We start from the raw sequence: 72,089 nt of genomic DNA on the forward strand, positions 1-72,089 counted from the left end.
AAGGGTTAAAAACAACATGCCCCCTTATACAATTAACATTTTCACATTTTCTTTTGTAGTATTTTTGTGGTATCGTGGGAGAGAATTCTTGTTTAAGAGAAATATTCTAGATAAATTTTGATTTTCAATATAATTTTTTATATATTTTAAAATATATTTAATGTGCATATTTTTATTTTTATTTGAATTTTTTAAAAAGATTAAATATATTAAAAATTAAAAATGGTTATAGTAGATGTTTATAATTTTCATTTGGGTTTATAATAAATTGATATTTTAAGAATTATTTTAAAGATTTATTTTGAAATGAAAGTTATAATTTTATAAGTCTTTAGGGGTTTGGTCTCGTGGCCAGCAAAGAGTCTGCTAAGTCGTTCGTGTTGTTGTGCAGGTCACGGGTTCAAGTCTCGTCTTATCTCGAGGGGTCGTTCTTATGGGCTAAGCGGTTCCTCCTAGCGATTATAGTGGCAGTCATCGGGATTCGACACTGTGTGTAACGCCCTGTGGCTCCGCGGTGGCACGTGCGCGCCCACCAACTCGACGAGTTGAACGAAACAAAAGAAAGGCGACCACACAGGCGAGACATGTTATGTGGGCGAAGTTCGATTGCATGTTTATACGCGGGTAGGCTAAACGAGTCACCCGCGGAGGACCATGCGAAGTTGTGAAACAGGCGAGTGATGGTGGGGTGGTCCCGTGTGATGGGCTGGTTGACCAACATATGGAACAAGTTTTACAAACCGAAGGCGAGTCGGCCGAGCTAGGTGAACGAATCGGCCGGGTGGCACGACTCGCCCACCCGCCATACAAATACATGGTGCGATTGGGGAGGTTTGGTATTCGATCACATTCGATCAATCATCCAACGCTCATCGAGTAGCTCGTGGAGGTGCGAAGTAAGTCGCAGTGAAGGCGTTGATAACCGCAGGTTATGCGCCCGCTCATCAAGCAAGCGGACACGGGATATCGCACGAGTTTTGGTGAACGGGTATACAGGTGGAGGGCTGCACGAAGGTGCCCGCCCGTCGATTGGAGGTGCAAGTGGAGGGCTGCACGAAGGCGTCTGCCCGCCGATTGGTGAACTCAGGTGGAGGGTGCACGAAAGCGCCTGCCCGACGGTGAACTCGGGTGGAGGGCTGCACGAAGGCGCCCGCCCGACAGTGTGACAAACTTGGGTGAAGGAGTTCAGGTGGAGGGCCGCACGAAGGCGCGCCCGCTCGACTCGTGCAAGGAGTTTGGATGAAGTGTGGATTGTGTGGGGAGCGACCACCGTGCAAGGCGGTACGAGGTGGGCGCCCATTGGCAAATGACACGGGTAAAACGCCGGTGGAGCATTTGCTCCCGATCACTTGTAATTTTCACAAAATCATAATAAAACATTATTATTGCATATGATGGGGTCCTCTCTACTGTGTTGATGTTTATGGTTATATGTTTATAATGTTAATGAATTCCGCACATTAATATTGTTAATGAAATATGATGAATGTTAGGCGTAGTTCGCAAAGTAACTTAACAATGAAACATGTTAGCTACTTAGGCGGTGCCGCACCCTTGCCAATTAACGAAAAAAGAATAGAGGGCGTGACACCGTGTAACGCAAGTACGATACCACCACCATTACCGATTCCGCTAAAAAAAAGAAAGTTATAATTTTATAAAAATTGAAAATTTTTTTTTTATATTTTAGATATTTGTAAAAATCTAAATTAAAAAATAAATAAATAATTATGTATAGTATAAATGATCCGGATTTAAACAGGAACGCAATAGATTACAGAGATAACCATAAATACAGAGATGCAATAACCATAAACACATAGGTGCAGCGGAAATAATGCTTCATTTCATTAATGGAGAATACTGAAATATGCTTACAACCAGAAATGGAAATAAACCAGCTAGGGCGATGGTAGCTTATCTCTGAGAAGAGATGTGCGGCTACATGCCTCTGAACTGTTCCGAACTGTGTTACAATGAGGCTCGAAGGCCTATTTATTGTTGAGAAACAATGGAAAACCCTTCACATCCCGAAACCTAACCCTAGAAGATGAAACGCCAAATTGTGGGCCCCGTTTGGGTAAATTGGTACATCAATTTCCCGGGGTCGTAACTTTGGCATACGATCTCCGTTTGACGCGTACGATAGCTCGTTAGAAAGATCTATCCGAGAACTACCACTTTGGGAAGGGCAACATTGATCTATAAACCCATGTTGCCCCCAGATTCCCAAAAAAACGTCGTTTAGGGCCTCAAAACGGCTCCGGAAGTTCAGGACCCGAAAAACTGCTAAAAATAGTAAGTTGTTCTACAATTAAGGAAACTGAAAAGACTGAAAGAGACAGTTGTGGGGGTCCAAATGGGTTGGTGGGTGGCCACCAACATCCACCTGGATCATTCCTCCCCCCTTAGGAAGCAATGGTCCCCATTGCGTTGAGTTCCTCCATCTGCTGAACTTGTCCTGCAATCTCTGATGTGTCCAGTGATGGTGGGAAGCATGGTCGACGATGGTCCACATTGAACATTTGGTGCAGGCGAAGGAATGGAGGAATGATGTGCTCCAAAGCATTGTTCCCCATAGCCTTGGTACTGTTGTAAGGACCATGTCGGAGTGGTCTGAGCTTCTGATGGGTTCTGGTAAGGCGTTCTCTCTGCAGATGCAACCAGAATTTGTTGCCCACTTGAAGCTTATGTGGTACCCCTGTGAATGAGGAGAAGTTGTTCCTGTGTTCTGTCATGACCGTATTCCTTTGCTGCTGCTGCTGTGTAGAGGAACCCTTTGCAGGGGTCATGGATGTAGCAACGATCTTCCCCTTATTTTGGGAGTGAACTAGACAGATGAATTTCCTGGTCTGTGATATGAGCTTGCTGCCTTTCTTAGTAGTGATCAAAGATGTGGCGGTAGGTGGGGCTACCTCCGGTATCCTGTATAATGAATTATTCAAAGAAATAATGACAGCACGAGGCCTGGACTCATACACAGCATGTCGCCTCCACAAGTATGGCTGGCCTAATAATACATCACAAACATCCAGGGGTGTAACATCACACAATACCTCGTCTGTGAATGGTTTGATGCTGTAGGGAAGGCGGCACTGCTGGCGAACTTTGAGATCTCGTCCTTCATGAAGCCACCCGATACTGTACGGCTGTGGGTGTGGTGTAGTCGGTAGGCCCAACCGCTTCACGACCTCTGCTGAAATGAGGTTCTTTTGGCTACCACTGTCGACAATGAATCGCAACGGTGAACCCTTCACCCACATCTGTGAGTGGAAAAGACGCTCCCCCTCCTCTGGATCTTCGGGCTCATTTTTCTTGATCTTGGCGGTGGCAACAGTGGCACTAGGATCTGCATCAATGATCTGCTTCCCTTTACCATTCCCCTTGTCGGGTTCTGGCTCAGGGTCGGAACATGCATCTGATTCGGAAGCCTTCAACTCGGCCACCAGCGACTGCTTGGTCCGACACTCACTTGTGTTATGAGTGGGACTCTTGTGGAACTCACACCACTTTCTTGTGTCCTTCTTCGGCTTCGTGGTGTTGTTCTTTTCTTGCGGCTTCGACGGGTTGTCTTGGGTTACCCCGCCTTGGCTTTGTCCTTTGGGCTTCGGATTTGCAGATCCAAAGTCTCGCTTCTTCTGTTTGAACTTTTGCTCGATTTTGACAGCATATCGGTACGCCGTGCCGAGCGAGGAGATGTTCAAGAACACCATCTCTTCCTGGATGTATCTGTGCAGGCAGCCGCGGTATTTGAGTACCAGATGCAGCTCAGAATCTTTGATACCCAACTGTGTGCGAAGGGTATGAAAAATGTTTGTGAACTCAGACACATCTTGGTCTCGTCCCTGCCGCAGTGTGGTCCATTTGATGTATTTGTCCTCATAGCTTCCGACAGGGTAGTACTGCTCTTTGATGGCATCCCGGAAGTCATTCCAAGTGGGTGCGGCTGAAAATAGTGAGCCTGTACTTTCATCCTTCTGCTCGCAGTAGGTTTCCCACCAGTCCTTGACGTGGGGGGCTGCTTTGAGAAGAGCAAAAACAATCTTTTCCCGACTTGAAAATTCGTGAACAGAAAAATACCCATCTAGTAGATTTAACCATTTATCTACGGCATCTGCGTCTATTTTACCCTCGAATATGGGGATTTCAAAATTAACTTGTACCTTCAAGGGTGTGGCGTTTCCAGAGTTGCTGCTGGAAGCCGATGCGTCGCTTCTGGGTAGCCGCTGAAGGATCTGTGCAAAGCTATCCATCATCGCGTTCCTTTGCCGCTCGAGCGCTTCTTCGAGCAAGATTTTGATAGGATCTCCTGCCCCCTCGTCTTTCTTCTCATCTGCCATGGGAGGCCGTCGGGATTTGCGAGGCTGGTCTTGTAAAGGTTCGACCAGTTCAAGCCCTAACTCCTTATATCCCGACCTCGTTGGGGACATGCAAAGAAAAACAGAGAAAAAGCAGACTGCTCTGATACCACTGATCCGGATTTAAACAGGAACGCAATAGATTACAGAGATAACCATAAATACAGAGATGCAATAACCATAAACACATAGGTGCAGCGGAAATAATGCTTCATTTCATTAATGGAGAATACTGAAATATGCTTACAACCAGAAATGGAAATAAACCAGCTAGGGCGATGGTAGCTTATCTCTGAGAAGAGATGTGCGGCTACATGCCTCTGAACTGTTCCGAACTGTGTTACAATGAGGCTCGAAGGCCTATTTATTGTTGAGAAACAATGGAAAACCCTTCACATCCCGAAACCTAACCCTAGAAGATGAAACGCCAAATTGTGGGCCCCGTTTGGGTAAATTGGTACATCAATTTCCCGGGGTCGTAACTTTGGCATACGATCTCCGTTTGACGCGTACGATAGCTCGTTAGAAAGATCTATCCGAGAACTACCACTTTGGGAAGGGCAAAAAAACGTCGTTTAGGGCCTCAAAACGGCTCCGGAAGTTCAGGACCCAAAAAACTGCTAAAAATAGTAAGTTGTGCTACAATTAAGGAAACTGAAAAGACTGAAAGAGACAGTTGTGGGGGTCCAAATGGGTTGGTGGGTGGCCACCAACATCCACCTGGATCAATAAATTTTGAAACATATAAATGATGTATATGAAAAATCAAAATCTGTTTGAGGTAGCTTCTTTAAAATAATTACTAGATAGTTGCCTTTATTAAAGATATTATTGTACAAAGAAATTATGAAAAATGCATGAGAAAGACTATATAGTTGCCTTTATTAAAGATATTATTGTACAAAGAAATTATGAAAAATGCATGAGAAAATCCTTTATAGGAAATACGTAGAAGTTGGAAAATCCAAATTTATACTTCTAACCAATTAATTTTAGTAAAACTTGTCAAAGTCGTTAGAATAACAAAATCTTTGATGGTATAGATTGATAGAGTGCAATTGGAGAGTAGTTTGGAGATTCTAAGACATGAATTTTGTAGAGTATGTTATGAAATTCAACTATATATGCTTTCACTCCATTTCATTGCACATTTCACTATGGAGCTTATTTCATTGCACATACATTTCACTATGGAGTTGGTTTGTAATGTTAAGAATTCACTTTTATTTTTTATATATATTTGGATTATAAATATTTTGATTCAAACTTTTTTAATGAAAAAAAAGTCTTTGTTTCATACATATAATTAAATATTCCATTGAAAATAAAAATAACGGGTTCCTATATAACAAACCAAATAAAAGTAAGGGATTCCCATATAACAAACCAAATAAAAGTAATGGATTCCCATATAACAAACCAACTTCCATTCCATCTGATTTAAATATCTTCAAACTAAGAGAAATGGGTATTTGGTCCAGCCAAATTCCATTCCATCCGATTTAAATATCTTGAAACTAAGAGAAATGGGTATTTGATCCTTTCATTAAAAATAGCGGGTTCGTATGTATTATTATTAGAATTATTTTTATTAATTTTAAATTTTAAATTAATTTTATGCGAAATATAAAAATCTAAAATAATTTTCTTGTAAAATGTATTTTAAATGTTTTTAAAATTGATTTTTTTGGTAATAAGAAAGGAAACCCATATCTTTGGCTTAAAATTAAGTAAGAATTATTTTTAATGAATAAAATTGTACATTTTGATAATTAACATTATATTTCAATAATCTACCATTCCAAATAATATTAAAAACAACCATTTTTAACATGATTAAATAGCTAAAAAGTAACTAATTAATTAAAAGATTTAATTACTTCAATTTAATAAATATATATATTAAATTGAATCAATTTAAATAATTGTTTAATTATTTATATTATTAAAAATTTACTTTTAAATAATTTATAAATACAGACTTTTTACCTTAATGCTTTCTTATCTTTAAACAAAAAAAATTATAAAATTCTTAAACATTCAGAGAGATCCAATTTATTTATATTTATATAAATAAATAACTTACTATTCTGATAAATATGAGAATGGTGATGGACTTTAACTAGTGATTTACCAACTTTTTAATCCATCAGCCAAAAGAAACACAAACTTTAGTTCAAACTAACTATTTAAATGCAAAACTTGGCCGAGAAAACAACCAAAAGATCACTATATCTATATCATTATGTCAAGAAAAGACTGTAGTGCTTAAATTATCCTTTTCATAGAACCAGGCCTTCTTTCAATTGTTGGTGAAGTTGCTCCAATGCTCCCTCACCCCAATGCAATTTGGGGCACTCACTGATGTTAAGCTCCTGTAATGCTCTACAATATTCCACACCTTCAAGCTCTTCTAACACATCGCAATCAGAAACGTCTACTGTGCGAAGCTTTGTCAACTGTGCATTAAACCCCAATATCCTCTTTAACTTCCGACATGAACAAACAACCAATTTCTCCAAAGACAACAGTGTTTCAAAACCTAACAACTCTTCCAGCCCGCGGCATATAGTAATCTTTAGTTCTTGAAGTTTTGCAAGACCACACAACCCTTCTACTTGCCTCAAATTAGCACAGCCTTCCAATTCCAGTTTTATCAGTGCATTAGGTAATGCTCCAACCTCCACCAGAGCATCACACCAGCTGACTCTGAGATGCCCCAAGTTGGGGCAAACACTTTTATCAAAAGATAATTCCGATATCTTTGGTAATTCCCACAATTCCAAGTAGTGGAGCAGAGGCATGCACTCATCAATGGAAGAGTCAACCCTGCTTTCTTTTTCTCCATCTCTCTTAAATGGCAGTTCGCTTACTGCACATTCATTTAATATCAACACAATCAACTCACTCAACAGTCCAACAGAGGACGGCAAACATTTTAATTCCCAGCAATCTAAGAGCACTAATTCCTTCAAGTTACTTAAATAACCCAGCGAAGGCGGCAGCGCACACAACGAAAGGCTTCCTAAATGTAGAACCTCCAAATCTCTTAGATTTCCAATTGCACTTTGGCAATTCTTTTAAACCTGTACCCGTCATATATAATTGTTCAAGGGACCTCTGATGTGCCACTTGCAGGGGTAACACTTCAATTTTCTCACAATTGTGGAGATCTATGTACTCCAACGTGATTATATTTCCAAGCGATTCGCTTGAGATGGTTAAATTGCTGCATCCGTCCAAATTCAGAAACTTGAGCTTAATTAAATTCCCGAAGGAATTTGGAAGTCGCTCCAAATCTATACAGCTTGACATGTCGATGTGTTGAAGATTGGTTAAATTCCCTAAGGAATTTGGAATAATCTTCAAATTCAAGCAGTATGAGATATTGATGTGTTGGAGATTGATCAAGTTACCAAAGGACTCTGGCAGCTTCTCTAGATCGTGGAACCGATAGAGTTCGATGTGTTGGAGGTTGCTTAAATTACCAAAGCACTCAGGCAGTGACTTTCTTCCATGGAACTCCCTTAGAACCAAGACCTTCAACGATCGCAGCTGACAAAATTCTTCTGGCAATTCTTTAAGATTCTCATTTCCACCATAATCGAGAAAAATCTGTTCAAGGTGCTTAAGCCTTCCTATGGACTTCGGAAAGTTGCAGAGGGGAGCATCAATCTCCAACTCCCGCAACTGGAAAGGTGTCTGCAAAATGTTCATGTGCGTCAATTATAAGATATAAATATCTGTATAGGGTTAGAAATATGAGAAAGAGTAATTACAAAAAATACAACAAAAAAAATACATTGTTTATTGATCACAATAATTATATATATATATATATATATATATATATACATAAATTTCTGACTTCCAAGATTTAAAAATCATAACTACAATTTATATATAAAAGACAACAACTTCAACTTAGAATTCGTTCATTTGCAATATTGATAGTGAATAAACTCAGAAACTTTAATTCAGATAATAGTTCTAATTTACCTGCGATTCCCCTTCCCACAATGTTTCCAAAACCCTCCCTTGCATTTGTAAAACCCTTAGGTTTTGCAATGGAATCCAGGAAGGCAGGGAAGTGCAGGGGCAGTCGTCCCAGCGAAGCCATATGATCTTTGGTGAGCGCGCCCTCATCATAATGTTTTCCAAGAGACCATAATCAGTGTTACGTAATTGCAACATACGACGCTGCAAACCCAAGTATTCATCATCAACTCTATCAGGTAGAACCATCTTAACCATATTGATTCCCCGAAGTCTCCGCAGTTCGGTTATTTCCTGTTCGGATTTGAACAGAGATGAAGAATTACAAAAATGTACACAGATTTCTATTTAATATATTAAAAAGTTTTGAATGATTGGGCACTTACAGAGGATTGCTGCAACTGCGTCAGCCAGATATGCATTCCCAAATCTCGAAGATGATCATGCATATATATATAAATACCCTATAGCATTTCACATGGACGGAGGCATTTCTAATAGCACCCACTATTTGATCTGTTAAACTGTTTCCCTGTTGCAGCTCCTGCTGATCCAGAAAGACCCTCAGTCCATGTGAAATAAGCCGACGGTAGAGATAACTGGCGAAGGTTTTCTTGACATCAGGACCGCGGTGATTTAGCAAGACATGGTAATAGTTGTTGTTGTTGGGATTAGCAGAGGTGGAGGATGATGCAGCCATTGCCAAAAGAAGATTGAAATATATATAGATGGAGCTGAACGAAGGATTACAGATGCTATGCACGCAAATTGCTAATAAGAAGTCTATTTAAGAGATCGGAGAAAATTTGTGAGTGAACTACTCTGAAAACTTGAGCGGATTTGCAGAGATAAATATATAGACATTCAACAAAACCCTCGTTTATGTTCGCTGATACGCCCTCGTTCTGCCTCCTCTGTCTATAATTCCCGCCGCCCTTCTTCTTTTCTTTACTAAAAGTATAGGGGCCGTAAACCGCGTGTGAGGTATCTCTGTGCATCGGGCCCATGGGGTCAATACACAATCATGATGCCCTGCTTTACCGTTCACAACTCGGGAAAATCGACTTTTTTCCGACCAAATCCTGCTGAAAAGCAAAATGGATCGATGTGCGCCTCTAATGGTATTTAATGTCGGAGGATATGTATGTTGGTTAATGCGATAACACTAACACGGGAACAGGGAGTTTCCGCATTAAATAATTTTTAAGCTTTTGTCTATTATTGGGTTAAGCTGCGTGCATATTTCCCGATATTAAATACCTTATACATAGTTAGTAATGCGTTACCATCAAATACAATGAAGAAAATTTCAAAACAGTGGAATTTTTTTTGGTCTGATATTGTGAATATTGATGAGGTGCGAAAACTCTCAAATTTAATCATTATCTCTATTTTGAAATTCTAACTTACGACTTTTTTAGCTCTCTTATTTTAATTTTTAATTAAATTTTTTTCTCTTCGTTTTTTCTTTTAGTTAAAAATGTAGAAAAACATAAATCGGAATTACAACCATTCTTCTTCTGCAGTAAATGGAATTTTTAATTTGCAATTAATGTGTTACGGAAGGGATGGCAATTACGATGTCACCGAGGTTTTGTTGCAACCGCTGAACTTATGTGAATTGCAGGATTGAGCATCCAATTGGTATAAAGTGAATGAGTAACTTTACTCCATGGTTATTGAATGTCTGGAATTTGTAATCCATTAACTTTACTTCATGCCCATTAAATGTTTGGAATCAAGATGAAATACACGTTTTAACCCATCAATGAAAAAACCCATTGATTTGATATCATCGAATCATTACATCACGTCACAGTTCAACTTTGATATCAAATGTAATTTTTTGTTTTCCAGATTAATTTTTCACTTTTATCTGGTAGCTAGGGCAGGCGATTTAGGTAAATTACACGATCTAGTTATTAATAAGGGTATTTTTTTGTTTCTATGGTAAATTACTTGGTCAGTTTTTTTTGGTAAGAATTCATGATTTTTCATGTGGAATATAATTTATTTAAAGGAAGAAACATTTTAATTAAATTTGTCTAGTAATAAGTGAGATCTTTGCTAATTAGAAATTAAGACATCCACTTATAGAGATAAAGATAGACACTCTTTAGATGAAAGAGATTTATGTAACCATCAAAATGCAAATGAGAATAAGAAATGTGGTTGTTTACAATAAAACAATAGCTAGGGTCTGCAACATGAATTGACCCGTAACAATGTTGTCACAAATAGAGCATACTGAACTACAAAGTACCAAAGTTGAGGCTCCAGAACAAGTAGTAGAAAAAGTTTTTATAGAGAGCATGGAAATATGTATGTGGTTGGGGTGATAGAATAATGTGACAAACAAGTTTTGGAGGTAATGTAGGAGAGGCAAAGAAGAAGATGTGTATGCTAATAAATGAGAATGATGTCCATTGAATGGACATGAGTTATACTAATGAGAGATTGCACACCGGGTTAAGATATGGATTAATAAAGCTAGAGATGTAGGAGAGAGTGGTAGTATGGATGAGAAAATGAAGATGGAGTTAATGGTTTGAGGATAGTGAAGGAACTAGTGTGAGATGGGGGATGCAATGGTGCGATAACGCTAATAGTGTCCGAACACCCTAGGGGTTTTGGTCCAAGGAAAGTATATTCACCCAAGAATTTGTAAGACCTATCGTTCAGGCATACATGTTGCACAAGAGGATGGATAGACACATGTTGTTCAAGAGGACACATTGTTGTAAGACCTTAAGACTTTGATCATAATGCAGTGGCACATGGAGTCTTCAAGTTGTGAAATGGACCCCTTAGAGATGTACCAGGGTGGCAGGGTGGCAAGTGTATTGGTATCTGGATTAAGGGGAGGGATGCGAGATCTTAGGTGTGATATGGTTGATGAATGATTAGGCTGAGTTCAATCTCTTCGAGTCAAATTTAAGGGGGGGGATTGTTAAGGTGGTTTAGGTAAAGTTTACTGTGTCAAGTTACTAGTTGTTTTCAAGCTGTAGGTATATGACAACAACTCCATGCTAAGTCATCCTAGTGGCCACTGGGAACACAAAAACAATGTGTTTAGACACCACTACTTTGGCTGCTCTATAATTCTAATAGTATTAAAGAGAAACATTTTAAGGTCACCATTGTTTGGCTAAGCTGATAGTGTTAAGAAAAGCATTTTAAGGTCACCATTGTTGTTTGGCTATGCTAAAAGGTTACGAACATTAATTATGCCACAATTTTTTTGAAAATAAAATCTAATCTCAATATATGTAGAACATTTTAAGAAAATGTTTTTCATTTTCTACCTCTCTTAATATAAAAAAAAAAAAATTTGAAAATTGACCAAGGTCCAAGGTTAGTATAAAATTTCAATATTTCTCATATTAATATAACGATATTATTATAAATATAAAATTATAAAAAAAATATAAATATAAAATTATTGATATTTTAAAATTAAAATAATAAATAGGCTAAAATGTGAGAAAGAAAAAAAACCCAAATTATTTTGGAATAAAAATGTATCGAGTTAAAAAGCCAAACATTTTACACTCACGTCGGTGATGTTATTTTCGAAAAACACAGCAGTTTGGAAATTTCTTATGTAAATTATAATTATGATTAATTTGTTTTGTGTTCCACGTATATTGTCTGTGAATGGTCACACTTCTTGAACACCCCACCTGGCTTTGCTTTTTCTCGGAAAATTCTTCTATAAATTATAATTAATATTAATTTGTTTTGTGTTCCATGTATATTTTCTGTGAATGGTCACACTTCTGAAACACCCCCACATGCTTTGCCTTTTTCCTTTCAATTTCTCGATCTGCGAAGACGATGAAACACCTGCTGTTGATTGGACAACACTGGAGGGACGTGTTGCTTTAGTTATTATGCACCAGTTGTAAAGTGCACTATATGCTTGGGTAAATTTGATACGAACAGACCTAGATACTTTTCTGAAGTGTCGACAATTTTTTTCCAATTTAATTTTAATATTTATTGATCCTTTTTAGAAATTTATAACACACATATTAAGGGTTTTGAGATTGGTAGAGAGGTTGCACATCTAAATTGCATTTTCTACAATTTTAGATTTATTTTCTCCGATATATATTAATTAATTAGTAAAATTATATATATATATATATATATATATATATATATATATATATATATATAATTAGTGTTAATTTTTTATTTTTCTATATGTTAATTGGGTTTATTGGTATATATCAATTATTTGTATTAAAATTTTTGTGATATTTTTGTTTTGTGTAGATGAGAGGATTAGTTTACTAAAGTTGATTACGATAAATATGTTTAGTGTAGGAATTTACAGGGTAAGTTCCTCAGAAAGAACACCAAAGGACACCACTCACAAACAGATCACAGATCAATACACGTGGTTAAAACCTCAAAGAGGGAAACAACACCAAAGGACACCACTCACAAACAGATCACAGATCAATACACCAGTACTTTTGACGTGGTTAAAACCTCAAAGAGGGAAACAGTCCACGGCCTGAGCCAACGCTGCCACTTTAGGCAATTTATGAATAAAAGAATGAAAATTTACATAAGCTTCTCTCATTAACGGTTAACCTACAAATGACCCTCCATGCTCTTTAAATAGAGATCATGGGCCAATCGGGTGTTAAGCCACGGATCAAGTGTCGGTAATACCGAGGAGAGAATGAACAGTCGGATCACTACATATCGTGACCGTCGGATTGTAAGTTACAAATGTACATAGTAAAGAAACACACTTTACCTAACTCTATACTAGAACAAGTTATACTTAACTATTTCCTATGTGTCGGAATATCTTAACATCCCCCCTTAAGAATAAGTATAACTTGGTCTAGTATAGAGTTAAGTATAACTTGGTCTAGTATAGTGTAACTAGCTTGCGATGGTCAACATATAATTGACAATGGATGATATATATATATATATATATATATATATATATATAATTAATTTGTTATTTTCTATTTTTTATATGTTAATTGGGTTTTTTATTTAGATCAATTATTTGTGTTAATATTTTTTTGATATTTTCATTTTGTGTAGATGGGTAGGATTAGTCTACGAAAGTTGATTATGGCTAAATATGCTTCGTAGCTTACCATGGTCAACATATAGTTGATAATGGATGACCTTGATTTCTCACCATTATTTATATTTGACTATGATATATTAAGATTAACTATGGGTAAAATTGATTTGACCAATATAATCATAGTTGACCATAAATTTTCATAATTGGTTATTAATGATGGTAAACCATTATTAATTATTATTAGTTATAATTAACCATAATAATTATAATTAAATATAATTCATTATAATTAACTAAAATTAACCATAATTAACTATAATTAATTTGATGATGATGATGATGATGTTAATGTCCATTAAGACCCAACTTTGGTCTATCAGACATAAAGAAACTAATTATTTAGTTTGATTTAAGATTTGGTTCCTATGCTCAAAAAACTTGGAGAGAAGCCTCCTCGGCTCACTATAATTTTGACATTGTAAAAGGTCAGGAAGGTCAGTATTGCAACAAATATTATGAAACTGAGATCTAATGTGGTTGTACGCGGGGCACTCTAAGAGGAAGTGATTTTCATCCTCGATGCTCATATTCTCACAAAGATGGCAGATCCTTTCCATCCATGGTGTTTTAGGAACTGTCCAATGACCTGTTTCACTATGGAGCTCATGAGAGTTCGTTCTAATCTTTGCTATATTAATTTTCTTCTTTGAGCTAGTTAAAACAGAGAGATACTTTTGATCTTCTAGGGTGGGGTTGATGACCTCCTTATAATATCTTAATTTTCTTTTAACTGCTAAATCTTTCTCACATTGCATTTTTTCTTTGAACTTAGAAGCAACAGTGTTTTTAATGTTATTAATGTTTTGCAATGCAAAATTCTCATCGATCTCAGTGGTTTAACCAGGCCTTGGTGTCTTTATACCAACCTCATTTGAGCCATAGGTGGTTTTTATAATCAACTATAAAAGCAAAAATCAACTATCACTAATTTTAATACATAATACTATATTTTAAATATAAATTTACATATAGAAAAGCTACAGATCTAAGGATGTATTTTCCAAAAATATACAAGTGTCACACCCAAAATATACTTTGGCGTTGTAATTCTTCATATACAAGATGGATTCTCCTTTAATTTGTTTTAAAGATTACTTGATCTCACCACCTTTATCAGATTCTCCTTTCATTGCATTTTATGATTACCTTTATCAGATTCTCCTTAACTAGATGGGAAATGTACGGTAATTTCACTTGCAATACTTACAATGGAGCAAGTGTAGTAAATTATTAATTTGCTTGCATGGTTTGTGTGAGAAAATGGAAGAAGTTTTGATTAGAGATTAAAATTAGATCACAAGACAATTTATTTAAGTTTCTCCTGAACTAGAAAAAAACAATTAGAGTAAAACATTCAGCATGTCCAACAATATCTCCAACAGGGAAAAATTATTTTGACTTCAGAAAATTGTAATACCTTCAAAATGATGCTAGAGAGGCTCTTCGAGAAGGAGAAAATCACAATTCAAGGCCTTCATAGTCATGAATTAACTCATTTAATTCAATGCACACTTACAGAGTACAAAAGAGAAAAATTAAGAAGTCTAAAACAAATTTCTTTTCGACTAATGCTTGGTTTGACAAGGAATGAAAAAAGGTAAGGAGAATGTGGAAAGACTCAAATAAGGATAACATAAATCTCAAAGCTTACAAGCAGTTATTAAGCAAGAAAAAGGTTGATTTCACGGTTTCAAGGAGGGAAGAACTAATCTTCCTTGGGAAAAATAATCCCAAATTATTCTGGAAGGAGGTCCAACCAAGAAAGATATGAACTGGAAATAGTATTACAACTTCTAAATGGTTTGACTAGGCAAGACAACTCTATGAGCAGGATCCCAAGGTTGACCCTTCCCCCTTGGTCAACACTAATACTGAACTCTTCACGATGCAAGAGGTAGAGATGGGTATCAAGAAGTTGGGTGTTGGAAAAGAAAAAGACTTAGTTGAACTTCAAGAAGAATATCTAAAGTTGAGCTCAAAGATCCTTGCACCTCACATTACAAAAACTTTCAACGACATCATACGACAGGGGCTCCCCACAGATTGGACAACTAGTCTGGCAATACCTCTTTTCAAGAGCGGTGACGTCAATAATCCCTCCAATTATAGGTACATCATGATAAACCCTTTGTTTGCAAATCTATTTGGAAGCATGATAGAAAATAAAATTAACAAGTATGCAGAAGAAAGAGATAAGCCTGCCAAAGGGAAAGCAGGTTTTTGACCTAAAAGTTCCACAATTGATCATTGTATAACTTTAAGCCACATCATTGAAAAAGTTTGGGAGAAAAATGAAGAAGTCTTTTGTTGCTTTGTTGATTTCAGAAAAGCATTTGACAAGGTTCCTAGGGGTAATCTTTGGCACATAATGGAGGAACTTAGGGTTCCTAAACATTTGATAGTAGTTGTGCATAAGTTGTATGAAGAGGTGAAAGTCAAAATTAGAACTTCAGTAGGAATTTCTGAAAGTTTTAGAAGTGATATCAAGGTCAAGCAAGGTTGCCCACTGTTTACTACCCTTTTTGGTTTATATATCGATAAGCTTGAGGAGTGGTTAAATTCGCAAGGGGGTATGGTATCTATTTGTGTAAGTTTGTTATAAGGCTTCTTTTGTATGTAGATGCTCTTATTCTGATTTCTAAATTGGCTCTTGGTTTGCAAGAGAACTTACTATCCCTTGAGCATTTTTGTAGAAGTGTGGGGATGAAGTTAATATCAACAAAACGAAAGTAGTGGTTTTCTCTAAAAAAAGAAAACATAACCAACATAAGTTCTACAAACAAAAATCTAAGTTGGGATGGTTGTAGAAAGAAAAGAACTTTGGGGGGTTGGAAATCATCTTATGCTTTCCAAAATAGGTGTACAGAGACAGCGTTATGGGACTGAAAATTTACCATTCAAACTCTTTTTCGAATTCTTGCGATTTTGGTGATTCTCTATGGTTGTGAACTATGGGCCAACAGTACATCCGACATGTAGTGGAGACAAATTGAGAAAATTCAGAAGCATTTGATTACAAACAAATTCAAGATTAAAAGTGTTGTTCCTTATGCTGCCTTGTCAAGTGGAACAAGGGTTGTTCCTATTGAAGCAAATTCTACGGTGCAAGTCATAAAGTATTTAAAAAAAAATGAGCAAATGGAAGAGAATAGATGGCCTAAGGCTATCTTTAATGACAGATTGTGCAAAAAAAAAAAAAATGGATGCAACAAAATAACAAATGGTTTAGTAAATGGGGTATTTGTTTGAGCATGTGTCCTATAAAAAACAAAGAGATAAAATCTTTTTTTATGGATAAGTTTCACACACGTACTTGGAATAAGGAGCTAGGAAGAAAGAAAAAGTATTATATTGAAGTGTTTAATCCCACTCATAGTCATCAACCAAATGCATACATAGAGGCAAATATCTCTTGGAGAGCCAAAATTCTTATTGCTCATTTAAGGACTAATTCTCATAAACTCCGTTGTGAAATAGGGTGTTGGAAAAGACCAAAAGAAGTGTGGGAGGAAAGAGTATGAATTTTTTGTTCTTCTGGAAAAGTGGAAACAGAAAAGCATTTCATTTTAGAATGTGAGTGTAACATACCCTGGTAACCTCACATGTAAAAGCAGGGAGTTAGAATTTTTTTATACAAACTACCGCAAGTAATTATCGAAATCACAACTCCACATTCCTTATTAACCATTAGATATAATGTTCATTAGTACATAAAGTGAATTGCAATAGAGGGCAGTAAGTTGCATACCATTAACAACCACTACTGTAGTGTAATAACATAAACTGTCTCATGAACCTTGCATCTATTCATGATTTCCTTAACCATATTAATTAATCACTTTCTTGGACATTATGATTATCACATCAAATAAAGAATCATCATCATCAAGGATTCAACATCATCCAACTGACACAATAAGTAATCACATCATTGAACGTTGAAATACCCTGGAAAGCCCGTAGGGTGAAAACCAGCAAATGTTTAATCTTCTTATTAAACGCTCGTGAGGGTTTTCACCCCTCACTCAATGGCTTATAAGGAATTCCATCCCTTAACCATTGTTATAAAATTATTACAATGAATTATCATTAAGTTGTCACAAAACTAGCTAAAAGCTAATACATTTTCCATGAAACCCTTTACTTGCATACCGCCACATGCAACATTCCTTGTGGCATGATTGTTCCAGCAATGTACGATCCTGCAACTCGTACTCATCTACATGGACCATTAATCCTTTTCCTGCCACAAAGTTAAATATAATCTATGCCTTGCGCAAGTAATCCAACTTTACTTGCCCATGTTATCATTATCAACATTGACATCATGATTACATTTATAAATAATCATACTAACTAGCATTTCCCTTTGCATAAGCACATATTCTTACAGGTAAAAACACTAAGGCATTCCTTTGAAGGGACTAACTAAAATATAAATTATAATCTTCTTACACGAAAATTTACATAAACTTTATCAAAAGATCTAGTCCTTTAGCTTTTACTCTTGATGCATGCAAATATATAAAGCAATCTCACACAACCTGTAGTCTTTTCCTGCATGCGAATATACATCCTTTCTATTGAAAGCTAACACAAATCTCGTGTGCATACACATCTCATTCAACAAGAAACTAAAATAATAGTTATGTTAGCATGAAAGTAATCACATATCATTTTCCTAAATAAAATGACTCAATAGTTTTTCAATCCATACAAAGAATATTTCTCTATAACACATTGACTATACTTTGTGCATCCAATAGCTTATCATAATAGCCCTTCTATTCCCTTCTTTGGAATTCTACCATCATTTCATGCAACAATTACATACTTCTTTAGTAAAGGAGGTTATTATAACCCCATTTCTCTATCTTCCTATAAGTAAGTTTCTCATGCTTTCCCTTTCAAGAAAATATTATAGATACCCATCTTTATGCTTAAAAATCAAGAAACAATAACAAGGTTAACTTACCCTTTTATGCACCAGAATCAAGAAAACGACCCAACTCATCTAGCAAGACAATCTTTTCAAGAGATTGTCGGGGCGTTTTTTGTGTTTCAGCATCCGTAATTCGTAAGGAGATCCGTCGGGGCGTTTCCTTTCCTCTTCACATGGGACACAATAATGTATGCCAGTCGTTGAAGTTGCTTTTCGACTTTTGAAATTACCCACGCCGTCCACCAGCTTTTGCTTAGTTTTTCTGCATTTGCTCCATGTTGTAGTTGATTTATAGTGTCAATGACCAGCTTAGAATCCCCTTCTATCTGCAATCTTTGGTATCCTTCTCGTATCGCTATTTCCAGTCCTATGTTTAATGCATGGTATTCTGCTTCATTGTTGGTAGCAATGCCACAGTCCATTGCATATACCCTTATGATTCTTCCTTCTTCGTCTCTGAATATCCCTCCTATCCCTACCTCCCCTGGTTTGCCTTTGGCTGCCCCGTCAAAGTTTAGTTTTGTGAATCCTTGGGGGGGGGGGTTCTTATAACTTTCTTCCGCTCTTACCTGTTTTGCATCTTGTATCTTCCTTATGCTACTTATATTTCTTACTTTAATTTCTAGTCGGTTCATGATGCTAGTTTCCATGCCTTCTGTCTTCCAGTCTTCCTCTGTCTAATTTCCCAGAATTATTGTTTCCCTTATATTCCCCATAATTTGGTTCCTGATTTCCTTTGTGTCATTTTTATCTGTTCTGAATATTACCCTGTTTCGGGCTTTCCAGAGATTCCTCAGGAAGAATCCAATTGACAAGTTCCAAGCATGGTTAAGGATTACATTTCGGTACGGTTTGCTACTTCATGTTTCAATTGTTGTTTTAATGATTTCTAGCTTTCTTTCTATAATCCCAAATATTTATTGGTGCTTTTGCCACAAGATGTTACTTACATTACAGGAGTTAGCAATATGTTCCCTAGTTTCCTCTTGTTGTTGGCACAACGCGCAGCATGAGGGTCCATGCATTCCTTTCCATCTTATCTGATTCCAAGTTAGGGCTCTCCCATGTAGCACTGTCTAGGTAAAAAATGTCACTTTTGGCCAAGTTTTTAATTGCTAGATTCTTTTCCATTTTTCCATGTTTGCATTGCCCACTTCTTTTGTTTTCAGGTGGTATCCTTCTGATATTGTAAACATGCATTTAACTAATTTGCCCCATCTTATTATGTCTGGTCCTTCTTTGATAGCTATTTTCCTGGTTTCCAGTTCTTTGTGATATGTATTCCATTGATCTGTTTCTCGGGCTTCAGGCCAATCACTTTTCCTCTTCCATTGTCTCGAGTAGTTGTTTTGGTCCCCTACCCAGTAGTTCCTTACTGCGTCTTCCACTATTTGGGTTATATATTGTTGTACTTTGTGTAGCTAAGGAACTTGACTCAGAATACCTCTCTATTGCCACCCTTCCTGCCAGAAGTTTGCTTTATTTCCTTCCCTAATTTCCCAGAAATTGTTGTCTCTTATCAGAACTCTGTTCATATTAGCTAGGTTCCAAATAGCTGAGCCTTTTTTTCTGTCAGTGTTCGGAGTTTACCTTCCGGGGTCCATGCTATTTCATATTTTTGATCCCACAGTTGTTTCCAGAGATCATTCCCTCCTTGAATCCATCTCCACCATAATTTCACCCCCATGACTTGGTTCAAAAAGTTTGGGTCTCTAAGTCCCAGACATCCTTCTTGAACCGATTTGCTTAACCATGTCCATGAAAGCAACGCTAATTTTTTTGTTTTGTTTGCCCAATGCCATAGAAATTTTTTAAAATTTTGCACCATTTTCTGACATATGGTCTTCGAGATTGCTTGACTTTCCATTTGGTAGATTGGCATAGCTTGGAGGACTGATTTTAGGAGTATGAGGCAGCTCGGTGTGTTGAGCGTTCTAAATGTCCAATTTTCCATCCTTTTTTGAATTTTCCTTATCACTCCTTGCCAATTCGCTACTCTGTTCTGCTGATCACTCAGCTGAATTCCTAAGTATTTTGTAGGGAATTTCCCAATTTGGAACCCCAAAGTTCTTGCCAGAAAGGCTTGACTCACTCTTGGTGTGTTGAAGAAGAAGATTTCAGTTTTCTCTTTATTCACCTCCATTCCTGAAGCTTTCTTGAATTATGTTAGGATCTCCCCCGAGTTGTTTAGCTTCCTTAATGGTTTCTTGGTTGTACATCATCACATCATCCACAAATTGTTGGTGTGTGATAGTTAAGTCCTCTCCCCATAGGATGAGCCCTTTGAATAATCCTCTTCTTACTTTGTCGTTGATTAAGTGACCTAGGCCATCCGCTGCTAGGATGAACAGGAACTGAGATAGAGGGTCTCCCTATCTTAGGCCATGAGTGGGCTTGAAAGTTTCCGTTGGGGTTCCATTTAGAAGGATTGACACACTAGGAGTGGATATCATGGACAAAATCCATGCAATCCATCTTTCATCAAATCCATAGGCTTGCATAACTTCTTGTAGATATTTCCAACTAAGTTTATCATATGCCTCTGCTAAGTCAAGTTTTAACATCATTCCTTTATTTCCAGTTTTCTTGAGGGAGTGGATCACCTCTTGCGCGACTACAATCCCATCCACTATCTGACGACCTTTCACAAAGCATGTTTGTTCTTTTGCTATCAATTCTGGGAGCAGAGGTTGTAATCTTTTTACCATTATGGTAGCCATGATTTTATAGATTACGTTACATAGAGCTATAGGTCTGAATTTATGGGGTTATTCTGCTTGGTCTACTTTTGGAATTAAGGCCAAGAAGGTAGCATTCCATGTTGGGTGAATTCGTTTGTGCCTTCTTGATTCTTCTACTGCATTAACAAGATCTTTTTTCATGAACCTACATGTTGCTTGAAAAAACTCCACTGTGAAACCATCTGGCCCAGGGGCTTGTTTTTCGCCGTTGTCTTGATTACTTCCTCAACTTCCTTTTCCATAATCACTCGAAGCAGCACAAGGTTCTGGTCCCTACTTAGTTTTTTTGGAATGACTTGTTTTATCTTAGCTATCTCTTCATTTCGGTTGCTTTGCGACTCTGTCAATATGCCCTTGAAATGTTGGATTAGAAGGTTTTCCATTTCCTCTTTTTCGATAACTCTATTACCTTGTTTGTTTTTGAGGGACAAGATTCTACTTTGCTGCCTGTGTTGCAGCATTGCTCAATGGAAAAATTTTGTGTTCCTTTCCCCCTTTATTAACCACTGAACTCCTGACTTTTCACGCCACAGGATTTCATCATGTTTTCTCCTTTCCTCCAGTTTGAGTAGCACTTCCCCTTCTTATTTTGCTCTTTCCTCGGTTCTTCCTTCTTCTATGATTTTTTGTTGTATCCTTTGCATTTCTATTTGGAGTTGTTCCTTGTCTTGATGGATGTTACCAAATTCCTCTTTATTCCATGTCTTAATCTCACTTTTCAGCTCCTTGAGTCGCAATTAGAGTGTGTGCATCTTGTTCTTGCCTTGTATTACTCCTTCGCTTTTCTTCCACCGGGTTTCCATCTTTTCAACAAGCGTTGGATCTCTTAGCCAGAAGGCTTCAAACCTGAAAGGTTTGTGTTGATTTTGTTTGTTCATGGAAATTTCCAGTTTTATTGGCTAGTGATCCAATCCTTGGCACGGTAGGATCGTTGCTTCATAAAATATTTCTTTTCCTAGGAAGTGTTATGTGGCTAAGAATCTGTCCAGTTTGGATGCTATCTACCTATAACCTCCTCGTTTGTTGTTCTAGGTATATTTGCCATTAATAGTATTAATGTCAATCAATTGGAGGGTTGTCTGGGTTTCCTTGAATCTCTCCATATCTGCATCTTCCCGTTGCAATCCTCCTTTCTTTTCTTCTATGGTTGTTATCATATTGAAATCTCCTGCTATCACCTAGAGTTTTTCTGTGTGTAGGTCGCCCATTCGACACAGCTATGTTAGAAAAGTCTCTCTCTCAAGCGGTATGTGGGGTCCATAAACCATTGATACCAAGAACCACTCTTTGTGTCCTACCATTCTGAACCTCCCTGATAGAATCCTTCGCATTCCTATCCAAAGGTCTGCCATTACTTCTACTGGGTTCCATAATATTGCTATTCCCCCTGCACTCCCTTTTGCATCTATTGTCATACTTTCATAATAAGGCTTAATTTTCTGTAGGATTTCCTCCATCTTTGCTCCCGTTATTTTTGTTTCTTGCAGCAACATTATCTGAGGTTTTTCTTTTTTAATCCTCTCAGCCAGGTATCTTTGCTTACCCTTGCTGTTAAGCCCTCTTATATTCCAGGATGTAATAATCATTGAGACTGTTGGGTTGTTTGGTGGAAGACCGTTGAAAGCGGTACAACTCTTCCTGTGTTGACTAGCATTTCACCCATTATTTGAATGGATTCCTGTAGGTTGTTCCTTCCTCTTTTTTCCCCCCTTTCCCTTTTTGTGGATACTCCTGATTATTATCCTGTATTCCTAGCCGTTCATTTATCCCTGTTTTCCCACTTTCTTGCTTTTCTTTGTATTTTTGGAATATATCTTTGTATAGTTTTTTATCTTCCTCTGGTATAAACCTTTCATCCAAATTCCTCCACTTATCTAGTAGATTTTTTAGGATTTCCTCTTCTGATGTTGCGTCCTCCCCTTTATTTATATCTACTTCCATCACTTCATACTCCTGGTGTGATTCCTTTTCTTGGGTCCCCTGTTCTTCTAGTTCCTTTTGGTTTTTCTGCTTATTTTCCTTTGTTTCCGTTTTTTCCCCTCCTCCTTCCTGATCTGTCCCTTCCTGGTAATCCATCTTTCTAGTCTCCTCCTCCCCTTCTTCTATTTGTAATGCTTCATACCTATTCGTCTTTTGACTTCTATTTGACTGATCTTTCCTACCTTTCTGTTGGGTTTCTTTGGTAGGTCGCTTCTTGTGTTTTACTTCTTGAAACCCCTCCTTCTCTTCATCTGTTTTCCTCTGTTGTTTAGTCTTTCTTTCTTCTTCCTCTGCATTTAGAGGGCATTCCTTGAAGAGGTGCCCATATTCATGGCATTTTCTGCATCTAAATGGTATGTGTTCATAGTCCAGAGCCTGCTGCCAGATCTCCTCATGATACTCGAGTTCGACAGTACCTGGTATAGGGTTTGTTATGTTCATGTATACACATATTCTTACATACGAGGTGTATCTCCCTCTTTTTGTTGATTATGCTATCTTTACAAAACTTCCTATGGTGTTTCCTATTCCTTCAAGAATCTCTGGGTCCCAAAAATCCATAGGCAGTCCAAACAGTCTGACCCATACCGGTGCTGCTAGGAATCTTTACTGGTCTGGGTTATAGCATTCCTCCCAATGCCTCATAAATAACCATGCATTATTATGGAAATATGGACCGCTTTCAAACACTTTCTCTTTATCTTGCCAGTTTGAGAAGATTACCGTGAAAAAGCCACGTGCTCCCAGCTTCAGTTCGATGTGGCCTCGTGGCTGCCATTTCTACTGAATCCATCTTGTCAGTTCTTTTTCTGAGGGCCAGACTCCGATGAACTTGCAAATCAGTGCATGATCTTTCATGTAGCTTCTATACCTCTCCAATTTGTTCATTGGAATGACAAACCTCGGTTTCTCCGTTGCACAGGGCAAACATCTTCCTTTGCTTCTTGCTTGCCATCCTGCACCCAGAACAAGTCCTAGTGGCCTTTGAGCAGCTTTCTCTTTGTTGTTACTAGTTCCTTCTCCCGTTGTCGCATCCCTATAGGAGGGGATCTCACCCCTCCCAATCTCCTCTGCCATTTCTATAACATCTATCCACTTCTGATTGTCTGTTCGCTGGTTTTTTTGAGGTGTTCAGCGCTGCCTACCTCATGGCCGCATGGTCATTAGGGTTGCAGAGCTCCAAGAATCCCTCATCGTTGTAAACCATTTTAAAAAAATGCTCCAGTTCTGTTACTTTAAAAGAATTTTTAAAGTTGATATAAAATCATGATATGACATATGGATATAGAAATATTTTATTTATAAAGAAGAGTGAGAGTGAAATATTTTTACCATATACCCTTTGTATTGGGTTGTAACATTGACAACCAATAAAACAAGTGCAATGAAAGTAAAACCATATTTTATAATACTTTTAAGTAAAACAAATTAAATATATATATTTATTTTTTATACTTTTAAGTAAAAAGAATTAAATATATATATTTATTTTTTATTTTAATTATAATCCATATTATTTTTTTTTTTTTAATTTAAAATATACCTGTGTCAACTCACACTAATACAATAACACATCCCTTCTATTAATCTAGAGAATGAAACTTTCAACTCAATTAACAAAAAAAATACATCCTTCTATTAAGCTAGAGAATGAAATTTTCAACTCAATGAACAAAAAAAATACATAAATATTTTGACCTGCCGAGTTCACTTTTGAAAAAAAAAATTCCAAAAACCAGAACCTTTGACCTTTGACTCAATGGGTATTGCTAAACATAGTAACGTCATATCGAATATCAAGTCTTGTATAGACTTCATCAAAATCATTTGTTTTGTAAACTCAATTTTCAATTTAAACTTGAGTCATATTAACGTATCTCCACCTTAACTTCATCCTTTAAAGGGTTAAAAACAACATGCCCCCTTATACAATTAACATTTTCACATTTTCTTTTGTAGTATTTTTGTGGTATCGTGGGAGAGCATTCTTGTTTAAGAGAAATATTCTAGATAAATTTTGATTTTTAATATAAATATATATATATATATATATATATATATATATATATATATATATATATTGTAGGCTAAGGTGTTGCTCTCTTCTTTTCTATTACTTCAAATCAAAATACACATCAAAATAAGGTTGCCTTTCACTCACCCTCTTGGGGAAACCGAGTATTTAAGCCACCTGAAGTTCTTAATAGCCGCCCAAAAATAAAAGATCCATAGTCTGGTTGTCCAAGCTAAATACACTAAGCAGTCTTTCAGGTTTCTAATCCTACTTACTTGCATATAACAGTTTTCTACATCTAATACTTGGAACACACTGGAATTATCTATACTATGCATTTTCATCAAAATTAAAAAACATATCTAAAATTACTCAGCTTCTGCCTCTGGACGTTGGGTAGTCTCCTTGTTTGCATTCTGATTTCCTTCCTTTATCAGTTGCTGGATCTCATCCAGCTTCTTTTCCTGCATCTCCAAGGTAATCTGGATAATTCGGAGCTCCCTCCTCAGGTTGGGAACTCCCTGCGCAAGTTCAGCCATCTCTGTTGCAGCTTGCTCCAGAGCTTTGGCCAGCAATCTTTTCATCACCCAGTATATATGAAGGGACTGTTTAAATAATGACATTCTGCCCCTAGTGTTACCAGGGTCGTGGAGAAGGAACTCCCAGTCCTCCATCTCGGAGTCCGACTGAGCTTGAATGGCGTCTTCCTCCATATTCTGGATAATTCTTCTAATTCTGGGGCTCGTGTTCTGGTTATATGCCTTCTCTGCTTGCTGGATTTTCCTGTCCAGCGACCGGCTTGTCTTTTTGCCCGGTCTCCCCCTCTGCCCTCGTCGTCCTCCCCTTGCTCCTCGGTATCTGCTCGCTCCTCTGCCTCTCGTGCTGCTCGGTTCCATCCCGCTTCCAGCATGTCTGCTTCCCCTCCGTCTGCCACTCTGCCTTACCCTTCCTCCCCGTTGTCCCAGCTGCTCGTCGCTGGTTTGCTGGTTCTCCCATCCTTCTACAGTTCGGCTTCGCTCCTTATCCCGCCTGCATTTATCTTGCCAGTCCTCTTCCTCCTCAGAATCATCGTAAACTTCATATATCTCCTCAACTGTCTCTTCCTTCGCAACCGCCTTGCCTTTTCTATCCCTTTCTCTGCATACCTCGGCTTCCATTTCTTCTGCAATCCTTGCTCTCTTTCTAGTTTCCATGGCAGCCTCAGTAGGTTTTCGGTGCAACCTCTCTCTGTAACAGCTCACCACCTCCTTTCCTCTCCTCGCTCTCTGGGTTCCTAGGCAATTTTCTTGCTGTTGAATCCTTTGTTGCCGCTCATTTATAATCCTTCTTTCCCTACTCCTCTTACCTATCAACTTGGCCTTTCGCTGCCACCTGTTGCTTCGCCCTCTGCCTTTCCTATCAATTGTCCGACTTACTTCATTTCCATTTATGGATTCTGACATACCTCTTTTTCCTCCTCTCCGATCACTTGCGTTAATTGTCTTGCTGCAAGGTGGTTTCTTCATTCCTGTCACCGCACACTCCTGCTGTACTACAGCATGCCTGTCCATGATATCCTTTCTTCGCCTTATCTGACATTCATTAAATGTCTGGGCTTGCCGATCCATCTCACCTGCCCGTCGCACGAATGCTATGATTCTCGTTTGTTGCTTGTTCATTGTTTTCATTCGTTGCTTGTTCATGGTCATAATTAATGATACTGGCCAATTCCTCCCACTCTCTGTTGGGCCGCAACGTTCTCCACTGATTGTCAATCTTGCCGCTTCGATCCTTGCAACCCCAATTCGCAAGGAAATCTGCCGCTCGGTTTCCACTCCTTTTCACATGATTGAAGATTTTATATTCAATTTTTTTCAGAAGGTCCGCTATTTCTTGAACGATCCCTGCCGTGCGCCAACTATTGGTGACCTGCTCCCAATTCTTCCCGTTATTCAGTTTCTTTAGGATTTCAATTGCCATCTGGGAATCTCCTTCTATTTCCAGTTTTCTATAGCCGTTTCGAATCGCAATTCTCAAACCCTGGTGAATCGCCCATAATTCGGCTTCATTATTTGTCATCTCGCCACCCCACTCTGCATAGATCCATCTGGTGTTTCTCTGGCTATCTCGGAAGATTCCTCCGAATCCAGCATTACCTGGGTTCCCCTTTGAAGCCCCATCAAAGTTCAATTTCATAAAGTTGTCTTTGGGGTATGCAAACTTGTCATAGCTTTGAGGTCTCGTACTAAATCTATCAATTTTTTTGTTATGCACCATTTCATAATTCAAATTTAGGTTCTTTAGAATTTGCTCCTCTCCCTGATCTGCTTTCCAGTCTTCCGCATCCCACTTCTCTACCAGAATTGATTCTCTAGTTAAGTTCACTACTCTGTTCCATATTGTTACCGTGTTTTTAGATTTGTCTTGGAAAACTCTGCGGTTCCTTTCTTTCCATACCATCCAAATCACAAAACCGGCAATGAGATCCCAGGCCTTTCGAATTACTTTACATTGAAAATTTTCTTTCTGCCATTGGAAAATCACTTCATTTGTTTCTCTCGGAGACCTCTCAGGTTTCTGGAATAATTTCCCGATTTCCATCCACAGGTTCCTGGCATAAACACACTTGATTAGTAGGTGCTCTTGAGTTTCCGCTTCTTTATTACACAAGTAGCATTTTGAAGGCCCACTGAAACCTTTCTTTTGAAGTTTATCCCATGTCAGGATCTTATCCTTAGCTACTAACCATGCAAAAAGGGTAATTTTCGGCCACCAATTTTTGCCCCAGATGACCTTCCAGTCTTGGTTTTCTTCAGTGGTTCCCTGATGGTCTGCCAGATAGTATGCCTCCTTGACCGTAAAGGATCCTTTCATAGACTTCCCCCATCTGAGGATATCCCTACCCGTTCGCGCTTTTACTTTCCTGGACTCTACCTCTTCCATGAACGCTTCCTGTTGTTCTTGATTTATCTCAATGCCCCATTCCTCTGGTGTTGTCCATTTCCGCCATATTCCATCCAGTTCGTTTTCTTTCCAATAATCTTTGACATATATACGATTGTCTCCTATCCTATCCTGTATATTCTGGATTTTTTGTATTCTGCACATTTTCTCCCTTTGTTGCCAATTCTCATCCCAGAATTTGGCCTCCCCTCCTTCTCTAATTTCCCAGAAAACGTTCTTATCTACTATATCTCGATTTTGACGGGCTAGATCCCAGATTGCCGATCCCTTTGGGGTTTCCTGCATTCGGTAAATACTCTCCGTAGTACCTGCCATTTGTACTTGTGTCTCCATAGTTGTTTCCATAGGTCGTTGCCCCCTCTCAGCCATCGCCACCAAAGTTTTGCACCGAGCACCTTGTTGAGTTTGTCAGGATCGCGTAGACCCAGTCCTCCCTCCTCCTTTCGTTTTTTCAGATGTTTCCATGATACTAAGGCCCACTTCTTCTGTAGGGACGAACCTCCCCATATGAACTTCCTCAGGATTTCTCTGATCTTAGTGCAAACCCCTTGAGGCACTGCCATAATCGATAATGGATATATGGGGATTGCCTGTAGCACCGATTTTATAAGAACAATCCTTCCAGCGATGTTTAAGGTTCTGAAAGCCCAATTAGCCACTCTGTTTTTTAATTTCTCTAGGACTCCTTGCCAGTTTTTCTGAGAGTTGAAGTCCAAAACGTTTCCCAAGTATTTGATTGGGAGGTTCCCTTGCTTAAAATCCAGCATCCTGGTCAAGTGGCTTTTAACTGGCTCTATGGTATTTAATATGAAGGTGCAGGATTTTTCCTTGTTGATTTCCATCCCAGATGCTTCCGCAAATAAGTCCAAGACCTTCTTCAGATTTCTCACTTCTTTTACGGTTGGTTCCCCAAATAACATGATATCATCAACGAATTGTTGATGGGTTATTGGCAGTTCATTACCCCATAGTCTTAACCCTTTGATTTTATTTGCTGCTCTTTCTTTTTTAAGGTATCTGCCCAGGCCTTCTGCTGCAAGAATAAAGAGGAAAGGAGATAGGGGATCGCCTTGTCTTATTCCTCTAGAAGCCTTGAAGATTTTCGAGGGGGTTCCATTGATTAAAATTGAGAAGTTTGGAGTTGATATAAGACTGTGAACCCACTTTATCCACCTATTCCCAAAACCAAAACTTCCCAAAATTTCTTCCAAGTATTGCCAATTGATCCTATCATAAGCTTTCGACAAGTCTAATTTAACCATCATTCCTTTTTGCTTCTTTGCCTTCAGAGAATGGATTACTTCTTGAGTGACCACTAGACCATCTAGAATTTGTCGACCTTCTACGAACCCGGTTTGTTCAGGGGATATCAGACTATCTAGCAGGGGTTTCAGTCTTTTGGCCATCAGAGATGCAATTATTTTATAGATAACATTACATAGGGCAATGGGTCTAAATCCCTTGGCATCCTCTGAATTATCGCTTTTAGGAATCAAAGTGAAAAAAGTGGAGTTAAGAGCTGGCCATACCTTTTGGTTTATACGAGATTCTTCTATCAGATCCAGAATTTCCTTTCCCATGAAGTGCCAGCCCGCTTGATAGAAATCGACCGTAAAGCCATCCGGTCCTGGCGTTGTTCCCTTCTTCATGCTCATCACTACTTCCTCCACCTCTTCCATACTAGCTGCTCTCATTAGGGCTCTATTCTGGTCTTCTGTAACAATTCTTGGAATTGCCGTGCAAACTTCCTTTATAGCTTCAGACCTGTCTATTTGAGGTTCTGTCAATATTCCTTTGTGATATTCCATCAGCACTTTTTCAATCCCTTCCTGATCAACAATCCTCTCTCCACTCTCGTTTTTGATAGAAAATATTCTGTTCCTTTGCCTGTGTTGTACCATTGCTTGATGAAAAAATCTAGTGTTCCTTTCCCCCTCCCTGAGCCATTTTATTCTAGATTTCTGTCTCCATAAGACTTCTTCCTGCTTTCTCCTCTCCTCAAGTTTTCCTAAAATTATCCCTTCTTTTCTGCTGCTTTCCTCTGTTCTCCCTTCATTTATTATCCTTTGTTGCAAAGCTTCCATTTCTTCTTCTAACTTCTGCTTTTCCTCCATGATATTTCCAAATTCTTCCTTGTTCCATTTCTTTATCCTTCCTTTTAGTTCCTTAAGTTTAAGTTGGAAGGTATGCATTTTTCCTTTACCCTGTACTGTGCTTTGCGACCACCATTCTTCCATTTTTTCTAAGAATTCCGGGTGTCTAAGCCAAAAGGCTTCAAATCTGAAGGGCTTCTTGCCAAGATTAGCCTTAATGTCCACTTCCAATCTTATCGGCCAATGATCAGAGCCGAGAGATGGCATGATCTTTGCTTCTACGAATACATCTCTGTTCATAATTGTTTCTGATACTAAGAACCGATCTAATCTGGATGCTATCTGATTTTTCCCCCCTCTCCTATTGTTCCATGTGTAGACTCCATTGATAGTTGGTAAATCAACCAGCCTCAGACCATCTATCATATCATTGAACATTTCCATATATTGGTCTATTTTCCTTATACCTCCCTTTTTCTCTTTTAGGGACCGGATTACATTGAAGTCCCCTCCTGCAATCCATGTTGTCTCCGGGTGAAGTCTTCGAGTTGCTTGCAAATTTTTAATGAAGTTTTCTCTGTCTCCCGGAGTATGAGGTCCATACACCCCTGAGATGATAACCCTTTCCTTCGTCCCCGCTATTCTTCCCATGCCTGTAAGGATTCCAGTCATACTGGTCCAACTCTCGAAAATTATCTCATTTGGGTTCCACAATATTGCAATGCCTCCCGCTGAACCGATTGCATCCTGTCCCATGACTTCGTATTGGAGTTTACTATTTTTGATTATTCCTTCCATCTGCTGCATGGTGATCTTTGTCTCTTGTAGAATCATGATGCTTGGTCTGTCTTTTTTTAGTTTCTCTTTCATATATCTTTGTTTACCCTTACTATTCAAACCCCTAATATTCCAGCTGATAATAATCATTTTAAACTTTTAGAGGAGTGGAAAAATACCTCGGAAAGAGGTATCACTTTACCTGAGTTTATCAATATTTCGCCAACTGTTTGTATCGTTTCATTCATTGTTTTCCTCCCTCTTTTCCTGCTGCTCTTGCCAGTCCCACCTATTCCAATCTGATCTTTTTCCTGTTCTCCTGATATGGTATCCTGTTTTTCCATATTCTCCCCATTCCTTTCTTTATATTTTTGAAAAGTCTCCTTATATAGTTGTTTTTGGTTGTCTGGTATGAATCTTTCGTCTAAGTTTTTCCATTCCTGAATTAGTTGTCTCATAATTCTTTCTTCCTCTGCCTCGTTTTCTTTCTGACTTTCCGTTTCCATTCGGGATTGGTCTGTTATTATTTTTATCTTTTCAGTTGTTTGCCTTTCATACATTTCTCTTGTTCCTGTATCTTTTTCTCTGGTTTCCTTGATTATTTCCATGGGTTCATTTTCTGGATCTTCTTCCTCTACCACTTTGTCCTCGCCCTCTTCACTGTTTTCCTGGAGGATTTTGAACTTGTTTTTACTTTCAATGCTCAGTGATTCCGTTTGTGTCTGCACCCTTATTCCTTCTTTACCTGCTTTCTTCTTTCTGGTAACCTGTTGGAAGCCCTTGTCATTCTCCTCGGTTCTCTCTGCTTCCCTTTGTTGTTCTTCTCTTTTCCTTGTGTATTCTTCTTCCTTATTTAAAGGGCATTGTCTGTATAGATGACCATACTCATGGCATCTTCTGCATCTGAAGGGGATATGCTCATAATCTAATGGCTGTTGCCAGACTTCATCGTGGTATTCCAGTTCTATGAATTCCGGCAGAGGTTCAGCTATATTCATGTATACACACAATCTTGCGTAAGATGTATACTTACCTTTCTTCGTTGCTTCCGCTACCTTGACAAAGGCACCGATCGTATTACCTATCCCTTCCATAATCTCAGGGTCCCAAAATTCCACTGGTAATCCAAACAATCTGACCCAGATCGGGGCTTCCAGCATCTTTTCATTGTCAGGATTGTATCTTTCTTCCCAGTATTTCATGAACAGTCCTGCGTTGTTCATGAAATATGGCCCTTCCTCAAAAACCCTTTCTTTATCCCCCAGATTCGCAAATATTGCTGTAAAAAACCCTTTTGCTCCTAGTTTTAACTCTACATGCCCTTTTGGTCTCCATCTTTGGTAAATCCACCTGTATAGTTCTTTTTCAGTGGGCCAATATCCTACGAACTTGCAGATCAGTGCATCATCTTTCATATAACTGTTGTACTCCTCCAGCTTGTTGTTGGGTATGACGTACCTGGGTTTCTTCTGCGCCCTAGGTAAACACTTTCCTCCTGTCTTCATTTGCCACAGCTTGCCCATCACGGGTGCTTCTTTATTATTCTCCCTGGCCTCATTCTGGATACCGCTGCCGCTTGCCTCTCCTGCAACTATGTTCTTATAGGAGGGGATCTCTCCCCTCCCTTGCCGGTTTTCCATTTTTGCGCTCAGCACCAGCTGCTTGAGAAATTTCCGTTCCTGCGCGTGGTTTTCTTGTTCTTCCCTCCGCTCCGCCCCAACTTCCCCTGCTCTTTTCCCCTTCGCTCGCTCCTTCCACTGTTCCCTGCTATTCCGCCTGCAAACCCTAGCCCGCCGCTCGCCTAGTTTCCATTCGCCTCCGCTTCGATCAAAGTGATAATCTGAACCTAAATTTTTATATATTTTAAAATATATTTAAAGTGCATATTTTTATTTTTATTTGAATTTTTTAAAAATATTAAATATATTAAAAATTAAAAATAGTTATAGTAGATGTTTATAATCTTCATTTGGTTTTACAACAAATTGATATTTTAAGAGTTATTTTAAAGATTTATTTTGAAATGAAAGTTATAATTTTATAAGTCCTTAGGGGTTTGGTCTCGTGGCCAGCAAACAGTCTGCTAAGTCGTTCGTGCCGCTGTGCAGGTCACGGGTTCAAGTCTCGTCTTATCTTGAGGGGGTCGTTCTTACGGGCTAAGCGGTTCCTCCTAGCGATTATAGTGGCAGCCATCGGGATTCCACCCCGTGTGTAATGCCCTGCAGCTCCGCGGTGGCACGGGCGCGCCCACCAACTCGACGAGTTGAACGAAACAAAGGAAAGGCAACCACACAGGCGAGACATGTTATGTGGGCGAAGTTTGATTGCATGTTTATATGCGGGCAGGCTGAACGAGTCACCCGCGGCCGACCATGCGAAGTTGTGAAACGGGCGAGTGATGGTGGGGTGGTCCCGTGTGATGGGCGGGCCGACCAACATATGGAACAAGTTTTGCAAACCGAAGGCGAGTCGGCCGAGCTAGGTGAACGAGTCGGCCGGGTGGCACGACTCGCCCACCCGCCATACAAATACATGGTGCAGTTGGGGAGGTTTGGTATTCGATCACATTTGATCAATCATCCAACGCTCATCGAGTAGCTCGTGGAGGTGCGAAGTAAGATGCAGTGAAGGCGCAGATAACCACAGGTTATGCGCCCACTCATCAAGCAAGCGGACATGGGATATCACACGAGTTTTGGTGAACGGGTATACAGGTGGAGGGCTGCACGAAGGTGCCCGTGCATCGATTGGAGGTGCTGGAGGGCTGCACGAAGGCGTCTTCCCGCCGATTGGTGAACTCGGGTGGAGGGTGCATGAAAGTGCCTGCCCGATGGTGAACTCGGGTGGAGGGCTGCACGAAGGCGCCCGCCCGACGGTGTGACAAACTCGGGTGAAGGAGTTCAGGTGGAGGGCCGCACGAAGGCACGCCCACCCGACTCATGCAAGGAGTTTGGGTGAAGTGTGGATTGTGTGGGGAGCGACCACCGTGCAAGGTGTGCACGAGGTGGGCGCCCATTGGCAAACGACACAGGTAAAACGCCGGTGGAGCATTTGCTCCCGGTCACTTGTATTTTCACAAAATCATAATAAAACATTATTATTGCATATGATGGTGTCCTCTCTGCTGTGTTGATGTTTATGGTTATATGTTTATAATGTTAATGGATTCCGCACATTAATATTGTTAATGAAAGATGATGAATGTTAGGCGTAGTTCGCAAAGTAACTTAACAATGGAACATGTTAGCTACTTAGGCAGTGCCGCACCCTTGCCAATTAACGAAAAAAGAATTGGGGGCGTGACACCGTGTAACGCAAGTACAATACCACGATGTATATGAAAAATCAAAATCTGTTTGAGGTAGTTTCTTTAAAATAATTACTAGATAGTTGCCTTTATTAAAGATATTATTGTACAAAGAAATTATGAAAAATGCATGAGAAAGACTAGATAGTTGCCTTTATTAAAGATATTATTGTACAAAGAAGTTATGAAAAATGCATGAGAAAGAAAATCATGTTATAGGAAATACGTAGTTGTTGGAAAATCCAAATTTATACTTCTAACCAATTAATTTTAGTAAAAAACTTGTCAAAGTCGTTAGAATAACAAAATCTTCGATGGTATAGATTGATAGAGTGCAATGGGAGAATAGTTTGGAGATTCTAAGACATGGGTTTTGTAGAGTATATTATGAAATTCAACTATATATGCTTTGACTCCATTTCATTGCACATTTCACTATGGAGCTTATTTCATTGCACATTTCACTATGGAGTTGGTTTGTAATGTTAAGAATTCACTCTTCTTTTCTTTTTTTAATATTTTGATTCAAACTTTTTTAATGAAAAAAAGTCTTTGTTTCATACATATAATTAATATTCCAATGAAAATAAAAATAACGGGTTCCTATATAACAAACCAAATAAAAGTAACGGGTTCCCCTATAACAAACCAAATAAAAGTAACGGATTCCCATATAACAAACCAACTTCCATTCCTTAAGAGAAATGGGTATTTGGTCCAGCCAAATTCCATTCCATCCGATTTAAATATCTTGAAACTAAGAGAAATGGGTATTTGATCCTTTCATTAAAAATAGCGGGATCGTATATAACAAACTAACTTCCATTCCATCAGATTTAAATATCTTGAAACTAAGAGAAAGGGTATTTTCATTGGAACTATAGAGATGCCAGTAGCCACGATTATAGACTAAAATGACCCATGGTTCAGGTTAAAACTTCCTAACTTTCTACAATTTGATCAAACCTTTTTGGCCATGGTTAATAAATATAGTTATGTATTACTATTAGAATTATTTTTATTAATTTATAATTTTAAATTAATTTTATGCGAAATATAAAAATCTAAAATAATTTTCTTGTAAAATGTATTTTAAATGTTTTTAGAATTGATTTTTTTGGTAATAAGAAAGTAAACCCATATCTTTGGCTTAAAATTAAGTAAGAATTATTTTTAAGGAATAAAATTGTACATTTTGATAATTAACATTATATTTCAATAATCTACAATTCCAAATAATATTAAAAACAACCATTTTTAACATGATTAAATAGCTAAAAAGTAACTAATTAATTAAAAGATTTAATTACTTCAATTTAATAAATATATATATTAAATTGAATCAATTTAAATAATTGTTTAATTATTTATATTATTAAAAATTTACTTTTAAATCATTTATAAATACAGACTTTTTACCTTAATGCTTTCTTATCTTTAAACAAAAAAAAATTATAAAATTCTTAAACATTCAGAGAGATCCAATTTATTTATATTTATATAAATAAATAACTTACTATTCTGATAAATATGAGAATGGTGATGACTTTAACTAGTGATTTACCAACTTTTTAATCCATCAGCCAAAAGAAACACAAACTTTAGTTCAAACTAACTATTTAAATGCAAAACTTGGCCGAGAAAACAACCAAAAGATCACTATATCTATATCATTATGTCAAGAAAAGACTGTAGTGCTTAAATTATCCTTTTCATAGAACCAGGCCTTCTTTCAATTGTTGGTGAAGTTGCTCCAATGCTCCCTCACCCCAATGCAATTTGGGGCACTCACGGATGTTAAGCTCCTGTAATGCTCTACAATATTCCACACCTTCAAGCTCTTCTAACACTTTGCAATTAGAAACCTCTGCTGTGCGAAGCTTTGTCAACTGTGCATTAAACCCCCATATCCTCTTTAACTTCCGACATGAAAAAACAACCAATTTCTCCAAAGACAACAGTGTTTCAAAACCTAACAACTCTTCCAGCCCGTGGCATAAAGAAATCTTTAGTTTTTGAAGTTTTGCAAGACCACACAACCCTTCTACTTGCCTCAAATTATCACAGCCTGTCAATTCCACTTTGATCAGTGCATTAGGTAATGCTCCAACCTCCACCAGAGCATCACACCAGAGGACTCTGAGATGCCCCAAGTTGGGGCAAACACTTTTATCAAAAGATAATTCCGATATCTCTGGTAATTCCCACAATTGCAAGTAGTGGAGCAGAGGCATGCACTCATCAATGGAAGAATCAACCCTGCTTTCTTTTTCTCCATCTCTCTTAAATGGCAGTTCGCTTAGTGCACATTGATTTATTCTCAACACAATCAACTGACTCAACAGTCCAACAGAGGACGGCAAACATTTTAATTCCCAGCACTCTGAGAGCAATAATTCCTTCAAGTTACTTAAATAACCCAGCGAAGGCGGCAGCGCACACAACGAAAGGCTTCCTAAATGTAGAGCCTCCAAATCTCTTAGATTTCCAATTGCACTTGGCAATTCTTTTAAACCTGTACCCGTCATATATAATTGTTCAAGGGACCTCTGATGTGCCACTTGCAGGGGTAACACTTCAATTTTCCCACAATAGTGGAGATTTATGTACTCCAACGTGATTATATTTCCAAGCGATTCGCTTGAGATGGTTAAATTGCTGCATCTGTGCAAATCCAGAAACTTGAGCTTAATTAAATTCCCGAAGGAATTTGGAAGTCGCTCCAAATCCATACACCTTGACATTTCGATGTGTTGAAGACTGGTTAAATTCCCGAAGGAATTTGGAATAATCTTCAAATTGAAGCAGTATGAGATATTGATGTGTTGGAGATTGGTCAAGTTACCAAAGGAATCTGGCAGCCTCTCCAGATCGTGGAACCGATACAGTTCGATGTGTTGGAGGTTGCTTAAATTACCAAAGCACTCCGGTAGTGACTTTATTCCATGAAACTCCCTTAGAACCAAGGCCTTCAACGATCGCAGCTGACAAAATTCTTCTGGCAATTCTTTAAGATTCTCATTTCCACGGTAATCGAGAAAAATCTGTTCAAGGTGCTTAAGCCTTCCTATGGACTTCGGAAAGTTGCAGAGGGGAGCATCAATCTCCAACTCTCGCAACTGGAAAGGTGTCTGCAAAATGTTCATGTGCGTCAATTATAAGATATAAATATCTGTATAGGGTTAGAAATATGAGAAAGAGTAATTACAAAAAATACAACAAAAAAAAATACATTGTTTATTGATCACAATAATTATATATATATATATATACAGACATAAATTTCTGACTTCCCAGATTTAAAAATCATAACTACAATTTATATATAAAAGACAACTTCAACTTAGAAACTCTCAATAATAACCCACTGAAACACTACTTTAACTTCCATTTCAATTGGATCACAAAATCTCATAAATCGTTCGTTTTGAACCACAGAATTCGTTCATTTGCAGTATTGATGGTGAATAAATTCAGATAATAGTTCTAATTTACCTGCGATTCCCCTTCCCACAATGTTTCCAAAACTCTCCCTCGCATTTGTAAAACCCTTAAATTTTGCAATGGAATCCAGGAAGGCAGGGAAGTGCAGGGGCAGTCGTCCCACCGAAGCCATATGATCTCTGGTGACCGCGCCCTCATCATAATGTTTTCCAAGAGACCATAATCAGTGTTACGTAATTGCAACATACGACGCTGCAAACCCAAGTATTCATCATCAACTCTATCAGGTAGAACCATCTTAACCATATTGATTCCCCGAAGTCTCCGCAGTTCGGTTATTTCCTGTTCGGATTTGAACAGAGATGAAGAATTACAAAAATGTACACAGATTTCTATTTAATATATTAAAAAGTTTTGAATGATTGGGCACTTACAGAGGATTGCTGCAACTGCGTCTGCCAGATATGCATTCCCAAATCTCGAAGATGATCATGCATATATATATAATTTGTGAAAACTTCTACCAGACATCTATTCTGTAGATTTTGAAGCCCCAGCCTACCCTTCCAGCCCGATCCATCCCAGATTCTGATGGCCGTATCCCTGTTTCTTCCTACCACGAAACAGGCAATGTCTAGAAATATCTGCTTTTCCTCTGTATCAAGGGCGTCATAACTAATTTTCAGTGTTTTCTGTATCTCATTGGGAAGTATGCTTTGAAGTTTATCCAATTGGTCTTCCCAGTATGTTTTGTTAGTTTTCCCATGAAGAAGTGCCCCAAACACTTTCAGAGACAAGGGCAATCCATCGCATACTATTAAAAACTTAAGAACTAAAGATTCAAATCCTGGGACTGGATAGTCCTGGTTGAAGGCATGGGAGCAGAAAAGCTCCAAGGACCGGACTATATCAAGGCCAGTTAACTTGTAAATTGATGATTCTTGGACTCCTGAGCTCATGAGAACATCTTTATTTCGAGATGTAATCAAAATTAAACTATCTGACGGGACAACAGTAAGATCTGGCAAAAGTGCATCCACTTGATTCACATGATCAACGTCGTCTAAAATTATTAAGGCTTGACAAAATGAGAGACACTCCTTCAGCCTCTCTATGCCTTCATCCACACTGTCTATTGACTGATCTGATCCAGTTAAACTCTTAAGAAGTTTACTTTGCAATTTCTCTAACATCAGAGAGCTCTGTGCATTTTCTCTAACATCAGAGAGAAAGCATGATTTGTTGTATTGTGAACTTTTCCTATTGAAAAGTTCTTTGGCTAGGGTTGTCTTCCCTATTCCACCCAGCCCAACAATACCATAGACTGGAGGTTTTCCAGGTTGCTGTTCCTGCATTAAAATTCCATTTTCAAAATCTTCCATCTTTTCACCCAAACCCGTAGGATATTTGGCTACATGAAGGGGTCTTTTTTTCACTTTTTTCAACACCTGTTCAACTACCCGATCTAGCAACTCCCCTTCGTCGCTGTTGATATACAGGAAAAATAAATAGAACTAGTAAGAAACAAACTTCTATGTACATTTATACAACATAAAGTAATACAATACCCAGAGAAGAGGTTGGCTTCTAAGATCTTACCCGTTACATGCCTCCTGGAGATCGAAGCCGCTTATGTCTGCAACACTAGAAAGTGCACTTCTCCATTTTTCAATTGTGGCGGGATCATATCGCGACTTTTTTTTACGAGTTTCAGGGTCATATGTCTTCTTCTTTTCCAGTTTCTGTATGTCTTGAGCGTACTTTCCATCTTTGCCCCTTGTCCACCGAAGTTCTGCAGGTTTTACATGGTAGAACACGGGAATAATGGTTGCCCCGGATTCCAACATGAGGAGCAGTTCATCGAGACACCACCTCGACTCTGCATATCCAGGGGAAAATATCGCCACATGGACGGAGGCATTTCTAATAGCACCCACTATTTGATCTGTTAAACTGTTCCCCTGTTGCAGCTCCTGCTGATCCAGAAAGACCCTCAGTCCATGTGAAATAAGCCGACGGTAGAGATAACTGGCGAAGGTTTTCTTGACATCAGGACCGCGGTGATTTAGAAAGACATGGTAATAGTAGTTGTTGTTGGGATTAGCAGAGGTGGAGGATGATGCAGACATTGCCAAAAGAAGATTGAAATATATATAGATGGAGCTGAACGAAGGATTACAGATGCTATGCACGCAAATTGCTAATAAGAAGTCTATTTAAGAGATCGAAGAAAATTTGTGAGTGAACTACTCTGAAAACTTGAGCGGATTTGCAGAGATAAATATATAGACATTCAACAAAACCCTCGTTTATGTTCGCTGACACGCCCTCGTTCTCGTTCTGCCTCCTCTGTCTATAATTCCCGCCGCCCTTCTTCTTTTCTTTACTGAAAGTATAGGGGCCGTAAACCGCGTCTGAGGTATCTCTGTGCATCGGGCCCATGGGGTCAATACACAATCATGATGCCCTGCTTTACCGTTCACAACTCGGAATAATCGACTTTTTTCCGACAAAATCCTGCTGAAAAGCAAAATGGATCGATGTGCCCGTCTACGATGGAATTATTTGCCCGTCATGGGTGATTTGCCCGTCAAATACAGGGAAGAAAATTTCAAAACAGTGGAGTTTTTTTGGTTTGAAATTGTGAATATTGATGAGAGGTGCGAAAACTCTCAAATTTAATCATTATCTCTATTTTGAAATTCTAACTTACGACTTTTTTAACTCTCTTATTTTAATTTTTAATTACATTTTTTTCTCTTCGTTTTTCGTTTTTTCTTTTAGTTAAAAATGTAGAAAAACATAAATCGGAATTACAACCATTCTTCTTCTGCAGTAAATGGAATTTTTAATTTACAATTAATGTGTTACGGAAGGGATGGCAATTACGATGTCACCGAGGTTTTGTTGCAACCGCTGAACTTATGTGAATTGCAGAATTGAGCATCCGATTGGTATAAAGTGAATGAGTAACTTTACTCCATGGTTATTGAATGTCTGGAATTTGTAATCCATTAACTTTACTTTATGCCCATTAAATGTTTGGAATCAAGATGAAATACACGTTTTAACCAATCAATGAAAAAACCCATTGATTTGATATAAAATTATAAAAAAAATATAAATATAAAATTATTGATATTTTAAAATTAAAATAATAAATAGGCTAAAATGTTAGAAAGAAAAAAAACACAAATTATTTTAGAATAAAAATGTATCGAGTTAAAAAGCCAAACATTTTACACTCACGTCGGTGATGTTATTTTCGAAAAACACAGCAGTTTGGAAATTTCTTATGTAAATTATAATTATAATTAATTTGTTTTGTGTTCCACGTATATTGTCTGTGAATGGTCACACTTCTTGAACACCCCACCTGGCTTTGCTTTTTCTCGGAAAATTCTTCTATAAATTATAATTAATATTAATTTGTTTTGTGTTCCATGTATATTTTCTGTGAATGGTCACACTTCTGAAACACCCCCACATGCTTTGCCTTTTTCCTTTCAATTTCTCGATCTGCGAAGACGATGAAACACCTGCTGTTGATTGGACAACACTGGAGGGACGTGTTGCTTTAGTTATTATGCACCAGTTGTAAAGTGCACTATATGCTTGGGTAAATTTGATTCGAACAGACCTAGATACTTTTCTGAAGTGTGGACAATTTTTTTCCAATTTAATTTTAATATTTATTGATCCTTTTTAGAAATTTATAACACACATATTAAGGGTTTTGAGATTGGTAGATAGGTTGCACATCTAAATTGTATTTTCTACAATTTTAGATTTATTTTCTCCCATATATATTAATTAGTAAAATTATAATTTTATATATATATATATATAATTAGTGTTAATTTTTTATTTTTATATGTTAATTGGGTTTATTGGTATATATCAATGATTTGTATTAAAATTTTTGTGATATTTTCGTTTTGTGTAGATGGAAGGATTAGTTTACTAAAGTTGATTACGGTAAATATGTTTAGTGTAGGAATTTACAGGGTAAGTTCCTCAGACAGAACACCAAAGGACACCACTCACAAACAGATCACAGATCAATACACCAGTACTTTTGACGTGGTTAAAACCCTTAAAGAGCAAAACAGTCCATGGCTTGAGGACGTGGTTAAAACCCTCAAAGAGGGAAACAGTCCACGGCCTGAGCCAACACTGCTACTTCAGGCAATTTATTAATAAAATAATGAAAATTTACATAAGCTTCTCTCATGAAAGGTTAAACTAAAAATGACCCTCCATGCTCTTTAAATAGAGATCATGGACCAATCGGGTGTTAAGCCACGTATCAAGTGTGGGTAATACCTAGGAGAGAATGAACCGTCGGATCACTACATATCGTGACCGTCGGATTGTAAGTTACAAATGTACATAGTAAAGAAACACACTTTACCTAACTCTATACTAAACCAAGTTATACTTAACTATTTCCTATGTGTCGGAATATCCTAACATCCCCCCTTAAGAATAAGTATAACTTGGTCTAGTATAGTGTAACTAGGTTGCGATGGTCAACATATAGTTGACAATGGATGATATATATATATATATATATATAATTTGTTATTTTCTATTTTTTATATGTTAATTGGGTTTATTATTTAGATCAATTATTTGTGTTAATATTTTTGTGATATTTTCATTTTTTGTAGATGGGTAGGATTAGTCTACGAAAGTTGATTATGGCTAAATATGCTTGTAGCTTACCATGGTCAACATATAGTTGATAGTGGATGACCTTGATTTTTCACCATTATTTATAATTGACTATGATATATTAAGATTAACTATGGGTAAAACTGATTTGACCAATATAATCATAGTTGACCATAAATTTTCATAATTGGTTATTAATGATGGTAAACCATTATTAATTATAATTAACCATAATAATTATAATTAAATATAATTCGTTATAATTAACTAAAATTAACCATAATTAACTATAATTAATTTGATGATGATGATGATGATGGTTAATGTCCATTAAGACCAAACTTTGGTCTATCGGACCTAAAGAAACTAATTATTTAGTTTGATTTAAGATTTTATTCCTATGCTCAAAAAACTTGGAGAGAAGCCTCCCGGGCTCACTATAATTTTGACATTGTAAAAGGCCAGGAAGGTCAGTATTGCAACAAATATTATGAAACTGATATCTAATGTGGTTGTACGCGGGGCACTCTAAGAGGAAGTGATTTTCATCCTCGATGTTCATATTCTCACAAAGATGGTAGATCCTTTCCATCCATGGTGTTTTAGGAACTGTCCAATGACCTGTTTCACTATGGAGCTCATGAGAGTTTGTTCTAATCTTGGCTATATTAATTTTCTTCTTTGAGCTAGTTAAAACAGAGAGATACTTTTGATCTTCTAGGGTGGGGTTGATGACCTCCTTATAATATCTTAATTTTCTTTTAACTGATAAATCTTTCTCACACTGCATTTTTTCTTTGAACTTAGAAGTAACAGTACTTTTAATGTTATTAATGTTTTGCAATGCAAAATTCTCGTCGATCTCAGTGGTTTAACCAGGCCTTGGTGTCTTTATACCAACCTCATTTGAGCCTTAGGTGGTTTTTATAATCAACTATAAAAGCCAAAATCAACTATCACTAATTTTAATACATAATACTATATTTTAAATATAAATTTACATATAGAAAAGCTACAGATCTAAGGATGTATTTTCCAAAAATATACAAGTGGCACACCCAAAATATACTTTGGCGTTGTAATTCTTAATATACAAGATGGATTCTCCTTTAATTTCTTTTCAAGATTACTTGATCTCACCACCTTTATCAGATTCTCCTTAACTAGATGGGCAATGTACGGTAATTTCACTTGCAATACTTACAACGGAGCAAGTGTAGTAAATTATTAATTTTCTCGCATGGTTTGTGTGAGAAAATGGAAGAAGTTTTGATTAGAGATTAAAATTAGATCACAAGACAATTTATTTAAGTTTCTCCTGAACTAGAAAAAAACAATTAGAGTAAAAAATTCAGCATGTCCAACAAAATCTCCAACAAGGACAAATTATTTTGACTTCAGAAAATTGTAATACCTTCAAAATGATGCTAGAGAGGCTCTTCGAGAAGGAGAAAATCACAATTCAAGGCCTTCATAGTCATGAATTAACTCATTTAATTCAATGCGCACTTACAGAGTGCAAAAGAGCAAAATTAAGAAGTCTAAAACAAATTTCTTTTCGACTAATGCTTGGTTTGACAAGGAATGAAAAAAGGTAAGGAGAATGTGGAAAGACTCAAATAAGGATAACATAAATCTCAAAGCTTACAAGCAGTTATTAAGCAAGAAAAAGGTTGATTTCCCGGTTTCAAGGAGGGAAGAACTAATCTTCCTTGGGAAAAATAATCCCAAATTATTTTGGAAGGAGGTCCAACTAAGAAAGATATGAACTGGAAATAGTATTACAACTTCTAAATTGTTTGACTATGCAAGACAACTCTATGAGCAGGATCCCAAGGTTGACCCTTCCCCTTGGTCAACACTGATACTGAACTCTTCACGATGCAAGAGGTAGAGATGGGTATCAAGAAGTTGGGTGTTGGAAAAGAAAAAGACTTAGTTGAACTTCAAGAAGAATATCTAAAGTGGAGCTCAAAGATCCTTGCACCTCACATTACAAAAACTTTCAACGACATCATACGACAGGTGCTCCCCACAGATTGTACAACTAGTCTGGCAATACCTCTTTTCAAGAGCGGTGACGTCAATAATCCCTCCAATTATAGGTACATCATGATAAACCCTTTATTTGCAAAGCTCTTTGGAAGCATGCTAGAAAATAAAATTAACAAGTATGCAGAAGAAAGAGATAAGCCTACCAAAGGGAAAGCAGGTTTTTGACCTAAACATTCCACAGTTGATCATTGTATAACTTTAAGGCACATCATTGAAAAAGTTTGGGAGAAAATGAAGAAGTCTTTTGTTGCTTTGTTGATTTCATAAAAGCATTTGACAAGGTTCCTAGGGATAATCTTTGGCACATAATGGAGGAACTTAGGGTTCCTAAACATTTGATAGCAGTTGTGCATAGGCTGTATGAAGAGGTGAAAGTCAAAATTAGAACTTCAGTAGGAATTTCTGAAAGTTTTAGAAGTGATATCAGGGTCAAGCAAGGTTGCCCACTGTCTACTACCCTTTTTGGTTTATATATCGATAAGCTTGAGGAGTGGTTAAATTTGCAAGGGGGTGATGGTATCTATTTGTGTAAGTTTGTTATAAGGCTGCTTTTGTATGTAGATGATCTTATTTTGATTGCTAAATTGGCTCTTGGTTTGCAAGAGAACTTACTATCCCTTGAGCATTTTTGTAGAAGTGTGGGGATGAAGTCAATATCAACAAAACGAAAGTAGTGGTTTTCTCTAAAAAAAGAAAACATAACCAACATAAGTTCTACAAACAAAAATCTAAGTTGGGATGGTTGTAGAAAGAAAAGAACTTTGGGGGGTTGGAAATCATTTTATGCTTTCCAAAATAGGTGTACAGAGACAGAGTTATGGGACTGAAAATTTACCACTCAAACTCTTTCAACTTCTTGCGAATTTGGTGATTCTCTATGGTTGTGAACTATGGGCCAACAGTACATCCGACATGTAGTGGAGACAAATTGAGAAAATTCAGAAGCATTTGATTACAAACAAATTCAAGATTAAAAGTGTTGTTCCTTATGCTGCCTTGTCAAGTGGAACAAGGGTTTTTCCTATTGAAGCAATTTCTATGGTGCAAGTCATAAAGTATTTAAAAAAAAAAATGAGCAAATGGAAGAGAATAGATGGCCTAAGGCTATCTTTAATGATAGATTCTGCAAAAAAAAAAAAATGGATGCAACAAAATAACAAATGGTTTAGTAAATGGGGTATTTGTTTGAGCATGTGTCCCATAAACAACAAAGAGATAAAATCTTTTGTTATGGATAAGTTTCACACTCTTGGAATAAGGAGCTAGGAAGAAAGAAAAATTATTATATTGAAGTGTTTAATCCCACTCATAGTCATCAACCAAATGCACACATAGAGGCAAATATCTCTTGGAGAGCCAAAATTCTTATTGCTCATTTAAGGACTAATTCTCAAAAACTCCGTTGTGAAATAGGGTGCTGGAAAGACCAAAAGAAGTGTGGGAGGAAAGAGTATGCATTTTTTGTTCTTCTGGAAAAGTGGAAACAGAAAAGCATTTCATTTTAGAATGTGAGTGTAACATACCCCGGTAACCTCACATGTAAAAGCAGGGAGTTAGAATTTGTTTATACAAATTACCGGAAGTAATTATCCAAATCACAACTCCACATTCCTTATTAACCATTAGATATAATTTTCATTAGTACATAAAGTGAATTGCAATAGAGGGCAGTAAGTTGCATACCATTAACAACCACTACTGTAGTAATAACATAAACTGTCTCATGAACCTTGCATCTATTCATGATTTCCTTAACCATATTAATTAATCACTTTCTTGGACATTATGATTATCACATCAAATAAAGAATCATCATCATCAAGGATTCAACATCATCCAACTGAAACAATAAGCAATCACATCATTGAACATTGAAATACCCTGGAAAACCTGTAGGTGAAAACCAGAAAATGTTTAATCTTCTTATTAAACGCTCGTGAGGGTTTTCACCCCTCACTCAATGGCTTATAAGGAATTCCATCCCTTAACCATTGCTATAAAATTATTACAATGAATTATCATTAGGTTGTCACAAAACTAGCTAAAAGCTAATACATTTTCCATGAAACCCTTTACTTACATATCGCCACATGCAACATTCCTTGTGGCATGATTGTTCCAGCAATGTACGATCCTGCAACTCACACTCATCTGCATGGACCATTAATCCTTTTCCTGCCACAACGTTAAATATAATCTATGCCTTGCGCAAGTAATCCAACTTTACCTGCCCATGTTGTCATTATCAACATTGACATCATGATTACATTTATAAATAATCATCTAACTAGCATTTCCCTTCGCATAAGCACATATTCTTAGAGGTAAAAACACTAAGGCATTCCTTTGAAGGGACTAACTAAAACATCAATTATAATCTTCTTACACGAAAATTTACATAAACTTTATCAAAAGATCTAGTCCTTTAGCTTTTACTCTTGATGCATGCAAATATATAAAGCAATCTCACACAACCTGTAGTCTTTTCCTGCATGCGAATATATATCCTTTCTATTGAAAGCTAACACAAATCTCGTGTGCATACACATCTCATTCAACAAGAAACTAAAATAATAGTTATGTTAGCATGAAAGTAATCACATATCATTTTCCTAAAGAAAATGACTCAATAGTTTTTCAATCCATACAAAGAATATATCTCTATAACACATTGACTATACTTTGTGCATCCAATAGCTTATCATAATAGCCCTTCTATTCCCTTCTCTGGAATTCTACCATCATTTCATGCAACAGCTACATACTTCTTTATTAAAGGAGGTCATTATAACCCCATTTCTCTATCTTCCTATGAGTAAGTTTCTCATGCTTCCCTTTCAAGAAAATATTATAGATACCCATCTTTATGCTTAAAAATCAAGAAACAATAACAAGGTTAACTTACCCTTTTATGCACCAGAATCAAGAAAACAACCCAACTCATCTAGCAAGACAATCTTTTCAAGAGATTAATATTTTCAAGAAAGTTAACATCGATTATTATTTCCAAGAAAGTCAACATAATACTTTCTCTACGTACACCCAAAACCATATTTTCAACGTCACAATAGCTACCCTTATGCAAAATGTGTTTTTCCTAACACAATTACTTTTACTTCATTGCACATAATCTTTTTATGAAACAAGTATGGGTTCTAGTCCTTTTATGAACACTATTCATATGTGTCTTTTAAGGAAATAATATCTATTTTTGTTTTCAAGAGATCTACCATAAAGTCATTATTTTCATGCATGAAGAATGCACTCTTTTTCTAAAAAGTAACTATATTTATGTGTATATAAAACATATGTTTTCTTCAAGAAAGTTAGTATGATTATCTATGTGCCTAGAAGCACATCATTAGCAGTTTATATCATGCATGCAATGCATAACTATTTCACAAGAACTTCGAAATTAGCTAGCATCCCATTGTAATAAAGCATGTATCCCTTTTCAATAAAATCCAACTTAACTACTATTTCTTTTATATGCATTCTCTTTTCCATAAATGCAATAACTATTATTTTAATATGGGTTAACCTTACCCAAAATAGCTATTTCTATGTCAAAATAAACATACATTCATTTCAAATACTAACACAAACTCCTATATTTTCCAAGATTTGGCATAGATACTTATCTCTTCAGTGGCTCACTCCATGCTTCCACTGCATGCTTCCATCAAAATAATAAAACAATGTGCGGCAAACGTGCTCATCGTCTGGATATCTGACAACTACAACGGGGCAAATGCAGTGGTGTACATAGTAATCGCTGACGCTACCAAAGCGGCCCTTGTAGGTCTGCTTGGAGGCCCCCAAAACCCCAACTTCCCATGATAACGGCACTGAGGCCAAGCCTCTCTTTCACATTGGGGTCTTTCACGATGTGGATCTTAAAGGGTATGTGAGCATCGACCAGAGGCTGGGCAAGGGCGGAGGCCTTAGTCGATGTGAAGGCATCAAAATCTTCCTCAAGCTTCCGCTAGGACTCCTCATCATTGTTGTCCTCGACAGATATATTGATAGAACCCTAATCGGCCCCGTACAGAATGCTGGTCAGCCTAACATGGAGAAGGATCACGTTATTGCCCGAGCGGAGGTAATTAACCACGGCCCATTTCACTGCAAAGGCACTCTCGTCACTCAGATTCACTGCTATTGCGATCTTTCGATGAGCGCCCTGCTCATGATGTTCAAACCCAGAATCTGTCACTTATTTTACTCGACGGTGGTCACTTTCACATCATAGCGGTTTTGATTCCACCGCTCCACAATAATATATGGCTCCCTATCATAATCAATGGCGGCTATTAAGATGTAACCACCACTCCTTGCAACTCGTTGTTCATATGACGGTTCCCTCCTTTCTTGATCTCGTCCTTATCAAGAATTAGTTGTAACTGATTCGTAAGTTTTCAAATTACTATATCTCAACTAATTAATTTTACACTCAGTTATTTTAGGGATGTTACATACTCCCCCACTTAACAAGAACACCGTCCTTGGTGTTCATCTCTCGTTGGAACCTTAGATTTTACTCATGATATAACCATCTAAACCACACAAAATGTGATCCTTCCTCTTTTAAAATCAAAGATTTCATTCCAAGAAATGACAAAAAACAAAATAATAATGATATAATCATAAGAAAGATCAATAGTCATAAGCATTCATAACTGCAAAAATATGCAAGTTCTAATTGCCACCACTTGGCCCTTATTCAAATTCAAAAACCAAACTCTATATCAACTTACCATTACTTACCATCTACTCTTGAAAATCATGAGCACTTTCACGTAAGCATTTTAATAGTGGTTGGACAACCCATCAACCCTCCATGGTAAGTAATCCTGTAATGTTTGACAAACAAATTCAATCGCATTAGTCACAATATTCTGAGTCAAATGAAATACTTTTAACTATCCATCAATCGTGCAATGTTAGATGATATTTAATTCACAGTACTTTTACAAGTACTTAAGAGCTCATCACTGCTCCACATGCACACTGAATTAATTCTCACTAAAGACATCCACAGAGTACTTCTAAAAGTACCAAAAGAGCACCTAGCTCTCTAATCATCAAAACAGTCAATCACTGCATCAAGTAAAAATTGTCTTAGCCCCTACTAAGATGTTCACAAGATTAATAATACGATAAAGGAATTAAAATTTCCAATAACTCCTTATTGAGCACTAAGCTCATTTCCTGTTAAATGTGCATAACATATTTTACACAACTATATATAGAATTTTTAACATAACATATAGCTGATTAGTTAATTTCTTTAGCTATGAGAACCACAATAGGCTAAATAATTCCCAACACATGGGAACTGGGTTCCACAACCAAATCAAGTCATTTTCACATCCAAACAGTTTCTTTGATAGAGACTTTACCAGGTCCAACATGGAATTCCACTGGCCAACCAGCTCAAGAATTCCAATGACCACATAGGGTCCAATATAGGATTCCTCTTAGCAGCGTCCTGCCTATTCCTCTGACAGCATCCCATCTATGAGGAATTTTGGGCCTCCTCCAACAGGCTCCAAATCAATAGAGTTGCCTCAGTATTTTTACCCTCTTCACCATCTTGGCCAACTCTTTTCCCTTATTGAGATAATTTATCTCTAGGGAGAGAAAATTTGGGTAGACAAGTACCATCAACCCCTTCGAGTAGGTAACTGCCATCAACCCAAGGCATTCTAGCCTTTCACAACTATCTACAACTGTCTAGCATGTTAACTTTCTCTTTTATCACTCTTCCTCAAGCAATTTACATAATGATCCATATGAACATTATCATTAACAAAACAAACATGCATGTACACCATGCATCTACACTTAACCCTCATCATGGGTCCACAACATCTAGATTGATGGGAAACATATCTATCATACATGTTGTATGCATTTAGATTTTCCAAATAACACAATTCATGCATATCATATAACATTATTCTTTCTCATTTATGATTGCAATTCTCATTGCAACATTTTACGTGACGAGTTTTTCTTGTTGCCATTAAGCTACCACTACTTAATCCCATCAACAACGTTAGTTATACATATGCATCATTTAACAAGTATTCACTTCCCAAATCTTTTTAGTTTGCGGCACAATACTATCATGCATAAAAGTATATGCAAATATTTATTACTGTGTAAATGCCAATGATAGTTGAGGTAACAATCTAAACATTTCCAATTTCCCACAATGTATTGCCATCAACAAACTGATACAAGAAGTAACTACCATAATCACTTGTTTGCGAATTGTGATAAGCTTAAATCAAATTCAATTCACGCACATAAGTGCTATTAGTTAGTCATACAACACTAACCAATCACAACTACCATTCATCTTAATGGAACCATGGCAAAACTTAATCAAAAATTAGTTATTACAATCAAGTCTCACTACTTGACTCATTGCATATTTTCAATATCTAAAGGGGTTCTTCTAATGTCCTTTTAAAAAAATTTGTCATCCTATTCAAGGATGTTCCCCATAATTTATATTCATGCATTGACTCATTAAATTTCGTTCATTGTAACTTCAATCTTGTTCAATAAATGCATCATTGTTATTTCCATATTTGCAAATCAAAAGTTGGTAGTTGATTGTCACTTTCCTCAATGAGTGTTCAATATTGTTCTTAAGTGCGACAAAAGTTTTATTGTCTTTTATCCTTATCAGGAATCCAATGTCTTGAACATAGTTATGCAACAAACTTTATTACTTACTACTCAAAGTAGTTATAAGCAAAAATCACACTTATCATGTCAAAAGTAGTGTACTACATAAATCAATATGTAGATTTTTAAACTCATACCTGAGTTAATGCCTACTGGTAGTATACCTCAATTCTTTTCCGCTTACCAATTCCCAAAGGCGCCAGTGTTGCAACCTTTAGCTCTGATACCACTTGTAACATACCTCGGTAACCTCACATGTAAAAGCAGGGAGTTAGAATTTTTTTATACAAATTACCACAAGTAATTATCCAAATCACAACTCCACATTCCTTATTAACCATTAGATATAATGTTCATTAGTACATAAAGTGAATTGCAATAGAGGGCAGTAAGTTGCATACCATTAACAACCACTATTGTAGTGTAATAACATAAACTGTCTCATGAACCTTGCATCCATTCATGATTTCCTTAACCATATTATTTAACCACTTTCTTTGACATTATGATTATCACATCAAATAAAGAATCATCATCATCAAGGATTCAACATCATACAACTAACACAATAAGCAATCATATCATTGAACATTGATATACCCTGGAAACCCCGTAGGGTAAAAACCAACAAACATTTAATCTTATTATTAAACGCTCGTGAGGGTTTTCACCCCTCACTCAATGGCTTATAAGGGATTCCATCCCTTAGCCATTGTTATAAAATTATTACAATGAATTATCATTAAGTTGTCACATAACTAGCTAAAAGCTAATACATTTTCCATGAAACCCTTTACTTACATATCGCCACATGCAACATTCCTTGTGGCATGATTGTTCTAGCAATGTACGATCCCGCAACTCGTACTCATCTGCATGGACCATTAATCCTTTTCCTGCCACAACGTTAAATATAATCTATGCCTTGCGCAAGTAATCCAACTTTACCTGCCCATGTTATCATTATCAACATTGACATCATGATTACATTTATAAATAATCATATTAACTAGCATTTCCCTTCGCATAAGCACATATTCTTAGAGGACAAAACACTAAGGCATTCCTTTGAAGGGACTAACTAAAACATCAGTTATAATCTTCTTACATGAAAATTTACATAAACTTTATCAAAAGATCTAGTCCTTTAGCTATTACTTTTGATGCATGCAAATATATAAAGCAATCTCACACAACCTGTAGTCTTTTCCCGCATGCGAATATATATCCTTTCTATTAAAAGCTAACACAAATCTCTTGTGCATACACATCTCATTCAACAAGAAACTAAAATAATAGTTATGTTAGCATGAAAGTAATCACATATCATTTTCCTAAAGAAAATGACTCAATAGTTTTTCAATCCATACAAAGAATATATCTCTATAACACATTGACTATACTTTGTGCATCCAATAGCTTATCATAATAGCCCTTCTATTCCCTTCTCTGGAATTCTACCATCATTTCATGCAACAGTTACATACTTATTTATTAAAGGAGGTCATTATAACCTCATTTCTCTATCTTCCTATAAGTAAGTTTCTCATGCTTTCCCTTTCAAGAAAATATTATAGATACCCATCTTTATGCTTAAAAATCAAGAAACAATAACAAGGTTAACTTACCCTTTTATGCACCAGAATCAAGAAAACGACCCAACTCATCTAGCAAGACAATCTTTTCAAGAGATTAATATTTTCAAGAAAGTTAACATCGATTATTATTTCCAAGAAAGTCAACATAATACTTTCTCTACGTACACCCAAAACCATATTTTCAATGTCACAATAGCTACCCTTATGCAACATGTGTTTTTCCTAACACAATTACTTTTACTTCATTGCACATAATCTTTTCATGAAACAAGTATGGATTATGGTTCTTTTATGAACACTATTCATATGTGTCTTTTAAGGAAATAATCTCTATTTTTGTTTTCAAGAGATCTCCAATAAAGTCATTATTTTCATGCATGAAGAATGCACTCTTTTTCTAAAAAGAAACTATATTTATGTGTATATAAAACATACGTTTTCTTCAAGAAAGTTAGAATGATTATCTATGTGCCTAGAAGCACATCATTAGCTATTTCTATCATGCATGCAATGCATAACTATTTCACAAGAACTTCGAAATTAGCTAGCATCCCATTGCAATAAAGCATATATCCCTTTTCAATAAAATCCAACTTAACTTCTATTTCTTTTATATGCATTCTCTTTTCCATAAATGCAATAACTATTTTTTGAATATGGGTTATCCTTACCCAAAATAGCTATTTCTATGTCAAAATAAACATATATTCATTTCAAATACTAACACAAACTCCTATATTTTCCAAGATTTGGCATAGATACTTATCTCTTCAGTGGCTCACTGCATGCTTCCATCAAAATAATAAAAGAATGCGCGACCAGTGTGCTCATCGTCCGGATATCTGACAACTACAATGGGGCAGACGCAATGGTGTACATAGTAATCGCTGACATTGCCAAGGCGACCCTTGTAGGTCCGCCTGGAGGCCCCAAAACCCCGACTTCCCATGATAACGGCACTGAGGCCGAGCCTCTCGACCTCTAGGCAGAGCCTCTCTTTCATATTGTGGTCTTTCATGATGTGGATCTTGAAGGGTATGTGAGCATCGACCAGAGGCTGGGCAAGGTCGGAGGCCTTAGTCGATGTGAAGGCATCAAAATCGTCCTCAAGCTTCTGCTAGGACTCCTCGTCGTTGTTGTCCTTGACAGATAAATCGATAGAACCCCAATCGGCCCCGTACAGAACGTTGGTCAGCCTAACATGGAGAAGGATCACATTATCGCCCGGGCAAAGGTAATTAACCATGGCCCATTTCACTGCAAAGGCACTCTCGTCGCTCAGATTCACTGCTATCGCGATCTTTCGATGAGCGCCCTGCTCCTGATGTTCAAACCCAGAATTTGTCACTTATTTTACTCGATGGTGGTCACTTTCACATCATAGTGGTTCTGATTCCACCGCTCCACAATAATATATGGCTCCCTCTCATAATCAATGGCGACTATTAAGATGTAACCACCGCTCCTTGCAACCTGTTGTTCATATGACGGTTCCCTCCTTCTTGATCTCATCCTTATCAAGAATTAGTTGTAACTGAATTGTAAGTTTTCGAATTACTATATCTCAACTAATTAATTTTACACTCAGTTATTTTAGGGATGTTACAGTGAGACCTTCAAAGACAACAGGGAAAGTTATGCAGATATGTTGGCATCTAGCTCTTGGGATAATCTATTTAGCAAGGGGTTTGTCGAGAAGTTGGGAACATTTATTGTGAACCTTCATAGAAAAAGGGTCAAATACATCAAGCAGATGAAGAAGCAATTTGTCCCATAGGCTATCTTTAGCCTCGTGGACGTTAAAATAATCTCTTTCTTTCTTTCTTTATTCTTTCTCCAATTCTCGTTTCATTTCCCTTTCAAGATTTCGAGCGACGTAGTGAGAATGGACAAACACTACATGATGAGAAACGAGCTTGTTAAAACAATATGGATTCTACATCACTTAATAATCTCTTATCTGAGTTGAGATGTTTTTGCCGATGATTAAAGCCACCCATATCCATGCTGATCTTGGGTGTAATTGTTTTTAACATTTTTAATAATTTTAATTTTTTGGATTTGGGTATGTTTTGTTCCAGAATTTTTGTAGTTATGTAAATGGTGCAGCCAAGGAAATATTAATAGATATCAATTTATAATATATTTTAAATTATTAAAAGTTAAAAAAAGAAAAAGAAAATTAACTAAATTGCAACTTAATTTTAAATTAATATTAATAATATTATTCTCATTATTAATAATAAAGGTAATTAATATATAAGTTAACACATTTAAAAAATATTGAACAAGTTTTCTATCTATTAATATTTATCCCCACTTTACCATGGTGATGTTTAATTTGGAAATAGACATTATTACAATACCATGGGTCAATATCATGACCTATTAATACAACATGACCAAAAAACCATAAGTCATTTCATGTGATACTTCTTTATATGGAATTTATTTTTAGTTAATCATTTTAATTAAAAGAACAAAAAAGGAATAACTACTTTGAAAATAAATATCTATCTTTGATTTAGGTACACTATTCAAAATATTCTAAAATATTCCATCGAAATTAAGTTTTTTTTTTTTTTTTGTAAGCTGAGGTGGAACTCTTTCTATTACTGGATAGAAAATAAAACATTACATAGTATCAAAAATATTGAAGACCCGCCCACTTGGGGAAACCGGGTACTTAATCCATCTATAGTTTTTGATGGCCGCCCAAAAGTAAAAGGCCCAAAGTCTGTTAATCTTAGCTAAATAGACAAGGCAGTCTTGAGATTTTCTAATACTACTAGTCTGCAAGAAGTATATATCTCTATCTATATCATGCAAAAAACTGTAACTAGAAAGACTATGAGTTTTCCTGAACATATCTCATGTCAAACATTGTCCATTGCTGGTTGCTGACTTGCTCCTCTCTCTGCATCTTGTTGGTCTCCCTTCAGCAGCTGATGAATTGCGTCCATCTTCTCCTCTTGCCTCTCCATGGCAATGCGGATGAAACTTAATTCTCTGCGCATATCAGGGTCTCCCTGGGCAAGCTCGACCATCTCCTTAGCAACTTGCTCTAGGGCCTTTGCCAGCAGCCTCTTCATAACCCAGTATATGTGCAAAGATTGTTTAAATAAGGACATTCTTCCCCTGGTATGTCCTGGATCATGAAGCAGGAACTCCCAATCCTCCATTTCATCTTCAGATTGGTCCTGGAGAGACTCTTCCTCCAGGTACTGCATAATTCTTCTAACTGTTGGGTTAGTGTTTCGCTGATAGGCCCTTTCTGCCCGCCGGACTCTGTGATTCACCGTCCTTCTTGTCTTTTTAACAGGTTTCGTGTCCTGCCTGGAGTTCTCTCCTTCCTCATGCGTCCTCCTACTCTGTCCCCGGCCCCTTTTCCTGCTCGAGTCCGCACCTCTGCCGGGGCCCCTCTCTCGTTTTCTCATGCCATAACGACGAACCTTCACCTCCTGCGGAGCAGGGTGGTCATTTTCCATCTGGTGACACTCCTCACCTGCTAACCTGTCCTGAGAAAAAGACCGCACGTTCCCCTCGCCTCGGGGCAGCTCCTCCTCAGACTCGTCCTCGATCTCCCAGATTTCAGTTGGTTGATCTTCATTCATAATTCCCTTTCCTTTCCGGCTCTTATTCTCAACAGTTGAATTATGCTGCTCCTCTGCCTCCCTGGTTCTCTGCCTTGTTTCCATGTTACCCACAGATCTGTCGCAGAGAAATCTCTGGTGCCCGGAAACCTTTATCTTAAAATGTTGTCTCTCCGCAGAAATGTCCGCACCTCTCCAAATTAGGAAACAGCTAAATGACTGATCTTCCTTCCCCGTTTGGGTATATATCAGATTTCTGTCCTCATCGTACACCTTTGGATCGAATTTCGTTTGCCGCCGGTTGCTTTCCGGGGTGACGTTTTCTTTGGCCATCATTCCTTGATTAATATCCGCTGTCAAGAGGTCTGACAGACCGCTCCACCCTCCTCTAAGATCTCGATCATTTATTGCTTCACCTTGGATGTGATCCTGGGCCGTTCTCCACGCACGCCGCCACTGTACTGCCCTGTATCCTATGATCATATCTCTTCTCTGCCCCGACTGATCTAGGTTCATTACTCGGGACCTCCACGTCCTCTCATTGCTCCAGCTCATTGATCCTCGTGTTTCCGCTTGTAGCTTGATCATGGTCTGCATTAATTATTTCTGCCAGGTCCTTCCACTCCCTGTTCCCGCACACCGCTCTCCATTGATTATCCACCGTGCTGCCACGACCTCTACATCCCCAGTTCGCCAAGAAATCGGCCGCCTGATTCCCCTTCCTTCTAACGTGATTTATTATTTTGTATTCGATTCTTTTCAATAGGTCTGCGATTTCCTGGACAATTCCAGCCGTACGCCAGCTGTTTGTGACCTTCTCCCAGTCTCGTCCATTACTGAGCTTCCTCAGCATTTCAACCGCAATCTGAGAGTCTCCAGCAATTTCTAAATTGGTGTAACCATTTCTTACAGCGATTCGCAATCCCTGGTGAAGAGCCCAAAACTCTGCCTCGTTATTTGTCATTTCTCCACCCCAGTCTGCGAAAATCCACCTTACCTGCTTGTTACTATCTCGGAAAATGCCTCCAAAACCAGCTTCGCCCGGGTTCCCCTTCGAGGCCCCGTCGAAGTTTAATTTGATGAAGTTTTCTCTGGGATAGCTGAATTTATCGGGGCTTTGAGTCCGCATATCATGTCGGGAGTTCTGCTTGTGATGGACCATCTCAAACTTTAGATTTAAATTGTTCAGGATTCCCTCCTCAACCTGGTTTGCCTTCCAATCCTCCCCATCCCACTTTTCAACCAGGATTGTTTCCCGCATTAACTTGACTGCTCGTCCCCAAATTACTTCCGGATCCTTTGATATATTCTGGAATACTCTGCGATTCCTCTCCTTCCATATCATCCAAAGCACAAACCCTGAGATGAGATTCCACGCTCTTCTGACCACTTTACATTGAAAAACTTCCTTATTCCATTGAAAAACCATTTCATTGAATTCACTGGGGGCTATCTCGGATTTGCCAAATATTCGTTTAGTGTTCATCCACAGATTCTTTGCGAACGGACAGTTAATCAGAAGGTGATTTCTGGTCTCCACATCAGTGTTACATAGACAACACCTCGATGGGCCATTGAAGCCTTTTTTTTGGATTCGATCCCAGGTTAAAATCTTATTCTTAGTTGCCAGCCATATGAATATGGAGACTTTCGGCCACCAATTACTTTCCCATATAATTTTCTAGTCTAAATTCTCTTCACCTCTGGTTTGGGTATCAGTTAGGTAGTAAGCCTCTTTGGTGGTGAAAGAGCCTTTCATAGAATTCCCCCACCTGAGGATATCCTTTCCAGTGCGTGCTCTAATTTTCCTGGATTCTACCTCTTTCCTGTAGGCTTCTTGATGGTCTTGGCTAAGCTCCCTGTCCCACTCAGTCGGATCAGTCCATATTCTCCAGCTTCCTTCCGGGTCATTAGCTTTCCAATAGTCTCTGACGCATGTTCGATCTCCTTCTATTCTATCCCGAATCTGTTGAAGCCTCTGAATTCTACTCATTCTTTCTTTCTGTTGCCACTTATCCTCCCAGAAATTGGCTTCTTCTCCACCTCGAATCTCCCAGAAAGTATGCTTTTCAACCAAATCTCTGTTCTGATGAGCTAGGTCCCAAATTGTTGACCCTTTGGGGGTTTCTCTCAGTCTTAAGATCTCAACTGTGGAGTCAGGCATATTGTATTTTGTTTTCCATATGGCTTTCCAAAGATCATTGCCCTCCCTAAGCCAGCGCCACCAGAGCTTTGCTCCCAATACTCTGTTGAGAATTTCAGGGTCCCTCAGCCCCAAACCTCCTTTTTCTTTTCTCTCTGTTAACTGATTCCAAGAAACTAAGGCCCATTTTTTCTTCTGGTTAGTCCCTCCCCATATAAAATTTCTAATGATCTCTCTAATCTTTGCACATACTCCTAAAGGGGCAGCCATTATCGACAAGGGGTAAATGGGGATAGCTTGAAGGACTGATTTTGCCAGAACTATCCTTCCTGCTATGTTTAAAACTCTAAAGGCCCAGTTTGCTATTTTGTTTCTCAGCCTATCCAGTACTCCTTGCCAATTTTTCATTTTTTTGGAAGTAAAGTCCAATAAATTACCCAAGTATTTCGTAGGCAGTTCTCCTCTCTTAAAGCCCAATAATCTTATAAGGTGGGTTTTGACCTGATCCACTGTAATAAATATGAATATACAGGATTTATCTCTATTGATTTCCAGACCAGAAGCCTCAACAAATAAATCCAAAATTCTTTTAAGATGTCTTACTTCTTTGACAGTTGGTTCCCCGAATAACATGATATCATCAACGAATTGCTGATGAGTTAAGGGCAGATTATTTCCCCAGAGCTTAAGACCTTTGATTCTGTTCGCTTCTCTTTCTTTTTTAATAAAGCGACCCAGACCTTCGGCTGGTAGAATGAAAAGAAACGGAGATAATGGATCTCCCTATCTAATTCCTCTAGAAGCATTAAATGTTTTCGAGGGAGTTCCATTAACAAGAATGGAAAAATTTGGAGAAGAAATCAAGCTATGAATCCACTTGATCCACCTCCTATTAAAACCAAAACTTTTCCATCGAAATTAAATTCTTACCATCTACTTATAATAAAATTAAAATTTTGCAAGTCTTATTTTAAATAAAATTTTATTTTTGATAGTCCATGATGCATTGGATAGACAAAACATTCTATGGAAATAAATCCTTACCATCAACTTAATACCGATTGATAATAAAATTAAAATTTTGAAAGCCTTATTTTAAATAAAATTTTATTTTTGATAGCCCACGGGATCTTGGATATATGGTGGTCGGTGATCAGATGCTCTGTTAAAGTACTCCTTGATATGAAGTCACTTGTTCAATTCCAAGGTGCTTTGTTAAGTTACTCCTTGATATGAGTCAAAGGTTCAATTCCTTACCCTAATCGGAATGATATTAGTCCCAACAAACTTATAAAAAACAATAAATATAAATTATCACATTTTTTATCTTAAAATTTATTTAATATATAACATTTTATTTTAATGGAGTTTAAAAGTTATAACATTATAAAATGAAAAAAATTGTTTTAAATTTTTTTATTATTTTTTAAAATCCAAATTAAAAAAATAAAATAAAATTGTATAACAAACCAACTTCCAATCCATCTAAATTAAATATGCTAAAACTAAGAGAAAGGGGTATTTGGTCCTCTTGACTTGGAACCGTAGAGACGTCATTAGCCACGATGATAGACGCTTGTGAGGGTGAAGTGTATGCGGAAAACTTGGGTTGAAATGAGACGAGTTTCGGACATTCCTAAATCCTCTATGTTTAGGATAAGTATTGCAAAATTGTGGTTGTGATTTTTTTCCTATTTGAATTTTAATGGTAGTTGTTATATGGGTATTTTTCTATTATGTAACTTAGGATTGCAAGCCATAGGCTTGAGATCAAGTGGTATTAGAGACCCTTAGGCATAGGAGAATTTTAATGAAAAGAGAGGTGGGTAGAATTGTACCCATGTGAAGAAGGGAAATTTTGTAAAACACTAACGGTAATGAAATTGTATAAATGTACACTACTCGAACAAGTGAGTTATGGTGGGTATTTCTATATAAATTAGTGAGTGAAGTAGTCTTTCCTTATAAGATTGAGTACACAATTACAATATCAAAGTACAATTGGTAGATGTCATGGAAAGTAAGTTGGTGAAGATATATAAGAAGAGTTTGAAAAAATGCCATAGTGGATGTTGTAAGAGAAGGCAAAATTATAGATGAAAAAAATAAATTGATGGTGATGATTAGAGAGAGACGTTAGGATATATTGGAAATTATAGTAAGGTATGAAGAAGAACTTTTATAGTGAGGTAAAACTAAAAGAGAGAATGTTAGTTCAAAGGTAATGGAAGATATTTCCAAGATTTTGCAATAAATGATGAGGAAGATGGATGCATGTAAATTTTCAAATAGAGGGGAAGGATCATAACCAAACTGATCCAAAAGAGTAGTAATTATGATGAGGAGGATGTCCAACAACAAAAAAATGGGGACGTAAGTTTTATGGAATTTTTGAAAAATAGTAATTGGAGAAATAGATTGATGAATTGGAATAATCACTTGAGTGTAGCGAGATCAATGAATCCGAAAGAGTGAAGATTATTGATAGAATATTAAGGAACCATTTATATGATTAGTTTTAGTATTGGAAAGGGGATTAAAACTAGGGAGGAAAAGATAAGATCCATAATTTAGAGAAGATAATCATGAAATTGATAGGTGAGTTTGTGATTTTTATTATACTTTAAAAATGAAGAGAACACAAAAATTGAAGTGGAAGAACATATGTGGAGAAGAAGAATTTGAATAATTTTGTAGCATGGCCATGACAATGAGTTTTGTATGAGATATTGAGCAGATTATCATGTATTGTTGTGTATGCTTAAGATCTATCTATTGAAAAGAAGAAAAATGAAGAGAATATACAACTGTCAAAAGAGGATTATTATTTGTCTTTGAGGATTGAGGAGAAAATGAAGCGAAAGCATGAGGGAAGGAAACAAGTTGAAAAAAGGGTAGAAATTTGTTTGGTTGTGGTTATGAATAACGTTGACTGTGATAGTGGGATTCATGTTGTTGGGTACACTAACGAGGAAAGTGTAACTAAAATGAATGATAGCATGCTAAAATATAGTGAAGATGGATTTTTAGTAGACGATTGCATGGAGAAATTTTAGGTAAAAGAGTTTGTGTAAACAAACCGATAAGTAATGACAAAGTTGTCAGTAAGAGATGTTTCAATAGTGAGTGATGTTGCAATAGAAGGTGGTATTGTAGAAGAAAGTGGTATTACAATAATGGATTTCTATGGAGATGATGTTTCCAAAGATATAACAATAGAAGACATGTAGATGGGAATGCTTGATTTCCATAATTTTTTGTATGACGATTTTGTTCCAAGTCAAGTGGAATGTGCAAAAAAAGAAAATAAAGTGGAGAAAACCAAAGGAAAGATCTCATAGTCAAAGAAAAGAGTTTTAATGGAAAAGAATAGAGACGATGTCGTAATGAACAAAGTTTTTTTATAGATATCAAATAGTCCAAGAGATTTGGAATACAGTAAAATAATCCATTTTAGGAATAAATGTATGAATGAAGAATATGGTTAGTTACAAGTGAGGGTCATGTTTATATAATAGGAAAGGTGCGCCTTCATGAATATTCATGTCCTTTGGGACATGTATCTTCAATAACTTATTATTAATTAATCATTATTATTATTATTTATAATTTTTTTATATGTTATATTCATAACATTTCCTTCCCCTTCATGCACACATTCCTTCCCATTCTGGATGAGGTTATGGGTTTAAAGCATAGCTTTGACCAGATTTTTGTATGTCACATCTCTAGGGAAAGGAACTCCATTGTCCACTATCTCTCTTAGGTGGGTGCAGAGCAGAACTTGGGCACATGGAAGATTATCAAACAGGATGGAGACACTTACTATGAGTACATCGACAATCCTTTTATACAAGGCCTACAATTGGACCTATGATTATTTTAGAGTTTTTTTTTTTTTTTTTTTTCATATGAGAACTTTTTGGAGGGAAATTCTGCTTATTTTTAACTTATGTATTTAAATACTAGCTATGTTTATAAATAGTGCTATGACTAGTCTGCTATTTTTGGTGGATGGATATTTACAAAACAATTTTTTTGAGTGCAAACCAATGCATATACAAAAAAGGAATTTTCAGCTCACTTAATGAAAATTATGGTTTTTTTTTCGAGAAAAAACAAAAGAATAAAACATTGGCTTGCCCTTTAGGAGAACTTTATCCTCAAAGCTTATTGTTGAAAAGGTGTGTCATCCATTTCTTTGTCTTGTATCCTATTCACATCTTTTGGAACTCTTCGAGTTTTCATCTTTGATGATACAATATGATAGGATCCTCCAAGTGATAAACATAATTTTCAAATTGGAAGGGATCTAACCATCCTAAATCAATCTTCTACTTTAGATGAATTTTTATTATATGGCTAAATTATGCTAACATCAGTAGTATTCAAAACATAATTCCATTGTTTCCTTCATGTATGATGCTGAGACCTTAAATAATTAAATTTTATGTTTTTATGATGAGGATGTTGATAAATATTTCATGTGACTGATTTTCCCTCATCATGCTTTTGGAAATTTATTGATTTGTTTGAAGTACATATGTCGCTGAGTTGATTACGAGATATCCTCTTGGACTTTCTGTCATTTGAACTACAACATCCAAGTATGTCTTCACTTCAATTAGATTTGGAATTTTATTATCTGTGAGATTAATGGGATCTACGTTTATTCCCTTTTGTTCAATTTGGACTACTACATACGAATATTTTGATGTTTCTTTTGCGATAACTTTTTTGAATTTGTTATTCAATAATTTATTATCATTTTAAAGTTTCCTAATCTGAGTAAGCATATTTTAGTTATGATTTTTTAACCATGAAATGATCCAAACTTAAACAGGAACACAACAAATTATAGATATAATCATAAACACAAAGATGCAGTAGAAAAACACTTCATTTCATTAATAGAAAAATACTGAACTATGCTTACAAACAGAATGGAAATAAGATAGCTCGGGCGATGGTATCTTATCTCTGAGAAGAGATGTGGCAACTACAGGGCTCTGAATAGTGTTACAGTGAGGCTGAAGGGCCTATTTATTATTGGAAAACATGAGAAAACCCTAAACAACCAAAAACCTAACCCCAAGAGATGTAACACCAAGAGTTCGTGGGCCTCATTGGGGTTAGTTGGGCAGCCAACTTCCCGGGGTCGTAAATTAGTCATATTATCTCCGTGTGGCGCTTATGATACCTTGTTGGAAAGGTCTCACCGAGTACTATAGGTTTCACCGCAAGCCCCTTCCAATGGTTATGTGACTGCCATGGGCCCCTTCCAACAGTTATGTACCTGCCGCGAGCCCCAAAAAAATGTCGTTTAGGGGGTCAAAACTGCTCCGGAAATCCAGGACCTGAAAAACTGCTAAAAATAGTAAATGTTGAAATGAATAAAGAAACAGATGAAACTGACTGGGGGGTCTAGGTGGAATAGGAGGGTGGCCACCAATATCCACCTGGATCATTCCTCCCCCCTTAGGAATCAATGGTCCCCATTGCATGCAGAGCCTCCATGAGGTGAGGAAATTTCTGTTGAACCTAGTCCCTAGTGAACCACTTGCCTTAGTGAAGGAGTTGGCCTTCTTTGACAACTCGATATAACTATATCTTCTGTTGGTGAGTGTTCTTGATATGTATGTCCATGATATGATCAGTTGTGGCTTGTTCCATGCAGTCTGGGTTGAGCTTTGTTGGTGTGAGTTGTTCTGCAATGTCAGATGTGTCCAACAATGGTGGAAAGTATGGCCGAAGGCGATCTACATTGAACACTAGGTGCAGACCAAGGAACGATGGGATGCTGAGCTCGAAGGCATTGTCACCGACGACCTTGGTGATGGTGTATGACCCATATCAGAGTGGGTGAATCTTGCGTTGGGGTCCAGCAAGGTGCTCCTTCTACAAATGTAGCAAAACTTTGTCACCCAACTAGAACTTGTGCGACACTCGATGTTGATCATGGTACTGCTTTTAATTAGCATTGGCTTTGTCCAATATATCATGGAACTATTGGCGAATGTGTTGAATGTGCTCATTGAAGCTGTTAGGCCTTTCATCTTTGGACTGAACATAAGTTGAATCTACCTGAGTGGCTGCAAATGGTATGGCTACATCAATGGGGCATAATTGCTAAAATCCCAGCCCTACCTGAAAGGGGTTGTGTCATGTTGAGTTTTGGAGAGCTCTATTGTCGCTGTGTTGGACATAGGGGAGACTTTCATCCCACGTTTTTGGATGCTTTTAGTTTTGCATGCGCATAATGTGTACGATCATCTAGTTGAGAACCTTGGGGATGGAAATTCGTGGACTTAGTAAGTTTTGTATCTAGCATCAACCAAAGACTTGACCAAAATGCACTCAGGAATTTGTTGTCCCGATCTGAGAAAATGGACCGTGGGATCCCAAAGTGTACCCACACTCGCTCAAAGAAGAGCTTAGCAGTAGAATTTGTTGTGATACTCTTCTTACAAGTCGCCATGATGGAAATCCTAAAGAATCTGTCGACCACCATGAAAACGCAATCATTGTCTGCTTAGTAGAAGGAAGACCCGACATGTAATCCATGGAGACAGATTCACAAGGCAGGCTAGAAGTAGGTAGAGGAGTATATAGGCCTTGATTCTTGATGGTTGGTTTAGCAATGGTGTAGGTGGTGCAAGATCTGATGTACTTCCCAACATCCTCATGAAGTTTCGGCTAATAAAAATACTTTTGCAATATCGCCGTTGTTTTCTCTACTTTAAAATGTCCAGCGACCCGACTATAGTGTGTCTCCCAAATCATGTTGGGACACCCAATTGAAGAAACACAGATGTGTCCCAGTTGGCATAACAATGCATCCTGAAGGTGAAAATTTGGAACTTGCTTCCCTTCTAGGAGTGTCTGGTATATGTTGCCGAATTCTAGATCACTCTTGTAATGATGCGACCACGCTGATGTCTCGTGCCCACAGGAGTCAAGCACAGTGATTAGCGCCATGATCGGTGGTCGACTGAGGCAATCAACGACATTATTGGTGATTCCCTTCTTATACTTAATGTTCAAATGGAATTGTTCCAAATAGGTGGACCATTTCTGATGGTGATCGTTTTGCAACTTCCCTTGTGTCTGTATGAATTGTAGAGGTTGGTGGTCTGTGTGGATGACCGTTTCCTTCCCCAGAATGTAATGCTTCCATTGATGGTAGGCCTTCACAATGGAATACATTTCTTTGTCGTAGGTGGGGTACTTTCGAACTGTGTCTGAAAGTGTCTCATTGTGGTAAGCCACTGGATGCCCATGCTGAGTAAGAACTGAACCAATAGCATAGTCGGAGGCATATGTCTCAATCTCAAATGGTTGTTGTAGGTCTGGTAATGTGAGCATTGGTGCAGAACAAAGGTGATTCTTCAACTCGGAGAACGCTTTTTGTTGGGTTTTCGACCAAAAAAACTTTTCTTTCGCTCCACCCTTGGTGACTTGACTTAAAGACCAAGTGATATGAGAGAATCCCAACACGAACCTACGGTAGAAATTGGCAAGACCCAAAAAGTTATGGAGCTTTGTTAGAGTGGTTGGGGTTGGCCAATCCCGAATGACTTGTATCTTGGATGGGTCCACATGTACACCCTTCTCATTAATGATATATCCCAGATATTGAACCTGGGTCAGGCCAAAGGTGAATTTCTTCAAGTTAGCACACAACTTGTGTTGTCGCAGGGTTTGAAGGACCTGCCGAATGTGGTGGAGTTTCTCTAACCATCTTGGCTGAAGATCAAGATGTCATCTAAATACACCACCACAAATTCATTGGTGAAGGGTCAGAAGATGTCGTACATCAATCTCATGAAGGTTGCAGGGGCATTCGTCAATCCGAATAGCATGACCAACCATTCGAAAAGGCCCTCCTTGGATTTGAAGGTAGTCTTCCACACATCAGAGGGTTCGATAGGCACCTGGTGATAACCTGAATTCATGTCAATATTGTTAAAATATTTGCCCCCCTTGAGCTGGTCCAAAAGGTCATCAATCTGCGGGATTGGGTACCTATTCCAGACAATGATCTTTTTCAGCGTCCTATAGTCAATATAGAGCCTCCAGGTCCCATCCTTCTTCTGTACCAATATAATCAAGCTCCCACAAGATGATGATATTGCCTTGATGTGCTCTTCTGCAATAGTTTATGAATCTAGCTCTTAATCTTATTGTTCTCCAGAATAGAGCGTCGGATCAGTCTATTGGGAAGAGGTGCACCCGGGGTTAGATCGATGGAGTAATTGACCTGACAGTGCAGAGGTACCACTATGGGTGAGGTGAAAATATCCCTGTACTCCTCCATGACCTTGTCCATCTTTTGTTTCTGTGCAGAAGAGCCCTGCCTGGAAGCCGTGGCCACAACCTTTGTCTTACCCTAGAGGCTGAAACATAAGGAAAACAAATTTCTTGGTCTGGGAAATGATCTTATTGCATTTCTTTGCAATAATCAAAGAGATGGTGGTAGGTGGGGCTACCTCTGGTAACCTGTACAACTTATTAGCCAAAGTAATAATCATAGAGCGAGGTCTAGACTCATATACAACATGTCTCTTCCACAAGTATGGTTTTCCTAACAATACATCACAAATTTCAAGAGGAGCAACGTCACACAGTACCTCATCCTTGAAGGGCTTGATGCTGTAGGAAAGGCGACACTACTGGTTGACATGAAGATCTCGTCCTTGGTGAATCCACCCAATGGTGTATGGTTGTGGATGTGTTGTAGTCTTTAGGCCCAACTGCTTCACGACCTCTGCTAAAATGAGGTTATTTTGGCTCCTGTTGTCGACAATGAACTGCTGTGGATAACCCTTCACCCACATCTGTGAGTGGAAGAGGCGTTCCCCCTCCTTTGGATCTTCAGGCTCAATCTTCTGGATCTTGGTGGTTGCCATGGTCACACTGGGCTATGAATCAATGATCTACTTCCCTTTGTCAATTCCCTTATTGGGTTCTAATGCAGAGTTGGGACCTGTGTCTGATTCGGAAGCCTTCAGCTCAGCCATTAGCAACTACTTGACCGGACACTCACTTCTATTGTGAGTGGAGCTCTTATGGAACTCACAGTATTTTCCTGTGTCCTTCTTCCTCTTCATGGTGTTGTTCTTTTCCTACGACTTTAGCGGGCTATGTTGGGTAGCCCCACCTTGGCTTGGTCCTTTGTTATGTGGTTTGGGGGCACCTTTTCCTTACTTTGGATTTTCAGATCCAAAGGCCCACTTCTTATGTTTAAAATTCTACTCAATCTTGACAACGTATTGATACACCGTTCTGAGTGAGGAAATTTCCAGAAACTCCATCTTGTCCTGGATGTACTTATGTAGACATCTGCGGTACTCGTGCGAAGTGTATGGAAAATATTTACGAATGCTGGTGCATCTTGGTCCCTTCCGTGCCGTATTGTGGTCCACTTTATGTATTTGTCTTCATATCTCCTGACAGGGTAATATTGTTCCTTGATGGCGCCTCGAAAATAATTCCAAGTGGGTGTAGCTGAAAAAAGCGAGGGTTCACTCTTGTCCTTTTGTTCATAGTAGGTTTCCCACCAGTTCTTGATGCACGGGGCAACTTTGAGAAGTGCAAACGTGTCCTTTTCACGATTGGAAAAGTCATGAACTAAAAAATATCCTTCCAACAGATTTAATCATTTATCTACGTCGTTTACATCTATCAGGCCTTTGAATATGGGAATATCAAAGTTAAGTTGTACCTTAAAAGAAGTGGCACCTCCAGAGTGGCTGCTGGATGAAGCTACATCGCTTGTGGGTAGTCGTCGAAGGATCTGGGCAAAGTTATCCATCATCACGTCCCTTTGTCGCTTGAGGGCTTCCTCAACCAACTTTTTGAAAGAATATCCTACCCCCTCGTCTTTCTTTTCTTCCACCATGGGAGGTTGTCGGGCTTTGTGAGGCGGATCTTGGAATGGTTCAACCATATCAAGCCCTAACTCCTTATACCCTAACCTCATTGGGGACATGTAAAGAAAAAAAGAGAAAGAGAAGACCACTCTAATACCATTGATCCGAACTTAACAGGAACACAACAACTTACATATATAACCATAAACACAGAGATGCAACAGAAAAACACTTCATTTCATTAATAGAAAAATATTGAATTGTGCTTACAAATAAAATGGAAATAAGATAGCTTGGGTGATGGTAGCTAATATATGAGAAGAGATGTGACGGCTACATGCCTCTGAACTGTGTTACAATGAGGCTCAAGGGTCTATTTATTATTGGAAAACATGATAAAACCATAAACAACCAAAACCCTAACCCCAGGAGATGTAACACCAAGAGTTTGTGAGCCTCGTTGGGGTTAGTTGGGTATCCAACTTCCCGGGGTCGTAACTTGGTCATATTATCTCTTTTTGGCGAGCACGATACCTTGTTGGAAATGTCTCACCAAGTACTACATGTTTCGTTGTAGGCCCCAAAATATGGCTACGTGCTTGCCACGAACCCTAAAAAACACCATTTAAGGAGTAAAAACTGCTCCGGAAGTTCAGGACCCAAAAAATTGCTAAAAATAGTAAATGCTGAAATGAACAAGGAAACAGATGAAACTGACTGGGGGGTCTAGGTGGAATAGGCGAGTGGCCACCAATATCCACCTGGATCATGAAAGTTCCTCATCTTTTGATTCAACTTAATTTTGAGGCTTAAGATTCTCATTTTTTAAATCTCTGATTTGTTCTAATAACTTTAAATTAAGGTTTTTTAAGCACAAATTTTCATTTTCTTTATCTGAAAGACTCTAGTTGATATTCTTCTCAGAACTTCCCTTTTCTTGTTTTAATTCTTTCTTCTTAGCCTTAGACTTCTTGATCTATGCAAGTAAGTTTTCAATATGGTCCTTAAGTTGAGAAATTGCTTCATTTTTTTCAGTGATACTTTTTTCAATTTCCTTTTTCATATTTTGTACTAACTTTTGACTTTCTTAAACAATTACATTTGAAATATTTTGTTTGTCATCTCGCATTATTAAATTTAACTTCAATGAATGTATTGTAGTTCTATTTTTTCTTCATGTAGGAATATGTTAAAAACTTCTTCTTTGTATTTAAGATGAAGGACACTATTGTGTCTATCCATAATGAACCCAAAACAATGTGACCTTAATTGTCCATTGGGATGGAACATAGAGTTGTGATAATGATGTATAATCGTCCTTTTTTAACTGTAAATCGATTATGTCATATTTTTTTTTCGTCCCAAGGTCTAATTTTTTTATTACATTGGATCTAGAATCGCCAATTTGTTTGTGAATTTAAAGTTTATATAATTTTTATTTTTAGAAAATTAGATAAAAATAATAACATATTTTGCTACAAGAATTCCCTTAATTCTAAATAGCACTTAAGCATTGTTATATAAAATTTTATGAAATTTTTCAATATCCTTAATTATAGACTCCATTTTTTTGAATACATATATAGTCCTCTATAAATTTGGGCAAAATACATACATTGATAACACACTTTATAAATTGTTGTTAAATCATATTTTTGCTTTACCACCCTTTATATATATCTAGAAAAGATCTTTTAATGAACTTGAACGTTTATCTATAAATTTCACAATATTCCTTTTTATATCTGGATTAATATTTATCATTTTCGTGTGTGTATATATATATATATACATTTTTTAAAATTGTATAATAACGACATATTATATTTCGAGCCCCTTTAAATGTAGCCTTAGCTAATGATGAAGGGGCGTGATTTTACAAGAAGTCACGTTGAAATTAAATGAAAGTCATATGGAATTCCTTTGGAATTATAGTTATGTAGGAAAAAAGCATATGGGTAGCTATCGAGTGGTAAAACGTTGAAGGGTGGCGACAAGCACAATGGGTGTAGCTGATCACCATACTACAACAACAACAATTTTATGTAATTAATTTGATTATTTGATGCTCGATAATCGGTGGTGTTGACATTGCGATCAATATTTCCCAAAATTTTGGCTACATTTCAATTTTGGAGCTTACTAAGGATCTTACGATTTGTCGTTCCATAATCTTTTCAAGGCTGATTTTTGTTTTGTGATATGTTTAAGTCTTATTCCTAGATTCTACTTGTCAAAGTCGCTTGCTCACACATGCATAGTCCTGCTTGAACTCATGAGCACACTTTCTTTATGAAAAGTAAGACAAGCATAGCACCATCCATCAAGATAGTCCCTGTGCGATGTTCAACTCATGTCGACAATCATTGCACACTTTAATTGACAGTGTCCCTCACATTTGCTGTGTTTGTATTTCTATTTTGGAGAGTTTTCTCAACTGTTGTCTTTTACGAACTTTCAATTTCACAAGTGTCACTTTTACATTCGTGACTATCACTTAGCTCACTTTTACTTTAATAAGTTTTGTTTTCATGTTATCTTCACTCTGACATGTGTCGCTTTCAAGGTCTTTCACATTTTACAAGTGTCATCTTCATGTTTCCCTCGTGTCGCACGTGTCACTTTTGTTTTTTTTCACTTGTGCATGTGTTGCACCCTTTGCGTATCACCAAAGTTAGTTCTAGTGCACCCTTTTGCATTATGTGGTCCTACATATAATTGGAATATGCACTAGACACATTCTTACAGCTTAGCACACATTTTGGCCAAAGTCACCACTCTTGTCGTAACTTGTGTTCTAAGTGTTGTAACGTGTTGTTTTAACTGTCACACTTAGAAATAGGTGTTGCTTGGATGCTGTTTCAAGGTGTTATTAATGTTCATAAGTCTTGTGCATTCTGTTGGATTGTATTAATTGAATTTATGTGTATGATCCAAGTTTGAGTCGTGTTAGGATGCATTTCTTTCTCCTACTCTGTTGGTCCCACACTTAGCCATTTTGAGAGCTCTTCTTGGTCCTCCTGCTCAGTGCAAGTTTTAAAGGAATTATCCCTCTTACTAGGTGATGAGTGTAGTTTACTCATGAGCCTCATAGACATATATTTTCCTCCCATACTTGTGCAATAAGTCTTTTCTAAGGTGTCCTCCCTCTCACAGTGCATTAATACTTTCTAGGATAAGTGACCTAGCCTTATGTTGCATCCCTTAGTAAAAAGTGTATTCGAGATGAACAAGAAGCCAATGTTGGAGAGAAATATGCCCTTCGAAGCTTGAGCGTACTCCAAACTCATAGTGAGCGCATTTAAAACACTGAGTGATAAAATGCACTTCAAAGGAACAAGTACCATTTCAGCGCACTTCAGAAGAACAAGGACCTTCTCTCCCTTCAAAATTTCACTTCAGAACAATGAAGAGCACCTCGAAACAACAAGGCACACTTTGTAACAATGAAGCACATTTCAAAACAACAAGGCAAACTTTGGAACAATGAAGAAGACGTTAAAACAACAAGGTGCACTTCAAAAAAAAAAAATTCACTTCAGAAAAGAAAGGATCCTATATCTCTTAAAAATCTCATGGAGGAGTCATGAAGCACGAAGCCTTCATCCTTCCCTCTTCCCCAATGTGCTCTGCACCCAAGCCTTTCTTAGACTCTTCCTTTAGAGCACATGGAATAATAGGGAAGGATGAAGGAGGCCTTCTCTCTGTCTTGGACTAGTGAAACTGCAC

The 72,089-nt window shown here is 37.5% G+C and overlaps 2 protein-coding genes and 1 pseudogene across 2 annotated transcripts; all 3 read right to left on the bottom strand.

Moving 5' to 3' along the window:
- Positions 1 to 6,576: 6,576 nt before the first annotated feature.
- Positions 6,577 to 8,799, bottom strand: LOC149211571 (uncharacterized). The gene is made up of 3 exons (XM_089390460.1): positions 8,741 to 8,799; positions 8,358 to 8,648; positions 6,577 to 8,060 (listed from the first exon to the last, which is right to left on the bottom strand). Exons 1-3 carry the CDS (start codon positions 8,774 to 8,776, stop codon positions 7,335 to 7,337), a joined length of 1,053 nt encoding a protein of 350 aa, XP_089246586.1. The 5' UTR covers positions 8,777 to 8,799; the 3' UTR covers positions 6,577 to 7,334.
- Positions 8,800 to 35,914: 27,115 nt separating this feature from the next.
- Positions 35,915 to 40,049, bottom strand: LOC149211572 (disease resistance protein RPV1-like). Its single transcript, XM_089390461.1, has 4 exons — positions 39,320 to 40,049; positions 38,155 to 39,205; positions 37,772 to 38,062; positions 35,915 to 37,407 (listed from the first exon to the last, which is right to left on the bottom strand). The coding sequence occupies exons 1-4, from the start codon at positions 39,847 to 39,849 to the stop codon at positions 35,989 to 35,991; spliced, it is 3,291 nt and encodes a 1,096-aa protein (XP_089246587.1). The 5' UTR covers positions 39,850 to 40,049; the 3' UTR covers positions 35,915 to 35,988.
- An 8,048-nt stretch (positions 40,050 to 48,097) lies between these two features.
- Positions 48,098 to 48,968, bottom strand: LOC149211573 (universal stress protein PHOS32 pseudogene; annotated as a pseudogene).
- Positions 48,969 to 72,089: the final 23,121 nt, after the last annotated feature.

The sequence above is a fragment of the Pinus tabuliformis genome, chromosome 1_1 (assembly GCF_031772625.1).
Source record: "Pinus tabuliformis cultivar Carrire ecotype Pingquan chromosome 1_1, CPIR1, whole genome shotgun sequence".
NCBI lineage: Eukaryota > Viridiplantae > Streptophyta > Pinopsida > Pinales > Pinaceae > Pinus > Pinus tabuliformis.

Coding starts and splice junctions, on each gene's coding strand:
- LOC149211571 (XM_089390460.1), bottom strand. CDS start 8,776: ATGCATATCTGGCTGACGCAGTTGCAGCAATCCTCT. Junction 8,649..8,740: donor CGCAGTTGCAGCAATCCTCT/GTAAGTGCCCAA, acceptor AAATCCGAACAG/GAAATAACCGAACTGCGGAG. Junction 8,061..8,357: donor TGTGGGAAGGGGAATCGCAG/GTAAATTAGAAC, acceptor AACATTTTGCAG/ACACCTTTCCAGTTGCGGGA.
- LOC149211572 (XM_089390461.1), bottom strand. CDS start 39,849: ATGTCTGCATCATCCTCCACCTCTGCTAATCCCAACAACAACTACTAT. Junction 39,206..39,319: donor CTCCAGGAGGCATGTAACGG/GTAAGATCTTAG, acceptor GTATATCAACAG/CGACGAAGGGGAGTTGCTAG. Junction 38,063..38,154: donor CGCAGTTGCAGCAATCCTCT/GTAAGTGCCCAA, acceptor AAATCCGAACAG/GAAATAACCGAACTGCGGAG.